Source organism: Schistocerca gregaria, chromosome 4 (genome assembly GCF_023897955.1).
Source record: "Schistocerca gregaria isolate iqSchGreg1 chromosome 4, iqSchGreg1.2, whole genome shotgun sequence".
NCBI classification, from domain to species: domain Eukaryota; kingdom Metazoa; phylum Arthropoda; class Insecta; order Orthoptera; family Acrididae; genus Schistocerca; species Schistocerca gregaria.
The window spans coordinates 611,110,197-611,182,285 of record NC_064923.1 but is presented as its reverse complement, the minus strand read 5'-3'; positions in this window follow the sequence as shown (position 1 = coordinate 611,182,285).

The following is a 72,089-nucleotide window of genomic DNA, read 5'->3' as shown; positions in this document are numbered from 1 at the left end:
TTCAGGCTAAAGCGGATTTACTCACTGCTTTAGAACAATTCGATGAATGGCTGTCAAACAATGGGTTAGAGATCTCGAGTGAGAAATCGGTGGTCATGCCTTTTTATAAATCGAACACTTCTTGCATTGTTGATCACGCCACATGCCGATAGTATGCTTTCCAGATAAAATCTCATGCTCGATTCGTCGGTATGACATTTGACTCTGGGCTCAGGTGGGCGCCTCACATACAGTCTATAGTTGATAAATGCGAGAAAGGATTCAATGTAATGCGCTCTCTCACTCGTGTGTGGTGGGGAGCTAAATATTCTACTAATGATGTATCTAGGGATTATTCGATCTAGAATGGACTATGGCTGTATGCTGTATCACAATGCTCCTAAGATTTATGTCTCCAAATTATATACTCTTCAGTTCAGAGCCATGTACCGTCCTCGGTGCCAAGCATTCGACGCCTGCAGATGCTCTTTTCGTGGAGGCAGGAGAGATGCCCGTAAGAATTAGACGTCAAATGCTGTCAGATAAATTTTTCATTCAAGGAATGGCCTTCATGGAAAATCCTGTCTATAACAGTAGAGACCTCATTTACCAATTACGCAATGTCTCCAACAGAAGAACTTAAACTTCGGCCGCCTGCACAAGCTTTGACTCTTGGTATCCTGTCTTGCGTTCTATGGAATATTTTCCACATTTTCCTTTATCTAAATATGGTCTTGGCACTCTCAGCTGTCATATTCCAGTATATTATTATAGTATGACAACCTCACCTAGTGTGAAAGAAAATTTCAGATTTAATTGTCTCATGGAAGCTCAGTTGCATTGGTTATATCTGTATGTATACTGATGGATCCAAAATTACACAACAGGAATGTACTGGATGTGCTTTCCTATGCCGAAAGATCCAAATCAGTAAGGCGTACAAACTGCTTAAAAGCGCTTCAGTTTTTATTACGAAGACTGTGGCAATTTAGGAAGCAATTAAGTTTGTGTCTTCTACTTCCTTCTTGAAGATATTAATCGTGTCGGACTCCGAAGATAGAATAAAACTACCGGCCGTTATATTCTGGATGTGGTACCGGAATATATTCCCTGTAAAAGCAGAGGGCAGACAATCATTCTGCTCTGCGTGCTGTTCCACACTGGCATCCGCTATAACGAGGAAGTTGGCGTCTTAGCGAAGCAAGCTGCATCTACGGGAATTGTTCTCGATGTGACATTACCGTATGCACACTAGTTACGTGGAGTCAAGAGCCACGGAAAACAGCAATGGCGAGAGATGCGAAACGTGTCCCGAAAAACTAAAGCTGGATATTGCGCGGCATTACAGTCTCATATTACTACAAGTCCATGGTTTACGAGAACGCATTTGGACCGATCTACGATTTCCACCATCATTCGACTTCGTTTTAACCAAGCCTTGGTGCCTTCGCATCTGTATAGGATCCACATTTACGATTCCCTCGCATGTGAGTGTGCTTCCGAGTCAGAAGCTGATGTAACCCATATCTTGTTTTCGTGATCCAAATTTGACGATGAAAGATAGAAATTTCTGAGGATTTTGCTGAGTATAGTTTACCCTTTCCCTCCGTCAGCCTCTTCTCGTTTGGTTTTTAAAGAGATTCTTCTATATACAGTGAAAAAATCTCTAGGATTCATATTTTCATTTATCTGAATCATTTATTAAACCTGAGAAGCAGTGTGAATTGACTTCATAAATGTGTCTACTTTACTTATTAGTATATGTGTTAAACATTTGTCGTGGTAGTAGCGTGAATTTTCCATTCTGTAAATATGCATTTTTGTATTTTCTTTGTACAGTTATCTTTTCTGTGTAAACATGTGTTCTCGATGGCTAAATGGAGTACCAACTCTGGAGACCAAACAAAACAAAACAAAGAAACAAACTATCCTTAAAGGACACCGCTTATAGGACACTAGTGCAACCCATCGTTGAATATTGTTCGAATGTTTGAGATCCGCACCAGCTGGCATTAAAGGAATGCATCGAGCATTTCAGAGGCGGGCTACTAGATTCGCTACCGGTAGCTTCAAACAACACGCAAGTATTAGGGAGATGTTTCGGAAACTCAAACGGAATTCAGTGGAGGGAAGTTGATGTCCTTTTCGACGAGCTTATTGAGAAAATTTAGAGGACCTCCATTTTAGTCTGACCGACCAACGATTCTACTCCCGGCAACGGACATTTTGCGTAAGCACCGTGAAAATAAGATTCGAGAGATCATGTCTCCAATAGAGACTTATAGACTGTCGTTTTTCTCTCGCTCTATTTCTGAGGGTAACAGGGAATGAAATGACAAGTAGTGATACAGGAAGCCCTACACCATGCCCTATACAGTGGATTGCGGAGTATGTGTTTGGATGTAGATGCAGATGTGGAAGGGGTGAAATTTGGGTAAGAGAGGCTGTGGCTACCATCTCATCGTGCGACACTCGGCATTGGCGTGGGACAGAATTGTGAAATATGGTGCCAATTTGGTATCATTAATCTACCTTATAATTCATACGAATTTCTGAGTTGTGGCCATTCCTTGCTTGTGTAGACAGCTAGATACCTTGCTATATGAAGGTAACGTCTCAGGGTGCCACGCTTATGCACGATAACGGGACGAGGTTGCAGGCTCCTTTGAAAAATCACACTTAAGCCTCGAAAAGGAAGACAGTCGTGGAGTTGCACAGTGTACGGCGAAACAAGATCTTTTCGTGTTAAAAGAAAATAATGTACAAAATTACATTGTATTTGGTCAGGACCTTATTATCACTTCGTCTTAATCGATTCTTCGTGTCAAAATTTTTCGCTGAAAACTTCGACTTGCATTCAATATAACGCAACTATAGTAGTAGCATTAATTCCGCACTCTTTATTAAAATGAACCCCCAGTTTAACATCACGAGATATACGTAGGCTGAGGTATGCCAAAACAGTGAATTATGAGTATATTTTTGTTTATGATATGTATACTAAATATGCTTTTTTTAAAACGAGATATGTTGTATTTTTATTAAAATAAATTCCATTTCATTCTGCTTTATCTAAAACCAAGTTTTTTATGGTTGCTGGAAATTTATTGAAGATGTATGTTCCTGAATTTGGGCCCCTTTTTGGACCAAGGTAAGGTATTTTAAGTCTTTATGTAGATTATGTATGGAGCTATTGGTTAGAAATAGAGACATACTATTTGCAACAAATTTCATTAAGGAATAAATATACGAACAAGCAGTGGTTAGAATACTGAGATACTCGAACAGATTTCTACATGGTGGTCTTGAATTTAAACTACAAATGAGTCTTATTACACAATTTTTGAACCTAAAAGCTTCCGCTTGGTTTGACGAGTTAGCCCAGAAATTGATCCGATATGACATAATAGAATGAAAGTAAGCAAATATGCAAGTTTTTTTTCATATTTGTAACTCTTACATATGATATCATCCGCAGAGCATATATCTGATATCATCATAAAGCACTTACTTCGTAATCTGAAAAAGAGTTAGGAAAACAGGGGTATCAATCAAATGGTAGAAAGAAGCACGCCTGTATGTTTTAGATTTTAAATTTGCGCTCTGGAATTACGTCCTTGTCTGACTGTTATTTATCCTCTTGCTCAGCGAAGAACATACCGTGATTATAAAAGTGCGCAGGTCACTCTTCTTTAGAGAGGTGTAAAATACCGCATGGGCGGAATAATGGACCGTATCGCTGACCTCTATTGCAGGAACCTTATAGAGCATATTCTAACCTCAGATATGCAGGCGTTCCTCGTAGAAAACAAGTTTCTCTCAGGGACCCAGGATGGATTTAAGAAAAGCCATTCGTGTGAAGCACAAATTGCCTCTAGATGTAAAGAACGGCAGTACTCTTTAAACGTAAGTGCAAGGTAATGCCTACTGAAAGAAAAAGTATTAAACTGCAAGATTAATAGTGCACGTGTTGAGCTCTTCGTATCATTATCATGAAGGCTCTACAAAAAACGTGGAACGAATTTACAGCCGCGCTACTAGGATCATAACAGGTCTGTTTAGTTAGAATACCATAAAGGCAACACTGAGACAACTCTCCGTCATATTTTGTGAAGGCAAAAAAGTGAGCGTGGCAGATGATAGCGCATGAGGAAAATACGAAAAAAAACTTTTTACTGTTAGCGCTTACCAACATTACAGCCAGAAACAATATTACCTGTCTAAAAGTATAGTACACTGAAACGTTATATGCTTCGTCTCTCGACAGTGTCAGTAGTTTTCGTGTAAATACTGTAACACCAGACCGTCAATAGAGCAGGTTTTACAAGTAGAATACACGGTATGGAAAATGTAGTATGAGCTAATATGTAGAGCAATGTGTACTTAGTTGATTTCATGTTCGACGAATCAATTTCACGATAAATCGCAATGTTGTGGAAAAAGTCGTTTTACATTCTCATCACAAATTAACATGTAAATGTGGCTACACGCTGAACATTTATAAGTGTTTTGTCTTATAATAATTATTAGTAGTAGTAGTACTAGTAGTACTAAATGTACATATCTGAGTTAGTAGCTCCTATCCACCACCATTCGACATTACAACTACAGAAATTCTTCTACGACCTAGAAGGGGTTGTCAAAAAGAATGTTTTTCAATTTGTTCTCAAATTTTATTTTGCTGTCTACCGGACATTTTATAACACCGGGTAAGTGATCAAAAGTCTTAGCTGCGTCATTGTGCGCCCCTTTTTATGATAAAGGCAACCTTAATGAGAGGTAATGAATATCATTTTTCGTTATAGTATTGTAATTATGCACATTACTGTGTAAGTAGGCTGTTAAGGCTCTTATATTGGTAACGCCACGTAGCACTCTGAAAATCACTGGCTGTGCTGTGTGCAGTCTGTGGCTGGTCTGCATTGTTGTCTCCCATTGTAGTGTTGGGCAGCGGCAGTTGGAGGTGAGCCGCCAGCAGTGGTGGACGTTGGGAGAGAGATAGCGGAGTTTTGAAATTTGTAAGACGGGATGCCATGAACTGCTATATACATTACGACTTTTGAACACTATTGAGGTAAATACATTGTTTGTTCTCTATCAAAATCTTTCATTTGCTAACCATGCCTATCAGTAGTTAGTGCCTTCAGTAGTTTGAATCTTTTATTTAGCTGGCAGTAGTGGCGCTCGCTGTATAGCAGTAGTTCGAGTAACAAAGATTTTTGTGAGGTAAGTGATTTGTGAAATGTATAGGTTAATTTAGTCAGGGCTATTCTCTTTTGACATGAGCAGAGATTTTTTTTAGGTTTTGAAATTAATGGAGGAAGCTACGACGATTTTGAGAGTTGACTGAGGTGTTATGATGTTATTATTACGATGACTATGTGTATTATGCTGTTGCAGTAAGTTTATGATCAATAAGCTGACGCTATATGAGTTATTTGATTATGCTATGTATCTGTTATGATGAAATATTTAAGAAGTGTCGACGAATAAGGTAAGGAATAATGAGTAGTGGTTAGGGACTCTGGTTTGTGAAAAAGGTTGTTGGAAACCAAGAATCGTACTTAAAGAATTATGAAATGTATGTAAATGCGTGAATGTATTACAATGCCGACGAAGTTCTTTTTTTTTTGGACGCTGTTATATTTATAGGATTTTATTTTCTACACATTTGTAACGCAAATTCTCAACCTGTGAAAATATTTTTATATGAGACTGCCACTGTAGTGGAAACTGGTGTCGTAAATATTTCGGTAGGAAAGTTTAGTGACCACCTGCGCGTAATGCGTCGTGAGCACCAAGCTGCGCGACAGACGCCTGGAAACAAGCCATTAGTGTGTGCCTTTCAGAGGCCCAGGTGAAAAACAAAAAAAGAGGCCGTTATTCTCGCTATTGACATTCCTTTGTAGAAAGCATCACAAATACGACACGCTCAAACTTCAGAAAATATGATTATACTGTGGAGCTCTTAATTTATGATATTTACTAAAATGCCTAATGAAATGGTGAGAATCATTTAACATCTATTGTCTTTCTAGTTGAGGGAAATTTTTTGCCTTGGAGACGTCATTTGCCTAGTGAATGACGTTTCATATGTTGCTTTATATATATATTTGCTCATTTTGTTTAAAATCTAGTTTCTTGCTGCGCTGCAGCATTGGTTAAAATAAAATTTAATACACGTACTAATATAACTATTTTCTGTCTACAGACCCAGTAAAGAATGATTTTTTGATGTACGTTCGTAACAAAGGAGGAACACAAATAAACATTTCCCCTCACAGGGATTACATAATTAATTTTTTTAACGACTTGGTATATTTCTTGCAGAGTACGATTTTGTGATGCATCACTCTAGTGTTGAGATGTGATATAGGTATTAAACATGGCCATTTTTATTGAAACATTTTTTCTCCTTGAGCTTTGTCATGTTTAGATATAAGTTATTGCATTTGCCACTGCTTGCTTTGACAATTTCCATTTTTCTCATTGCTTTTTGTATTAATTGTTTTGTGCTGCTGCATTGCCTCGTCCCTTAGTTTAGCATCTGAGCTCAGTAGATTTAAGGTTAGCTTAAGAGGGGGTAGACTATATAAGAGAATGAATTGCGATGAATTGGAAGGAATGCATTGAGAAGCTATAAGAAAATGGTTTGGCCAAAACAGTATTTTGAAAGAGGATAGGAACAAAAAGAAGTAGGGTTTAGGGACAACAGGTTTAGGTAGGATTTTCTTGGAAATAAATGATGAGGTAAGAAATATGTGAACATATAAATACAGAAAGCATGCTAGGATAGGATTTTTTTTTTTGGCTGGAGCAAATGTTGAAATAAGAGGAACGATCTATGGAATGAAGTTTTGGGTTGGACTGCAGTACCAAATGTTACACTAAAAACAAACCCTGTCCTTTCCTTTTGTGTTATCCCACTATGTGTGTACCCTTGTGTATTTGTTTTCTTCCAGTCTCTGTGTACTGTTCCATAGAATTTTTTCTCTTCTAATACTAAGCTACATTCACTATGATGAGGAATACTGTTATCCTCAAATATAATTTGCATTAATAATATGTTATTTACTTCGTAAAGATGTTTAGCCATTATTTGTTCTGTTTTGTTTTAATGCTCACGTGTGAAGTTGATGTTTCAAAAGTTAATCTGACCTTTTATGTATTTACTTATGTCATAATTCCTGTAACACTGATGTATATGTTTATTTCTATTCTTTTGTAAGGCCCTCATTACTAAAAATGTTATCTGTATTGTTATGTTCTTTAATGATGTATTTTGTACTTTTGTTATTGTATTTTTATGTTATAAAATTGTAATTGACACCAGTTCATCAAATTAAGTAACTTGTAAGTTACATTTCACTGTACACGTTTCAGTTGGTCATAGTATATGTACAACATGTGAGAAGTAGGGACTGATAGTGTTTGCACGTGTGTTAATAATTCAGCAAGGGACTGGTTAACAGCATTGCTCATTCTATGGACATTACCAAAAAAAAATTGTGAGTGCACGAGTGGTGGTTTATGGACTTGCTATATTGTCCGCAAGACTCTTCGATGGTGATTGTGCACCTGCACAGTTGCAACAGATGGCTGCTGGCCTTCTCTACAAGGACTGAAGTGGGTCTGCACCTTCGATGCCCCACCAATACCATTATTTCTACAAGGAATGCAGTGGGTCTGCACCTCTGGTGGCCTACCAATACCATAATCTCTACCAGGACTACAGTGGGTTTGCTCTGTGATGACCTACCTACCAATATTCTTCAAAACTTCGACTGACTTTGCTGTGGGTTTGCTCTGTTGTGGCCCATTACGTCTGCATCTCAAGAGTCAGCACTGTCTTTCCGTTGGAAGGACAAACCCACTTCTTCAAGACTGCAGGGAAATCCACTACTTCCGTGTGCATTCTCTTTTACTGCTCAGACTTTGAGAAAAACATTGCAATTTTAATGTGATGAACGATCAAGACTGTCTTTATGGACTGTGAGAAAATGTTAGCTTTTGACAAACATTGTATCGATAAGTGTGTGCATTTGATTTCTTTGTTATTGTAATTATGAATATTTTTTTTCAAATCAGTATTGGCCACTGCCCAAAACAGTTTGTAAAATTTTTGTGGGGAGCATGGGGTCTATGTAAGTAGGCTGTTAAGGTTCTTATATTGGTAACGCCACGTAGTGCTCTGAAAATCACTGGCTGTACTGTGTGCAGTCTGTGGCTGGTTTGCATTGTTGTTGGCCATTGTAGTGTTGGGCAGCTGGATGTTAACAGCGCATAGCGTTGCGCAGTTGGAGGTGAGCCGCCAGCAGTGGTGGATGTGGGGACATAGATGGCGGAGTTTTGAAATTTGTAAGACGGGATGCCATGAACCGCTATATACATTATTACTTTTGAACACTGTTGAGGTAAATACATTGTTTGTTCTCTAACAAAATCTTTCATTTGCTAACTATGCCTATCAGTAGTTAGTGCCTTCAGTAGTTCGAATCTTTTATTTAGCTGGCAGTAGTGGCGCTCGCTGTGTAGCAGTAGTTCGAGTAATGAAGATTTTTGTGGGGTAAGTGATTTGTGAAACGTATAGGTTAATTTAGTCAGGGCCATTCTCTTGTAGGGATTTTTGAAAGTCAGATTGCGTTGCACTAAAAAATATTGTGTGTCAGTTTAAGCACAGTCATGTATAAATTGTTCAAAGGGGACGTTTCAACTGTTCCTTTTGAACGGTAGCGGATTACTTACAACATACTTCATAAGGGAATAAATGTACAGTGAAGTAGTAGTCAGAATGCCTAAGTCCACGGGATTATCGTGGGTGAGGGCCACTCATTATTTTTGAAGCACTTTTTTGAGCAATGAAGACTTCCTTGCTTAAAGATGAGTTATCCCTGAACATTACTCCGTACATCATTACTGAATGAAAATGCAAAATATTCAACTTACTGATTTCACTCTCGTCAAGATTTACTGTGGTTGTAAGAGCAAACATGGATGAACTAAGTTGTTTTAGGAGTCCCAAAATCTGCCTTTTCATCAATATGGATACTTAAGAATTTAGAAGATTCAACCCTATTGATTTCCTCGCCATGTGTTACACTTATCATTGGTGTAGTGCCCCTAGCTGTGCAGAACCTATAATTCTAACTTGCCGTACATCACCAGCCCGTTATATGTCATTCTTCCCTAACACCGAACATTTAGACCTGTCACGGAAAAAGTCACGTATAACAATAGCCTACCATGACATAAGCAAATGTTATCCTTTGAAAAGATTTTGGAATTTTTACCAGTTGTTTGTCTAACGGATAAGGGTATCGGGATGGCATTTTGAATATATAGCAATTAACAGATAAAAACTAAACAGGCTTTAACTTTGGGTTTTCATGAAAGAAGAAAAGTTCATTCGAATCAAACAATAAACGCTCGCCAGCCCAATTAGGCACATTAGGTTGGAAATATATGCTTAATAAAATTAAATGTTAGTTGTTGAAGTTAATTTCACCAATATTTCCGTCTTGCATAGCTCACAGTTACAAACGGACAAAGGGCACTCTGAGCTGTGGGTGGCAGCAGTTATCAATAATGCACGAACTACGCCAACGAAAATATCTGTACATCGAAAGCATTGTCAACATCACCCTTATGTTTTAAGTAAATACTTCTGTAATCGTACGTTTCTATAAATGGCTGCCACATTTTAATGTGGAAATGTGTTGGTCAGTTGGGCAGAATGGATCAAAGCATTGGAAACTTAGTCCATCGCTAGTTACATATTCAGTTTGTAACACTTATATCGATTAGAAGTAGGTTTATACAGTATTATGTAACTTCGTGTCTGTAATTATGAAGTGTTTATTCTTTGGGGGAGATACGATACTACGTGAAGAGTTTGACAGAGCACTGAAAGACCTGAGTCGAAAAAAGGCCCCGGGAGTAGACAACATTCTATTGGAACTACTGACGGCCTTGGGAGAGCCAGTCCTGACAAAACTCTTCCATCTGGTTAGCAAGATGTATGAGACAGGTTAAATATCCTCAGACTTCAATCCAAATTGTAACCAACTCATAATGATAACAGCTACAATCACGATCTTTACGTGACTCAATACTGAGATGTTACTTCAAAAAGCACCGAACTAAAGTTGAACATGGTGGGGCTTCTAACTTAACTGACATATAAATACCACGATTAAAAATAAATAATACCACAATTACACTGTTTATATTCACATTTATAGAAATATATCAAATTTCCTTAGCAGTAATAACAGTCCATTTAGTTTCCTAATATGAGAAGAATATTGTGGGAACCCATAAACTAATATTGTATCACTAGTCAAATTCTATGATTATTTCAGAAGCAAAATTCAATTCAACTAAATTTAATTCTTAGCTTCACTTCCAATAGATTATGATTTTACTCTTTTCAAGGCAAAGTATTTAACACTGATGCTCGATTAACTTCAAAAATTCGTTCATGATAGTAATCAAAGCTAAATTAAGTTTCAGATGAGTATAACTTATTTGCCCTTTTCTCATCGCCTGTGTAGCAAGTGTTTTAAACAGTAACATTTACACATTCCGGCCCTGAATTTTTGCAAAACGATACTTTGCAGTAAACTCAGATTACTTTAGCAACCTACTAACTAACTTCAACTCTTGCTAATCCTTGCATATTTAACAAACATAAATGAATCACTCGTTCATTTGAAACAGGATACTCGCTTTTCTGAACACTTAGGGACCTGCATAGGTTCATGATCAGGATAAAAGTTAGGGTTCTAAAGACGGGTTTGTAGCACTTGAATTATTATTGAAATTACTCACACAAATCGATTGGTCCATGCTCGATACATATCTGTAGGCATGAAGTTGGTGGAGCAGTGGCGACGTTGTGGTGGCAAGCGATGTGGCGGCTAACCGTACTCACGGCTCTTGACGTCTGAATGTTCTATGCAATTTCTTCTTGGCGACGGATTTTTAATGTGTTAGAGCCATTCCTTACTGGTGAGAGCACCATGCAACAGCCAAATACACATCCAAGGCAAAATTCCTTGCAAAGCTGCTTCCATCTGACTCCCTTGGCAAAAAGTGGCTCTGAGCACTATGGGACTGAACGTCTATGGTCATCAGTCCGCTAGAACTTAGAACTACTTAAACCTAACTAACATAAGGACATCACACAACACCCAGTCATCACGAGGGAGAGAAATTCTCTAACCCAGCCGGGAATCGAACCCGGGAACACGGGCCTCCCTTGGCATCGTCGATGTGTACCGTGCAATGGCTAGCCACTTATTGCGTATCGTTCCCACAAAGTAGCCTCCTACTTCGACCGCCAAAACCTTTTACATCGAGCCAAGCCACTTCTGTTTTGGAGGGACTTCCCTACATCTTTTACATTTTACAGTACAAGTGCCCTAAGCATGAACCTTTTTCCAATAACATTGTTTTTCTTTTAAATATACACATATTATAAAATGTCTTATTTTTAATATCATTTAGCTTTTTCTACACATGCATTACAAACTTTAAATTTCCTTTCACAAATCAGTGACCTTAACTAAAGAAGAATAAACACTTCATAATTACAGACACGAAGTTACATAATATAAACCTACTTCTAATCGCTATAAGTGTCCAAACAAAATACGTAACTAGCGACGGACTAAGTTTCCAATGCTTTTATCCATTCTGCAAACTGACCAACACATTTCAGCATTAAAATCTGGCAGCCATTTATAAAAACCTACGTATACAGAAGTATTTACTTACAACATAAGGGTGATGTTGACAATGCTTTCGATGTACAGATACTGACGTTGGTTTGAGTTTCCTGCAAACTCCTTTGGTTTGACGTTCTTTCTGCAGGTGACCATATCTGCGTACTACTTTTTTCAAATTACTTGGAAATACTAGGCAGAGCATTGTTATACAGGGTGTTACAAAAAGGTACGGCCAAACTTTCAGGTAACATTCCTCACACACAAATAAAGAAATGATGTTATGTGGACATGTGTCCGGAAACGCTTAATTTCCAAGTTAGAGCTCATTTTAGTTTCGTCAGTATGTACTGTACTTCCTCGATTCACCGCCATGATTTCATACGGGATACTCTACCTGTGCTGCTAGAACATGTGTCTTTACAAGTACGACACAACATGTGGTTCATGTACGACGGAGCTCCTGCACATTTCAGTCGAAGTGTTCGTACGCTTCTCAACAACAGATGCGGTGACCGATGGATTGGTAAAGGCGGACCAATTCCATGGCCTCCAAGCTCTCCTGATCTCTACCCTATTGACTTTCATTTATGGGGGCATTTGAAAGCTACGCAACACCGGTACCAAATGTAGAGACTCTTCGTGCTCGTATTGTGTGCGGCTGTGATACAATACGCCGTTCGCCAGGGCTGCATCAGCGCATCAGGGATTCCATGCGACGGAGAGTGGAACATGTATCCTCGTTAACGGAGTACATTTTGAACATTTCCTGTAAGAAAGTGTTTGGAGTCACGCTGGTACGTTCTGTTGCTGTGTGTTTCCATTCCATGATTAATGTGATTTGGAGAGAAGTAAGCGTTTTCGGACACATGTCCACATAAAATATTTTCTTTCTTTTTGTGTGAGGAATGTTTCCTGAAAGTTTGGCCGTACGTTTTTGTAACACCCTGTATAGTGGTCTTCTGTCATTCACTTCACACGTAAATTTGGTTTCAAAATGTGAAGAACAAATACGAGCCTATTTTGTCGGAAACCAGTTTTCTCTCCTCATTGCAATAATAGGATTTCTTCGTCAGCAGCCTGGTTTTCAATGGAAACCTAGGATAAAATAATAAATTCATATACTCACGTCAAGTTAAACAAGTTGAAGTTCTTTCTGTGCTGGTATGCAAGACTAATGTAAAAATCACTAACAGATAATATTTTGATACAGTATTCGCTTGCCGGCCTCTGTGGCCGAGCGGTTCTACGCGCTTCAGTTCGGAACCGCGCTGCTGCTGCGGTCGCAGGTTCGAATCCTGCCTCGGGCATCGATGTGTGTGATGTGCTTAGGTTAGTTAGGTTTAAGTAGTTCTAAGTTCTAGGGGACTGATGACCTCAGATGTTAAGTCCAATAGAGCTTAGCGCCATTTGAACCATTTAGTATTCGCTTGGAATAAGAAGTACTTGTAGTTCTATTGCTCAAGTGAGTGCAGCTACACGCTGTGCAAACAGTAAGCATGATTGCTTAAAGAAATTCAGCAGTTGCTTATCTTACAAGTTCGAAAATATACTCTGTTTCAGATGGAGCGCAGAATTCCGTGACACAACAGGGCTGCGAATAGTACAGCGTGGCACCGCAGGGAGCGCTAAATAACGTGCCACAGCCTCTCTATGTACCGTGTATTCTGTATCTTTGGTATGTCTCATATGAAGAGGAAGATGTACAGGGTGGCGCACGGAATGTGTTAATACTTTGTTTTTGAATATAAACCTTATTGTCAGTACAGTCTGAAAGGAACATATACCACAATGAAGAGCCGTCCATGGAGATTTGTTCTAACTCAGCACATACTCATTACGTTCACCATTTCGTTTCCTAACTTCCTTCAAACGAACACTGAAGCTAGTGATTATCCTACGGCACATGTCTTCCGTAATTTCACTGCAAGCTTGAAGAATAAATCTTCTGAGCTCCATTAAATCACGTGGCCGTTTCGGGAAAATTTTTTCCTTTAGGTACCCCCAAAGAAAAAAGTCACATGGATTGAGGTCTGGACTATTGGGGGGGTCAATTTTGTCCATGATTGAAGCGCCCTGGAAACCTGAGTGAAATGATCCGCATGTCGAAATGCTCTTGTAAAATCTCCAACACAGTGTTTGCAGTATGTCGCCTAGCTCCATCTTGCATGAAACACTGCGTGTTGAAGGGCAAGGCAGTAGCAAGAAGCTGTGGAATGGAGCTACTGCGAAGCATGCTCAAATAACCCTCGCTGTTCACAGTTTCGTCAAAGAAAAAGGGTCCAATACGTCCGTGACTGGAAATTGCTGCCCACGCTGTAATCCTCGGAGCATAATGTTGTCGTTCAGGAAGCACTTGTGGGTTTTCAGTGGCCCATTTTGTTTGTTAACCACACCGTATAAAAAATGTGCTTCGTCTGAAAACCAAACGTTGTTGAGAGTTTCTTCCCTATCCTCCGCCCACTGAGCAAACAGTAGTCTCTGCTGCTTGTGTTCTTCAGTGAGCTACAGTGCACAGGTCATCTTGTATGGGTACCTTGTGGAGGTCACTTTTAAGAATGCGTTGAACGGAGCGTCTCGATATTACCAATTGCACTGCTGCCTTTCTACACAATTTCCCGGGACTTCTCTGTACAGCAACTCGTACCGCTTCAATATTCTCCGGCGAACAAACAGGCTTAGGCCGAGGTCGCTTCGCTTCCAACACTGTTCCTTCCTGTACAAATTAATCGTACAACCTGTGGATGGTCTTCTTGCAAGGGACCCATCATGTGTCAAACTGTTGTCGAAAACGCCTCTGAGTCACAACAAGGCTTTTCGTTTCATGAAAAAGTAACACAATCGCCGATCGTTGCTGTGTCGTCAGTCTTCCATTGTCAGCCATTGCTGCTTACTCGTCTCCGAGCGGCAGTATCGTGAATTACACGTCATTTCGTAACTCATTTGTTTTTCCAAGCTCTGCTGGTACTGCTATAGAGATCCCAGCAGGATATCTAATGTGCGTCTTAAATTGTGAAAGAAACAATTGGTAACACATTTCGTGCGCCACCCTATAGTATTTGGGAAACCCTGCTTGGTAAATTTAAATCACCTGCATTCAAAGAAAACATGCACGTCCACTACGCTGCCAACTTCGTATATCTTGGACACGGATCATGGGAATAAGATATGAGAGGTTTCCTTGCGTACAGTGGCATGTAGGCAGCAACTTTTGCCTCGATCGTTTCGCCAATGCAGTAAGATAGATAGTAGGTAATGCTGGTAAGGAGTATCTCGCGTCATGCACAGCCACGTGCCCCATTGCCGTTCTTGTGCGATACAGTTCGGTTCCCCGTTTACCAGTGCCGTACACAAACACAGCCACGTATGTGTAAGTGGGCGGCTCCTGTGAGCAGAGCGCCGCACGCCGGTATCCGCAGTGACGTGCCCTAGAGACGAGACGGGCCAGCGCGCGCTATCGCCTATCGCATCACCTCTCGGAGCTCCCCTCGTGACGAAGGGAGGGGGGCAGCGGCAGGATCTGCGATTCGCGACGATCCGGGCGGCGTGAAATTAATTGAAAGTGCCCCTGGGGACGTCGCGGGCTTCCTAACAGCGGCGCAACCACATAAATTCGCACGTCCTCCGTAGCAAGCACGGCGCAACCGTCCACAAAAAAGGGACCTTAAGCGGCGATACTCGGTTTACAACAGAGAATCCGCCCAGAGAGTCTGCTTAGTGTTCCAACTGTAATTACTGTTATTTTCACTATTGCATGCATGTCCAAAGGAATATTGTAATACGCCCGGGTGTACTAATGGGTGGAGGGGGGGGGGGGGTTGCTTTTAAACTGACTTCTCGTTTCGTGACCGTTTCTTGACCGTGAGCCCCGTCCACACCACGTATCTGGTAATCCCGCGGCGGTCGTATTGTTCTGCTCCACACTGCTGCTGGCTTGCCTGAAATTATTTATCGAAATATGCAAGCGAATAAGGGGAACCACTCAACGTTAAGCACAACACTGTTCTACATCTGGTGTGAACATCTATATTCTGGGACGATATGGGAATCACAGGTTGCACTGTTTACACTATAAGTCGTAAATGTTTATCCGAACTGACAGTCTTGATGATTATCTGTCCAGATGGACGAGAGTACGCGTACCGAACACGGCGTGGCTAATTGTTGATGATGCGGAACGCGATTATTGAACGCACGTTCTCACGCTCGCTACAAGATACTGGCACTTAAATGCTCTCTTTTGTAAAAAAAATAGTATTACTGATTCACATTAGTTCATTCTGGGAGACCGAACACGGCGTGGATGATTGATACAGTACGGTACGACACGCATCGAGAGCATACACAAATACCTTATCAGCAGCACTGCTCATTTTTATATTACTTCTTGACGCACTTTCCTCCGAATCATTTACTTACTTTATCACTTTACTGTAACAGCACTTGTAGCAACACTTCAACTTCCATGCTAACAATGCCTCTCACATGCAGAGCTACACACTACACAACATAACAGTTCCGTGTCCCACGCTCGACTCTCTAGACGCGGCTGCCCACAAAGAGACTCCGCAACCAAGCCGGCGATATGACAGTGCGCTTACAATATCATGCAACACTGAGGGAAGACCTACACACACCATACAATACTGCAACTGTCACCTGTCCTTTTGCGCAAGGAGAGGTTGTGCTAGCAATCTCAGAGCCCAAAAACAAGAAAGCACCTGCACCAGATGGTATCCGCTCGGAAACACTGAAAAAACTTGCACCGCAGTTCACCCCGTTCCGAACAACGTTACTGAACGTTGCCTTACGTCTGGGCAGGGTACCTACAGTATCGAAAACCTCCACAGCAGTCATTATTAAGAAATCAGCGGACAGGGATCCGTCAGATCCAATTTAGGCCAATATGCCTAATAAACACCCCAGCAAAGATTCAGGAGAAGCTACTGTGTAAGCGCCTGCAAACACACAGTGCTCTCAGGGGTATGAGCCAACACCAATTCAGCTTCAGAACTGGCAGATCAATAGATGATGCCATCAGCCAGGCCCTACACATAGTTAATACTACAAAACAGGAATACGCCATGGCAGTAATGATTGACATTGCCGGAGCATTCGATAATCTCTGGTGGTCCGCACTGTTTCAAAGGTTAAAACAGCTGGAGGTTCCGCAATCACTGTGCAACAGTTTCCTAGACTACTGTAAAGACCGAGTAGTCGATTGGCAGATCGGAATTAAAATAATTACCAAAGGCTGTCCTCAAGGGTCGATCTGTGGCCCCATCTTCTGGGACATAACAGTCGAAGCCGTCCTGCAACTTCTGGATGGGGATGACAGGTCAGACGGAATTGACGCCTACTCAGATGACGTATAGTTGTAGTCACTGCAAACAACAGAGCCCAGTTATAAGAGAAAGCCAGTGGAATACTACAAACAATTACACAATGGTGTCACAACAATAAACTCAGGATAGCCGAAAATAAAACAACATACATATTACTGAAAGGATCACTCCAAAGGAATCCTTCAGTTAAAATTGGGGACACAAACGTCAGACGAGCACACGTTACATGCTACCTTGGGGTACACATAGATGAAAAATTAAATTTCCACGAACACATAAGGCTAACAACAGACAAAGCAGAAAAAATACTACACAAACTGGTGAGGCTAAATTCAAAACAGTACAGATTACCTCTACCAGTCATACGGACATACCACTGTGTGCTCTTCGAATCAGTACTCAGTTTCACAGCTACCACGTGGGCAGAGAAGTGTCCTACTTATGCTATCTGGAGCCTTCGGCACCACCTCAGCGGAGGCACTGTGTGTGGTGCTCGGAATATGCTCCATAGGTATCACGATCAAATACAAACCTGCAAGGTACTGGTTAAAGATGAGGAGACTAGATAAGGTACACACAACAACTGGTGTGCCGATAGAGACGATACGTCACCTTAAAAGTTGGCGTTTGGATACATGGAAAGGTGAGCGGGATGTAAGTGATGAGGGAAGTAGACTGCACGACTAGATAAGGTACACACAACAACTGGTGTGCCGATAGAGACGATACGTCACCTTAAAAGTTGGCGTTTGGATACATGGAAAGGTGAGCGGGATGTAAGTGATGAGGGAAGTAGACTGCACGACTCCCTCCCTAACATAAGGGAGCGGTTGAGAATGAAACATATCGTTCCCAGCCGTGGTATGGTACATTTCGAAACTGACAAGCACCTTATCCCATGCACTTAAACCTCGGGAGTCTGAGGCAGATACCTACATGCACACGTGGGGGAGAAGGTTCCCCAGAACACACTGTCTTTTTTTGCAGGCAATACGCGAACAATAGACATATACTACATTTAGACTACACAGATACAGACATACATATATACACAGCAATAACAGACGAAGAACAATGGGCACAATTAAACGTACTGACAAGAAGTATTTCAAAAACAACACATGAAGAATACATGCGGACACGACATAACAGACATGCCTATGTGCAACGGAACAACAATCTACAGAGGGTGGACAGCGATACCCACAGTGGCAGCGAAAATAGTGACAACGAGGAGGAACAGGAGGAGGAAGCCGAGATGTGACTGTAAACAAGCATAAAGTGCTGGCAGGCTAGCCAATAAATCACCAAATACTGTACACGGGTGGGCACCTAAAGTTAATACATAGGATTAGTAATAAATGATTCATATGGCTCTGAGCACTATGGGACTTAACATCAGAGGTCATCAGTCTCCTAGAACTTAGAACTACTTAAACCTAACTAACCTAAGGACGTCAAGCATATCCATGCCCGAGGCAGGATACGAACCTGTGACCGAATTAGTTGGTTGGTTGGTTGGTTGGGGGAAGAGTCAAAACAGTGAGGTTATCGGTCTCACAGGATTAGGTAAGGATGGGGAAGGAAGTCGGCCGTGCCCTTTCAAAGGAACCATCCCAGCATTTGCCTGGAGTGATTTAGGGAAATCACGGAAAACCTAAATCAGGATGGCAAAGACGCGGGATTGTACCGTCGTCCTTCCGAATGCGAGTCCAGTGTACCGAATTAGTAATAAATATTATAATCAATACTTTTTCTATACTAATAACCATTTGTGTGTGTGTGTGTGTGTGTGTGTGTGTGTGTGTGTGTGTGTGTGTGAGTGTGACTGGTGGTCAACGGCTTGAAGAAACCATTCCGAGGTATTCACCGTCAGTCACATTCGGTGAAGGTACTAACAAATCTCTCCTCTATCCTGTCATCTTTTTACATTCATCTTAAAAAACAACAAAATTTATTTATAATTCAACCTTAAATTGTTGTTATTTTGAAAAGTATCATTCTTTGTAAATGCCGCGCGGGATCAGCCAAGCGGTCTTGGGCGCTACAGTCACGGACTGTGCGGCTGGTCCCGGCAGAGATTCGAGTCCTCCCTCGGGCATGTGTGTGTTTGTGCTTAGGATAATTTAGATTAAGTAGTGTGTAAGCTTAGGGACTAATGGCCTTAGCAGTTCAGTCCCATAAGATTTCACACACACATCTGAACATTCTTTGTAAATGTTATGGATAAAATAAAATAAATATGTTGAAATGTGTGTGAAATCTTATGGGACTTCACTGCTAAGGTCATCAGTCCCTAAGCTTACACACTACTTAACCTAAATGATCCTAAGGACAAACACGCACACCCATGCCCGAGGGAGGTCTCGAACCTCCGCCGGAATCAGCCGCACAGTCCGTGACTGCAGCGCCTTGGACCGCTCGGCGAATCCCGCGCGGCTAAAATAAAAGACAAGAAAACTAAAAAGATGAAAAAAGAAAATTGTAAGATGTACGACTTATATTAAAACATCAGGTAACAAGTCTATAATTTGGCAATGAATAAATAAAAATGTCGAAAGGAATAGGCACTACGGCGACGATAGCCGTTATGAAATGCGTTAAATGTATTCACAATTGCGAATATGGACGACCATCAGCTGCAGAATGGAATGACGACAGTGAAAATCTGTGCGAGACGCGGACTTCCCGCATATCGCGAGCGGCTACCTTACCACTTTTGTGTGTGTGTGTGTGTGTGTGTGTGTGTGTGTGTGTGTGTGTGTTTGTGTTAGTTGTATTTGGTCGCGACGGACTTCACATAACATTCATTGAAGTTCGTTGTTGGTCCTTTCACTCAGTTTTCCTTTTTTATTACAGAGACCAGCCAGCGCTCTGACCGAGCACGCTGAGCTACCGTGCCAGCATAGGCTATCTGTTCACAGCCAGACCAACACTTCCATATGTCGTCAACTGTGTGTCTAAAACCTATACACGTACATCTTTTATGTACAGTACTGGCCATTACAATTGCTAAACCAAGAGGAAATGCAGATGATAAACGGGTATTCATTGGACAAATACATTATACTAGAACTGACATGTGATTACATTTTCACGCAATTTGGGTGCATAGATCCTGAGAAATCAGTACCCAGAACAACCACCTCTGGCCGTAATAACGGCCTTGATACGCCTGGGCATTGCAGCTGCGCATGCAGCTTCAACACGATACCACAGTTCATGAAGAGTAGTGACTGACGTATTGTGACGAGCCAGTTGCTTGGCTACCATTGACCAGACGTTTTCAGTTGGTGAGAGATCTGGAGAATGTGCTGGCCAGGGCAGCAGTCGAACATTTTCTGTATCGAGAAAGGCCCGTACAGGACCTGCAACATGCACTCGTGCATTATCCTGCTGAAATGTACGGTTCCGCAGGGATCGAATGAAGGGTGGAGCCATGGGTCGTAACACATCTGAAATGTAACGTCCACTGTTCAAAGTGCCGTCAATGCGAACAAGAGGTGAGCGAGACGTGGCACTCCATACCATCACGCCGAGTGATACGCCAGTACGGCGATGACGAATACACGCTTCCCATGTGCGTTCACCGCGATGTCGCCAAACACGGATGCGACCATCATGATGCTGTAAACAGAACCTGGATTCATCCGACAAAATGACGTTTTGACATTCATGCACCAGGTTCGTCGTTGAGTACACCATCGCAGGCGCTTCTTTCTGTGATGCAGCGTGTTGGGTAACCGCAGCCATTGTCTCCGAGCTGATAGTCCATGCTGCTACAAATTTCGTCGAACTGTTCGTGCATATGGTTGTTTTTTAAAGTTCCCCATCTGTTGACTCATGGCCTGTCATCTCGACTGCTAGTGATACGAGGTCGTTGGGATCCAGCACGGCGTGCCGTATTACCCTCCTGAAACCACCGATTCCATATTCTGCCTACAGTCATTGGATCTCGACCAACGCGAGCAGCAATGTCTCGATACGATAAACCGCAATCGCGGTAGGCTACAATCCAACTTTTATCAAAGTCGGAAATGTGATGGTACGCATTTCTCCTCCTTACACGAGGTAACACAACAACGTTTCACTAGGCAACGCCGGTCAACTGCTGTTTGTGTACGAGAAATCGGTTGGAAACTTTCCTCATATCAGCACGTTGTAGGCGCCGCCACCGGTGCCAACCTTGTGTGAATGCTCTGAAAAGCTAATCATTTGCATATCACAGCATCTTCTTCCTGTCGATTAAATTTCGCGTCTGTAGCGCGTCATCTTCATGGTGTAGCAATTTTAATGTCCAGTTGTGTATATTCCCAGACAGGGGAGACATTTTACTTGCACGAATGTCCGAAGAAACATTGCATCGTAATTTAGAGTAATTAAGGCACTGCAATATCGGATTTATCCGCCGACACCGGGCAAGCGAATTTCACGTAAAATATCTCCCCTGTACGGGAATATACACAATGGAAGCACGGCTAGAGGTTGTAGACACATGGTTGAAGACATATCGACGCTTCGGCCTGGCCGAATTGTAAGGCGACTGCTCGCGATAAGCGGGAAACCCGTTTTTGAGTCCCAGTCTGGCACAGATTTTCACTGTCGCCCATATTCGCAATTGGGAATATATTTAATGTATTAAATTCTGTTGTGTCTCAAGCAAGGGGTTGAAGAACAAACACCGCGATAGGCTGCCACCACACTGGCACAGTTACACGCCTGGCGTCTCTCAGATCCCGGCAGCAGCCTCCTGACGGCACTCAAAAACATAGCTGTCTCCCTGCTTCCGCACCACTCCCTTCAACGCCTTGTATACGTCCGCCGATAGTGTGGACAGCCGCCAACACAGAGTGCTGTCACCCACGAACCCCACTGTTTTCGCCTTGTATTGAAAGAGCACTGAAACCCTCCCATTTGCGAGCACCTAAACACAATACACAACTGGTATTGAGACAGTTACGAACCGGCAGTTAGACAGTTCTATTGAGTGCTTGCAGTCGGCTCATACAGTATTCTGAAGACTACTTTCCGACTCCGTAGCCACTGTTTACGAACAACTGAGGTCATTAATACAGTGTCCGGACACTACTGTCAGTTATAGTGACAATTATAGACTGCCAAGAGACAGCCAAGTTACTTGGATTTCATTGTATTTGGCTTAGGACATCAAGTGCCACACTCAGATTGTAACAAACTTAAACAGCATTTTGTAACATATTGTTTGCTATTTCCTATTGTGTTTCTGTATTTATGATGTGCGCCCTAGCACACAAGTGTTGAATTATTAAGTGTAGAATCGACCACCTTTAAGAAACTATAGTTGGGAAACTCTTTTTTGTCGCTGTGTCACTGTGGATATTTGGTCTCAACTAATAGTAGCATTCAGTAACTACATTCACAACAAATTGCAACGTGGGGAAGTAGAGTAAATAACGAACTTTTGTGTATTGGTTCAAATGGCTCTGAGCGCCGTGGGACTCAACATCTGGGGTCATCAGTACCCTAGAACGTAGAACTACTTAAACCTAACTAATCTAAGGACATCACACACATCCATGCCCGAGGCAGGATTCTTTTTTCCATTTCCAGGAGTGTATAAACCGCAGTCTCAACTGTGTTTGCTAAACATGTGTGATTTCCTCGAAACGACAATGAGTGGGTTCAAGTGAATGTAGGCTGCAGAAGTTACTCGGCGGTGACTGAAGCAGCTTGTAGTTCAGCGTGTGGAGATGCGTCAATCCATTTGTTTGGAGTGAAGAACACAACAATAACAAAACTATCGTAAGGAAAATACTTATGTTGACACTTACTGAGTATTGTCACCAAAGAAGTTACAATATTCGCAAACAACATCTTCCAATGTCTGAAGATGTGCTTGTAAGCCGAAAACCGGTTAACACATTAAGATTAATACTGCAGAACAAAAGCATATTAGTGCTTTTCATTTGCTATAATGTTGTTCTACCAAGAACCGACCCCCAAAATTCAGTTAACAGTGATTGAATACTTTGTGAAGACAGAGATGTTAACAGAACTACTTCAGTATGCATCACGCGACTACTCTACTGGCAAGTGGTACACATTTTATTTGTTGTTTAGTTGAATGTATAAGGGGCGATCAAAAAGTTCGTTTGAGGGCGTTGCTGCAGCGTACTTGTAACGTAGCTCGACTCAGAAGCGGGAACATGTAGGCAAGGAATTAGTGTGGCATTTTAAGTGGGCTGCTTCTGCGTTGGCAGCGCTGTGTAGCGCTTTGCATTGGATCTCTAACTGCGCTTTCTTAGACTCTGTGTCAGGTTGGACTCGTTGTTGGGAGTTAATCGCCAGTACTGTTGGGTGGTTCGAAGTTAGTCGCCAGCAGTGATGGATGTACTGTTAGGCAGTTGAGGTGAACAGCCAGGAGTGATGGATGTTAAATGTGAGAAGTTAGCATTGATGGAGGGAAGAGGTCTGAAGTTTTAGCGTAGGCTAACGATCTGGAGGTATCCGACTTGGAGATTGAAAATTCTTCATAATTATATATCTTTGTACTGGATGACAATGACGATTTATATTCGTGTTTGAACTGGATGTCACATTATTAAGGTAAAAAAATTACATTATTTGGTTTGCAACAAAATCTTTCCTTTGCTAACTACATGACTATTAGTAGTTAGTGGCTTTAGTAGTTAGAATCTTTTATTTAGCTGGCAATATTGACGCTCGCTGTATTGCAGTAGTTCGCGTAATGAAGATTTTTGTGTGGTAAGTGCTTAATGAAATGTATAGGTTATTGTTAAGATTTCTTTTTAGCCAGGGCCGTTCTTTTGAATTAATTATTTGAAGTCAGGTTGTAATATTTCTGAACAGTCAGATTGCGTTGCGCTAGAATATTGTGGGCCAGTGTTGCCAAGATAAGATAAAGTAAGGAGACAGTAAGCTCAGTACGTTCAGTTTTACTCAGCTGTTTGAGAATGAAATAATGTAGAAGTTTCATCTTCTGAGTCATTCTGCAATTTAAGTACAGACACACTCATTTAAATAAAGAAGTTTCAGCGTTCATCTCTTTCCGACGTGCGTGCTGTAAATGCGGAAATGTGAACTATGGCGACGCTGTTACCAAATGCGTTCAAATAGGGCCAACGTGGTGTCGTTATTATTTTCTTGGCTGCCGATAGACAAACGTGGGTAGATGTCCATTGGAGAATGAAGAATACGTATGAGGCAGCATGTCTATCGAAAACCACTGTAGTGAACATCGAGTGCTGCTGCTTCGTGATAACGCAAGTCCCATACTGCAGGTGTCGTAACGCAGAAGTTACACCAACTCAAGTGGGATGCACTCGAGTCCCCCCCCCCCCCCCCCCCTGCTTTAGTTCTGATCTCTCCCCATACGATTGCCACGCTTTCGGCTTGAAGGATCGACGATTCCTGTCGGATGAAGATGTGCAGCAGCGAGTTGGGGACTTCTTCATGCAACAGGAAACGGTGTTCTAGCTGAGGGGTACCTTCAACCTGCTGTATCAGTGGGATGAGTGCCTCAGTACTCGCGGCGTTTTCGCCCCACTGGCGTACCGTTTCTGGACTGCACGGCCTTCGAAAAGAAACTTTTTGATCGCCCCTTATCCCTCCGGATACTGTCTGACGTTAATCTTAAAACAAGTTTGCCAACGGCCTTGCCGCAGTGGTAACAGCGGTTCCCGTCAGATCACCGAAGTTAAGTAGTGTCGGGCTGGGCTAGCACTTGGATGAGTGCCTTAGGGCCTTCATGGTCTGTTCGGGAGTAGTTTTAAAGCAAGTTTCGAAAGCTAACTCATTAACGTACGTAAGTTATGTCGCCTCTGGTGTTGACAAATTCGAGTTCAGGGGGTGGAAAGAGCGGTCGTCTCCAGCGTATAATAAGGAAAGCGAGCGTTAATGGTCATGGAAAGTTCTTTATCGCCAAAGCACCAACATCCTGCGTTAAATTGCGAAACACTTCATTGTGCCACATGAATTGCGGGCGTATGCTACTGTGGAAACAAGCTATTTGAGTAGGTACGTCATGGCACTGAGATTCAGCGTCTGCCTTCATTTCATTCTGTAACACAGTTGTGGACAGACATTCATTACACAGTTGTTGATGTAATATACATTTACCTTATTATGAATTGATATGATGTCGTACCAGGTAGAAAAAGGGCAAACTACATCCATTAGGACGTTGCGAGGCAATGCAAGAGCCTCACAATACTTACTGCCTGAATAGAAGAGTGAACATGAGTGTTTTAACTAAGTATCTGTCTTTGCTCTGCTAAGTAAACTTTGGAAACTACGAGCTGCTGTAATGAAGATAGAAAATTATAATACTGTGGCACTCCATCTCTCCTCTTTCCAGGTATAAGCTAAGTCTTCTCCAGTTTCACCACCTTGTCATTCTGGCCGCTCATTTTCTCCTGGAAGACTTAACTATGCCTTGGGGTCCTGGACTCCGTGTTATGTTCAGTGAAATTTTGATTTAGTAGGAAAAAGATGTTTGACCCGCTCGAGTAGCATTACCCGCAGGGCGCTAGCTGTCAGGAGAGGAAGATGAGCAAAATCCGGACCGAACATGCGCACCGGATTAACGACCGTGCCTGATGCACTGGCGAGTAGGAGTGTGGCTTTGCGCTCGTTCAGGCAAATACTGGGCTCAGTCCCAATTTCTGCATCATAAAATACGATACACAAACAATTGAAATGCGATCACTTACATAATAAGAGTTACATATGCAGAGACAGCTGGAGCACACAACTTCTCCCCCTTAGGTAACTGATAACTGCACTGGCAGGATGGGCATCCGGCCGCAAATTTTCAGGGATAAGGGAAAAGAATGTGTGCATGCGACCGAAGAGGATACTGCAACTAAACTCATGGAACTAAAACACAGAGTGTGGCAGCAAACACGAAGCTTCCGACTCATCCCATAATATCAATTTTCTTATAACATCAGTTCTCGTTGTCGACAGTATACAGTGTTAAGACACAAAGGAACTGATGACGTTAGCTGCCAGTGGGCACTGATTTAAATCAACGGGGTAGTTGAAAGTTTGTGCTGGACTGGGATTCCAAGCCTAGGTATCCTGCATATAGGCAGATGCTGTTACCACTCCATCCGGAAACAATGGCCATCCACCACTGCACGAAATGCGCTAGCACGCCTCCCGTCTGACTCAAATACTCAACTTACCCACACACAGCTGATGTAGTGCCCCTTGCCCATTATCCTCATCACTCGCGTCATTTCGCCGATTACCGTAAGAGCTCGAGTGTGGTATGCAACCGGATTGAAGAGACCATTGGTCCTTGCCTTAATGACGTATGTGGTGTCTGTTCCTTCGGACTTGTCCAATAACAGGCCAGAGGGACTACATCAGCAGTGTTTGGATAAAATGAAAGTTTGGGTCTCACGCGAGGCGTGCTAGGGTAGTTCGTGCACTTGCGATGACCACTGTGTCTGGATCGTTCAGTGGTCGCCGGCACGGTAGCTCAGCACGTTCGGTCACAGGGTTAGCTGCCCTCTGTAGTAAAAGAAACTGAGTGAATGAATCAACGATGAACTTGAACAGGTGCCATGGGACGTACGTCCTGAACAAATGCAACGAACAAAATGAGATTTTTAAAAAAAAGTGGTCAGCGCGCGTATTAAGCAGGAGACCTGGGTTCGATTCCAGGTCCGGGAAAATATTCAGCTTTCCCCATTGATCTAAATCTGTTCCCACATGCAGCTAATGTCATTAACACCTTTGTGTCTTAATTCATAGTGGCTGCAGAAGCAAATTTGTGTCTGTTCTTTTGGACATGTTCGAAAGAACAGACACATGTATTATATGCAGCTTGTTTGTACTCTGCATCGACTACACACAACAACACGATGGAGAGAATCTGCTGTAAATTGGACCTGAGTACCTAACAAGAACCGGTAAACTGTGCATGAGTGTCTTATAAAAATTTTAGCATAAATCACTGTATTCTAATTCACTGATAAATCTTTGTCATGCTCGAAAAGCGTTGTTGTTACTCAAATAAATCTGTTGGGATAGTTTGCGGTGTACGACAGAAAATATCCAGAGAAAAAATTCAGTAATTTTTCTTTTTAGAAAGCTTGTTCCGAGAGCGCGAATAATATCGAGACTCAGTTTTTATTAATGAAAGAAGAAACTGTCTGCTGGCCTCCAACACTATCGTAAACTATCATCTTTGGAGTCGCACAAGCGCCAGTTGCGCCTACATTGATCCATGAAAGCGTATCATAGGGCTATTTCTGCATATTGCGAGTACATAAATGAACTCTGGGGGCGGCGCTCTTTTCAGTCTGTGGGTCATTGTTTGAGGCATCAGAGCACATTATGCCGACGTGTCGGAGCGAAGTTATTGCTTTGTGTGACTGCGACTGGAGAAAGGCAATAAGAGCGCCATCCGTCATCCTAATGGGAGACACTTTTGCTGCGGGGAATATTAAGCAGTCCTCTCGCAACAATGCTTCCGTTATTAATTCTATTAGCAGCGTTAAAATTCAGGGGCAGCGCTCGATACGTCTAGGGGGTCGCGCGGGAGAGGAGTCAACACGTGGCCGGCGGCAGCGCCGTGTCTGTGCGACTCGCTGAACAAACTTCAGGGTGGCGGGGAAACGCGCAGCAATCAGGCGCTAATAATCTGTTTGTTACAAATCTAGATGTCAACTGCTGTGCGGCTACCATCAGTGCCAAAACACATAAAAAAATGCATTAAAATAAGGCACATGCATGAACCATAAGATATAGTTGTATCAGATTCGTACAAGAGCAGACGATAAAGCAAATACTAGTTAGATGTAAGTCAAATCACCATTATTACTCCTCTATACAAATAGTTCCTACTAGAATATCCATGTCAGTATTTCAGTTGACAGTGATGCCGTTGTTTACAAATGAACGACATATTGTTGTGCAAAGCATTCTATACGTATGCTTTGATTCATGCACGTCTTTTGTCGTCATGTGTTCTTATATATCATCAGCAATGATGACAGCCTCACAATGGTTGAAATCTAGATCTGCAATAAACAGAATATTAGCGACTGATTGCTGTATATTTTCTCAAGTCTAAATAAACACCACAGAAGAACATATCCGCTCCATATGGAATAGAACCTGATAAAACTTCCGGGAGCCAGCCCATAAGACAGTATATGGACAAATCATGATTCTGCATCCACATCTGTACTTCGCAAGGATTTCTACGGTTTGCTGTGAAGGCTATTTTCCGCAATGCTTTTATTTGCCTTCTTACCTGCTCCATTTGCAAATGGTGTCCTGGAAGAACATATGAGCACGTTTTTCTCTGATCCCCAGTCATGAACGTTTACAGACATTCATATAGGGGTAATGTCTTGCCTCACTCTTTATGAACCTTCCCTTCTCGAAATTTCATCAGGAAGCCTTGTAAGATGTGTGCGTGAATTCCTAAGGGACCTAACTGTAGAGGTCATCGGTCCTAGGCTTACACACTACTTAAACTAACTTATGCTAAGGACAACACACATACCCATGCCCGAGGGAGGACTCGAACTTCCGGCGGGAGGGTCCGAGCAATCCGTGAATGGCACCTCAAATTGCGCAGCTACTCCGTGCGGCTCCTTGTAACGAGCTACAGGATGGGTGTTACTCTGAATTTGTATCTTGGCCTAGTGCAATGACAATATTTACGAAACGTTTACTACCTGAAGCTAATTAAACATGCCGCCCGGCAAACAAACAGATCATGGTGAGATATGTAAGGGCCGGCCGCGGTGGCCGAGCGGTTCTAGGCGCTTCAGTCCGGAACCGCGCGACTGCTACGGCCGCAGGTTCGAATCCTGCCTCGGGCATGGATGTGTGTGATGTCCTTAGGTTACTTAGGTTTCAGTAGTTCTAAGTTCTAGGGCACTGATGACCTCAGCAGTTAAGTCCCATAGTGCTCAGAGCCATTTGAACCATTTTGTCTCTGCAGACCAGCCACTTCCTTTACGAGTGACCATATGGTTTTAATTTTATCCTGAGACTTAGTTATTCTATCTGCGTACGACATACTTTTTGCCTTCCTAATAACATTTTTAAGCACCTTACAATACTGTTTGTAATGGGCTGCTGCATTTAGATTTTGACTGTTTCTAACGTTTTGATATAATTGCGAATTTGTTCTACAAAATATTCTTATCCCTCTAGTCAGCCACCCAGGCTGCCTGTTTGTGCCAGTACCCTGTTTTGAACGTTCTAACGGAAAGCAACTTTCAAAGAGCACGAGAAAACTCTTGAGGAAAGCATTATATTTATCGTCTACTGTATCAGCACTATAAACATCTTGCCACTCTTGTTCCTTGATAAGTTTTACAAAGGTCTCTACAGCAACTGGATCAGCTTTCCTACACAGTTGATAACTATATTTAACATATTTATCATGATCTGAAAGTCCATTCACCTTCTTGCTAACAGAATGCCCTTCTAGTAATGAGGAACGAACAAAAATGTTGTCTGTGGTTGTTCTACTGTCCCCTTGCACTCTCATTGCAAAGAATACGGTTTGCAAAATTTTATATGAATTAAGGAGGTCTACCAGCATCCTTTTCCTTGCGCAATCACTTATACAATTAATATTGATGTCGCCACATATAACTAAATTTTTGTATTTCTTATAAAGTGAACCAAGAACCTCCTCTACTTTAAGCAAAAATGTTGTGAAATCGGAGTCTGGAGATCTATAAATAACAACAATTAGAAGTTTAGCTCCACTAAATGTAACCACACCTGCACAACATTCAAACGCCTTTTCAGTGCAGTGCTTTGAAACATCAATTGACTCAAATGGGATGCCGTTTTCCACATACATGGCTACTCCCCCACACCGCAAAGAGCTCCTAGAAAAGCTGCCAGCCAACCTGTATCCTGGTATAGGAAGCCTCTGAATTATCTCCTTATTTAAGAAGTGTTCAGATATACCAATAATTTCAGAGTCAACATCTATAAGCATTTCACTAACTATCTCTAATACCTTGTATATTTTGATGAAATATACTACTTCCCTCATTACTCGGATACCTAAGCTTTGTGGAAAGTAGTTCCTTTGTTAGAGAGACTTCCCTTAAGCAGGAATACCTGTCAGCTGACTTCAATCTAAAAAAGGTGCAGCTCTAACACCCACTACTACCGGAATTTTCCCATGAGTGATCCTACCACACCCACCTATACTGTCACCTATAAGCTTTGCCAACCTCCCCTTCCCGTACCTGTTGAGGTGCAGCCCATGTCTGTTTGTTGCGCAATCTGTGCACAGTGTATTTTTGGGTCCATTTTTATTTAGAAACCTGTCTCAGACGACTAATACGGGTAAATCCTGGAACGTGAATTTATACCGGCTGCATGACTTCGCCGAATGCTCTGAAACTACTGTCTCGTGCAGATTGGAGCATGTTCACACTGTCCTGCAGATGTCTTCCATTTTCTTCAGGCAACATTCAGGCATAGAACCGTCGCGCTGGACGCCCTAGCATTCATCAGACGTAGTTTTGGATAGCGTCCTTGCAGTCACGATCTCAGCCAACGTAATTATTTCTTATGAGGTTATCTTAAGGGCAGAGTCTTCTGAGATGTTCTGCAACACTCCAGGATCTTCGTACTGCAATGTCCAGAGAAGTTCGTACAGCCGAAAATAACGTTCCTCAAGAACTCATCATGGAATTCAGTTCAAGGCTCTACAAACTCACTGCTGCAGATGGAAACCACTCCGAAAACCTTCTGAATTAAATTTCAGGTTTTCTGTTAGAGCATAAATATGATAATAATAATATATCACCCCTTATTACATCGTAGTAGACAAGAACTTTCTGACACCTATTTTGCTCCACCCTTTACTAAAAATCGCAAAGGCCTTGCCGCAGTGGATACACCGGTTCCCGTGAGATCTCCGAAGTTAATCGCTGTCGGGCGAGGCGGGTGACCATCCGGGCCGTCATGCGCTGTTGCCATTTTTCTGGGTGCACTCAGCCTCGTGATGCCAATCGAGGAGCTGCTCGGCCGAATAGTAGAGGCTCCGGTCATAGACAACCGTCATAGCGACCGGGAGAGCGGTGAGCTGACCACACGCCCCTCCTATCCGCATCCTCACTGAGGATGACACGGCTGTCGGTTGGTCCCGATGGGCCACTTGTGGCCTGAAGATGAAGTCCTTTTACTAAAAACCACTCTTCTACATAAAAACACCTAAAACAAAAATAATAATTACATGCTCAGCAGAATCCTGTGGTTTCTCTGTTTTTCGTTTCATAGGTGTACTGACAGTTAATTGTGTCCAAAACGCACAATATTTCGGCGATTGACCCTGTGCTCTCGTCAGGTTACGATTAGAAAAGGCTCGACCGCCGAAATACTGTGCGTTTTGGGCACAAACAACAGTCAGTACACCTATGGATTACTTGGTTCATGCAGTCCTGTTCGTTAAGGTATTCTCTAATCAACAACGTCTTAGAATTCTGTCCCTGTTCCTGGTCTCACGATCTACTTTTGATGTATTACTACTTTTAGTGTTGTTTTTCCTGTGTTTTTATAGAGTATTCAACAACTCCTTTTCTTTATTTCATGCGTTTCTATAACAACCAAAGATCGCGAGCTACTCCCATCTTTCTTACCATACATGTTCCTAGATAATAATTTTTTCTTTTTCTTCTTTTTGGTTGCAGATAGTTTCGCTCCAAATTTTGTATCATTCTTCAGAAGTTCATCAGCTTGCACAGTGCAATACAATGGTCTTCCCTCACTTCCACAGAATCATTACTGACTGATGCTTTTCTTACGTTTTCGTTTACGCTGTATTTACAGCTTCCATGGTCCTCTGCTTAAGACAATATCAACTATTACTCTTCCTTCCCCCATTGCCCATGCGTGCCTCAGCGATACCTATAGTCGCACCGTAGATGCAACCACAATGGAGGGGTATCTGTTGACAGACCAGACAAAAGTGTGGTTCCTGAAGAGGGACAGCAGCTTTTCGGTAACAGGGGCAAGAGTCTGATTGGTTGGCTGATTTGGCCTTGTAACATCAGCCAAAACAACCTTGATGTGCTAGTTTGCTAGTTCTGTGAACGGCTGAAAGCAAGGGGAAACTAGAGCCGTAATTTTTCCCGTGTACAGGCAGCTCTACTGTATGGTTAAATGATGATGGCGTCTTCTTTGGTAAAATATTTCAGGAGTAAAATAGTCCCCCACTCGGATCTCGGTGCGGGGGCTAATCAGGAGCCTGTCGTGATTAGGAGAAACAAAACTGGCGTTCTATGGATGGGAGAGTGGGATATTAGATTCCTTAGTCGGGCAGGTAGCTTAGAAAATTTGAAAAGTGAAATGGATAGGCTGAAGCTAGATATAAAAGTAAATAGTGAAGTTCGGTGGAAGGAGGAGCAGGATTTCTGGTCAGGCGAATACAGGGTTATAAATACAAAATCAGACAGGAGTAATACAGGAGTGGTTTTAACAATGAATAAGGAAATAGGAATACGTGTAAGCTACTACAAACAACATAGCGAACGCATTACTGTAGCCAAGATAAACACGAGGCCCACGCCTACCGCAGTAGTAAAAGTTTCTATACCTACTAGCTCCGCAGGTGATGAAGAGATGGGAGAAATGGATGACGAGATAAAAGAAATTTTTCAGATAGTTAATGGAGTCGAAATTTAACAGCGGTCGGGGACTGGAGTTCGATAGTAGTGTAAGTAGGCTGTTTAGGTTTTCTTGTTGGTAACGCCACATAGCGCTCGGTATGAAAAAATCACTGGCTGTGCCGTGTGCAGTCTGTGTTTAGTCTGCATTGTTGTCTGCCATTGTAGTGTTGGGCAGCGGCAGCTGGATGCTAACTGCGCATAGCGTTGCGCAGTTGGAGGTGAGCCGCCAGCAGTGGTGGACGTGGGGAGAGAGATGGCGGAGTTTTGAAATTTGTAAGAATTGGTGTCATGAACTGCTATATATATTATGACTAGTGAGGTAAATACATTGTTTGTTCTCTATTAAAATCTTTCATTTGCTAACTATGCCTATCAGTAGTTAGTGCCTTCAGTAGTTTGAATCTTTTATTTAGTTGGCAGTAGTGGCGCTCGCTGTATTGCAGTAGTTCGAGTAACGAAGATTTTTGTGAGGTAAGTGATTTGTGAAACGTATAGGTTAATGTTAGTCAGGGCCATTCTTTCGTAGGGATTTTTGGAAGTCAGATTGCGTTGCGCTAAAAACTATTGTGTGTCAGTTTAAGCACAGTCGTGTATATAATTGTTCTTAGGGGACGTTTCATATAGACCAGTCTTGTATAATGTTTCTAAGGGGACGTTTCAGTACGAACAGAACGAAAAATAGTAGGCAAATGTGGGAAAAGGACTGAAAGAGGAACCCGCCAGGTAGAATTTTGCATAGAGCGTAATTTAATCATAGCTAACACTTGGTTCAAGAATCATAAAAGAAGGTTGTGCATATGGGAGAGACATGGAGAGAACGGAAGACAGAGATTTAGGAACCAAATTTTAAATTATAAGACATTTACAGGGGCAGATGTAGACTCTGACATCAATTTGTTGGTCATGAACAGTAGATCAAAACTGAAAAAAATTGGAAGTAGGTAGGAAATTAAGGAGATGGGACCTGGGTAAGTTGAAAGAACCAGAGGTTGGTGAGTGTTTCAGAAGGAGAATTAGGCAACGGTTGACTAAAACAGGAGAAATAAATGCAGTAGAAATGAATGGGTAGCTTTAAGAGATGAAATAATGAAGACAGTAGAGGATCAAATAGGAAAAAAGACAAGGATAACACAAGAGATGTTGAATTTAATTGATGAAAGGAGAAAACATACAAATGCAGTGAATGAAGCAGGCGGAAAGGAATACCAATATTTAAAGAATCAGATTCACTGGAAGTGCAAAATGTCTAACCAGGAATGACTAGAGAACAAACGTAAGAATTTAGAAGCATATTTCACTAGAGGAAAGATAGATACCGCCTACAGGAAAATTGAAGTGGGTTTTGGGGAAAAGACAAGAATCTGTATAAGTATCAAGAACTCAAAGCGAAAACCAGTCGTAAGCAAAGAAGGGAAAGCTGAAAGGTGGAAGGTGTATATAGAGTGTCTGTACAAAAGAGATGAATTTGAAAGCCATATTACAGAAATGGAAGAGGACGTAGGTGAAGATGAAATGGAAGGTATGATACTGCGAGAAGAATTTAACACAGCTCTGAAATATCTAAATCGAACAAGGCCCCATGAGTAGCCGTTACTCCATTAGAACTACTGATAGTCTTCGGAGAGCCAGCCAGGACCAAACTCTTCCATCTGGTGTGCAAGATGTATGAGACAAGGGAAATGTCCTTAGACTTCAAGAAGAAAGTAATAATTCCAGCATCAAAGAAAACAGTAGCTGAGAAGTGTGAAAATTACCGAACTACCAGTCGAATTAGTCATGGTTGCAAAATACTAACACGAATCCCTTACAGAAGAACGGAGAGGCCGACCTGAAGGAAGATCAGTCAATACTGACCTTCGACTTATCCTAGAAGATAGGTTAAGGCGAGGCATACCTACGTTTATAGCATCTGTAGACTTAGAGAATACTTTTGACAATGTTGACTAGAATACTCTCCCACAAATTTTGAAGGTAGCAGGGGTAAAATACAAGAACTGAATGGCTCTTTACAAATTGTACAGAAAGTTGACGGCAGTTATAAGAGTCGAGGAGCATGAAAGGAAAACAGTGGTTGAGAAGTGAGTAAGACAAGGTTGCAGCCTATCTCCGATGTTATTCGGTTGTTCATTGACCAAGCAGTAAAGGAAATCAAAGAAAAATTTGGAGTAGGAATTTAATTTCAGGGATAAGAAATAAAAACGTTGAGGTTTGCCGAAGACATCGTAATTCTGTCAGAGGTAGCAAAGGCCTCGGAAGAGTTGTTGAACGGAATGGACATTGTCTTCAAAGAAGGATATAAGTTGAATGTTAAGAAAAGCAAAACAAGAATAATGGAATGTAGTCGAATTACATCATGTGACGCTAAGGGAATTACATTAGGAAACGAGACAATTGAAGCAGTAAATGAGTCTTCCTGTTTGGGCAGTGAAGTAACTGATGATTGCCCAAGTAGAGAGGATATAATATGTAGATTGGCAATAGCTAGGAAAGCACTTCTGAAGAAATTTGTGAACATCAAATATAGATATAAGTGTTAGGAAGTCTTTTATGAAGATATTTGCTGGAGTGTAGCCGTGTATGGAGGTGAAACATGGACGATAAGTAGTTTGAACAAAAAGAGAATCCAAGCTTTCGAAATGTGGTGCTACAGAAGAATGTTGATGATTAGATGGGTAGATTACGTAACTAATGAGGCAGCGCTGAATAGATCTGGGAAGACAGGATATTTGTAGCACAGCTTGACCAAAATAAGGGGTCGGTTGATAGGACACGTTCTGAGACATCAAGGGATCGTCAGAACAGTACTGGAAGGAACTGAGGGGGGTAGAGGGGGCAAAATTTGAATACAGTAAGCTCGTCCCTTTGAGGTAGCTTGTCTTTAAGCCCTTGCATCTCACAGCAATTTTTGTCTTCACTTTGAGGTGTTTTTCTCGTTGAGGGTTGATTTTAAGTGATCCATATGTTGCGAGATGCCAAGTCTTTACTCGTTCCCTGAAATAACAGTCACATTCTTTCTCCGAATTCCCCGAACGCCGTCTTGTTTTCTCTTGATGGTGTGGTCCTGCTATGCAGTGCCACGTATTTTGCCGCTGACTTCTTTTCCGATTGCCGAGGGGCAAGAGCTGTAAGAGGGCTTCTGCATTTAAACAGTTCGCTGCGAAATCACAAAATACTGTTTCCATAATTCTTTTATATTTAGATAAATTCTCAGCTTTAATTCACAAATCGTTTCAGACAACATGTTCATACGTGATGGTTTAATGCCTGACCAAACCCGTAAGTTTGTACTTAACTCGAGGTAGCACGGCATAGAGTCTATATAACATTCATTTTCCTATGGTGCTAGACAATTGTTGTCAGGCCCCTTTCTCCGTTGGTGTCCACACTACCCCAAAGCACGACTGCAAAATGCAAGTGTCCCCCCACTTGCCAGTCCAAATTTTGCATCCGTCGTCGCTTTCTGCGCTGTGCCCACATTTTTCCTTCTCATATTTAAACATAAATTCCACAGGACCCGGGTACAGTAGATGCACTTTACGCTACTACTAATTAAATTCACGTTTTTCACGCGCACATTTTTTCATAGGTCTATACTGAAGATTAGATGGGTAGATCACATAACTAATGAGGAGGTATTGAATAGAATCGGGGAGAATAGGAGTTTGTGGCACAACTTGACAAGAAGAAGGGACCGGTTTGGTAGGACATGTTCTGAGGCATCAAGGGATCAAAAATTTGGCATTGGAGGGCAGCGTGGAGGGTAAAAATCGTAGAGGGAGACCAAGAGATGAATACACTAAGCAGATTCAGAAGGATGCAGGTTGCAGTAAGTATTGGGAGATGAAGAAGCTTGCACAGGATAGAGTAGCATGGAGAGCTACATCAAACCAGTCTCAGGACTGAAGACCACAACAACAACAACAGTGAAAGGAAAGTGAGCAACATGTACTACTAAACTTGCATCACTCCTCTATTCAAGCGAGACTATACGAGTATTTTTTGAACTTGCTTTCATGTTTCCTGTTGTAATTGGATGCCCTTCTCGTCCCGCCGCACCACGGACTCACGCTGTTGAGGCACATCATTTCCCATGTGGGATTCTGTTCCCCTATGATTATGATATTCTTCTCGTGTTCTATAACTACCACGCCCTGTTCTGTATCTTCCTGCCCAGCTCATGTGATACACCAATCTCCTCTCCACGATACTGTAGTCTCCTCACCATTTATCAGTTTCCCCCACTCTTTCTCAAAATCCATTCAGAACGTGCTTGCCGTGTGTCAGATCACGTTTCGCATTGTGTGGGAACTTTACCCATAAACAAATTTATGGTATCTTTACGTTTCAAGATCCGTGTAAATGCATCAGTTTCCTGCTCAATTCTCCACAACACTCCCTCAAAATTTTTCTTAATTTACTGTTATATCCGCATTTTTTCCTCACGCTCCGTGTCAGCTATTCCTGCTTTGCCCTCTCTCTACTAACATGTTTTAACGAGACGCTCTGCAAAGGAATTAAGCTTCTTCAGATATTTCTGAACTTCAGTTAACGAGATGCTCTGCAAAGGAATTAAGCTTCTTCAGATATTTCTGAACTTCAGTAAACTTACTGTTCAAACTATTAATGAATGTGCTGGGTATATTAATCCACTGTCTTGAAAGGTAGAGTTATTAGCAGTGCCTCCATCTCTCTCTCTCTCTCTCTCTCTCTCTCTCTCTCTCTCCCTCTCTCTCCATTTATAGTGTTTTTTTTTCAGTCCCCCTATTCTATCATTTATTTCAGAGATGGTCTCTATTATCTTTTCCACCTCCTCCCTAGCCTGCTTCCTATGCTCTTGGAAGGTAAGACCACAATAATTTTTAATTTCACCTCTTCCCTCGTTACACTTTATGGCTTGGCCCACAATATGTTGTCTTGACCTTGGATTTGATTATGTATTGTAAGTCTTAACTTGATTTGTTTGTCTTCTAAGGCTTCCCCAGTTACTCCACTTACTTCTTTCTTAAAGTCTGCCATCGTTTCTTGTAAATGAATTTCATTAATAGGTCTACGTAAAAGTATAAGTATAGTTTTTGCCTCACTGAAGCGTAGATAAGGATATTCATTATCTATTCTTTCCTCAAGTATTGTTCAATTCAGCCTCAGCTTGATATCATCACTGAAACGCCACAGACAAAAATACCCAATTTGGAGAGCTCTTTTCAATAGAACTAAATTTTTCCTGTGCTCCCATTTCAATTTCGTAGGATAAATTCGTCTTCGTTTTTCAGAAGTTTCCGGGAAATGTAAGATTCGCCCTTAGCGGTCTATCCGAAAAAAAGAAAGAGCGAACGCACCGTCTCCGAGAAACAGTGCATGTACGGTAGATCTGTAGCATGTGAAACTATAATGCACATGTGCTACCTAAGTTTTGCCTATTATGTTTGTTGTAAATATGATGTTTTATTCTGTAAATCTTTAGACAATCTATGTTAATAAGTGTGATACGTAGTATAACCTGTTTAAATTGTTTTGCATTACGACGTATTTACTCTAGCTTAAAGCCATTAGGGAAAACATGGAGGAGGAAAAAGATAGGAGGTGGCACCACAGACTTACGCTGTAAGTTTTTTTGAAGCCAGTGTGGGGCTGCCGGCATTTTAAGTTTCCCAAACATTAGCAGGCTACTGTTTACCATTGCTTCTTGCTCATTCTTTCTGTCGTGTGCGCGCAACAACTGTTTTAAATACTAAAAATTATAAAGCCTGTATGAGTAACATAGTGTTCTTGTATGCATATTTGCTCTAGTAGTACGAAACGTTTGAGCTCGTTAACGTAACTTGTTTTTTGCTGCTATATTTCGGATAACCAGAAACAGAAGAAAGTGATACGAAAAGCATGTTTTCGTAATCCCTTTAATTCTACTTTTACTGTATTTGTTTCGATATCAAATGAAACTGGAACTCTCGAACCAGTGCTTGTTTGCTTACTGGTATCGGTATTGCTTCTTGATCGTTACATTTTCAGCTTTCATATCGTATGCACAACATTTTTAGTGTTCATGTTTGCAAAAAGCTTACCTACGTGTTCTTTGCTAGCCCATAAACGGGTGCAATGAGGAAAGAAGCTATCGTATCTTATGCCTGTCAACAAAGTGAATGATTATTGAAATGTTAAAGAAACATAACTGAATAGAGTACGCCTTCATTCAACATAGAATTCTTGTTTTATTAGAGTGTCAGTGCGTTACCCTCACTGTAGTTTACCCATCTTTTCACTTTGAAATCTTACCCATGATGCGTCATTAAGGGTGTAATAGCCACTTACAGAGTAAAAAAAGGATATAATTTTTTAAACATCTCTCAGCATTGTGGAATGCTATAAATGTGATTAAGTGAATGGTCTCTTAGGACCCCTTTAAATGGATATTTTGTTTTAACATATATATGTAACTTTCAGTAATGACAGCCTAATCTGGTGAGATGTAGGCCTACCTTTCCAGCAGTAGCCTGTTTGCTTCTTTTCCTGGAATATTTTTCGCCATTAACTCTGACAGTTTTTCAGGAATAACCAAACGTAGCACAACTGGAATGTGCGTCTACTTTGATCATCTGTTTGATTTCACCTATGAATTTAATTCTGAGGTTTCCAAGCCTATACATGTTTTGTGGTATACTAGTAGTTAGTTTCATGTTCCACGTATCACTTGCACGATAAATCGTAATTGTACGGAATTAGTCATTATAATTGACATCAATTTTTGTTGTTGTAAATATGACTCCATACTGATCATTTATTAGTTTTTGCGTTTTTTAATTAAAGACACACAGATATTAGTCAGTAATTCCTACACATCACCATTTACACAATACAGTAATAGATGATCTTCCACGGAATAGGAGGATTATCAAAGAGAAACATTTTTCGTTTATTTCCACATTTTACTTCGCTGTGTGTCACACATTTTATATCAATGGGCAAGTGATCAAAACTTTTGGTTGCAGCATTGTGATCCCCTGTTTGTGCTACGGAAACCTTATTGTGGCTTAATAAATGTCATTTTTTTCTTCTGTTATTATTATTATGTACATCATTGTTCCTGTTGAAGTTCAGTGGATTATTTACAACAAACTTCATGAGGGAATAACTGTACTGTGAAATGGATAGATTGTTATTCACACGCCGAGCACAAGGAAGGCGCGACAAAAAGAGTGTTCACATAACGTTTCAGCGGAAGTCTTCTTAAAAAAGGAAGCACAGCACGCATACTCATTCATACAGTCATCACACGAAACTCGCACGCAAATGACCGCTGTCTCCGACTGTTCTAGCCAGAATCTTTTTGTAATGGGGAGGAAATCTGAACAAATGAATAATAATTATCAGCGTGATGAATTTAGGGCATCAGATACTGTCCCAACAATCAGAGCGGTGTTGTGGGGTACGAGACAGTTGACACAGTCCGGCTCGGATCGTTTGCGATCTGGAAGACAATGCAAAACATAGAAGAGAGGAAGAAGAAGGGGCTCTGAATAAAGTAAGGCAAATCTAAAATCGAATGTCAGTAATGAAACCACTACAATAAAAGTAAACAGTGCAACAATAATTCATGTATACCAAAGAAAACATTGCATGAATTGCTGCACTTACGAATGAAATGTGTTTTATTTAAACTAGATTATGGAGCGACTAGTACACTCGTAAACAACGCAAGCTGGTATTTTTGATGAAACAACTACGTCCCCACGCAATCAAACACCGCAACACGGTCGAAACTGGGCACGGGCACGTCAAGAGTGACGTCACTAGGAAGTGTCACCGCGATGAACTCTGAAGTGTGATTGCGGTGAACCTAATGTTCTGGAACAGTTAAAATGGCGGACGTCGGCTTCAAGTTTGAGACGTAATGACACCTCCCTTCTTTTTTTACCTCCATGAGGGAAAGTTAGGAGAAAGCAATATCATTGACAGAGTGTAAGGACTCGGATAGGAGCTCTGTCTCTGGACGAGAGTTCGACGCCAGACCAGAGCGGGCAGGAGATTTACTTGATTCCGAAACTTAAAAGTGAACACACGGAAGTGGCGTACATTGTCGAAACTATGTGAGGCGTAGTTGTTAACTAGCGAGGCGCCAAGAGCATGACGAGTACGGGCAGATATAAGAGACTCCAATAACATGAAGATCCTGCCCCATAGTTGGTCACTGCGAACCAAGGTGTGCCCGCAATACTACGTGGACCAATAGGAGCACTGTGGACTACGACGAATACGACGGTTTAACATCTGCAACGAATTGCAAGGTTGTTCTTTCGCCTTAGAAACTTTGTGTGGCATTACCCAGTGACATTCTCAATGAATTTTATTTCAGTGGCAAGTGTTGGGTGTAAAAACTGTAGTACTTGATATTATCATTACCCTGTCATTGAAACATGCTTAAAGTCACATTCCGTTCCAGTTACAGAATACTCGAGTTAAATAACTAAATAGCTAAAGAGATAATTTAAAGTAATTAATAATGAAGTCTCTATAAGTCAGCAGTGGTACAGTGTTACGCAGTAATATTTAGAGGCAAAGTCATTTTTTATAATTGAATGAAGACAAAGTTAAGCAACTTAAAATTAAAGTAATTTCAAATCCAAGAAAAGAATAAATTACGTTCACACATTTCATACTATGTCTATTGTAATAATGCTGTTGTGTGCTGCCTTGGTTCGTATTTCGGCTTTGTCAAATTGTTGAAAGCCAACAGTTGCTTATTTGATCCAGTAAAATATTCACAGTAGTTACAATCAGTCCAAAGTACGTAGCTTGCCATATCCAGGAAACTAATGCACGTAAGTAAATATTAATCTGAGGTTATCTAAAATAATTATCATAACAAAAGAGGTATCTCCAGTAAATCATTTACTTTTCGGTAATGAGTTTAAACATCTCATCAAAATAGACGCAGTTAAGTATGGACCATACAAGACAATTGCTTTCTTTATTCATTATTATTTCGTAACGTGTTGTGTTGTCAAAACGTCCAAACGGTTACGTATTCATTGCTGCCCACATTATTGATCAGAAAGTGTACAGACAGTGCCCAACTGGGTTAGCGATCGTGTTAATTAATGTTTATATTATTTACCTTACTTCTGTTGTGGATATTTGAGTCATCTGGTACCGCTTTTTCGTTTCGTACCATATGTGAGTGACGGCACTGTTTTAAACAAAATTCATATAAGTAGAAAGTGCTGGAGCTGAATAGAGTGTTCTTTGGAACGAGTTAGTGTTCACTTCTCCCCACTAACTGGTAAAAATTTGTTTGGAGACGATAACGTTAACGAACACTAAGTTCGTAATGCATACGCGACCACGGTCATGTCATCGCATTAACCAATTAGTAATGGGATAGGTTAGAAGTACCCTCTATTATCATGGCTCGTTCACTACTTTGCAATCATATTACAAAGTTCTAAAACTCAGCGAAAAATTTATGCAGGGGCAAATGAACTAGGTGTTATTTTTTAAGCTTCGCATAAAAAAAATGATATCTACCTTTACACGTAATGTAGGTATATAGTGATCTGCGTACCCTGTACCTCCGAAGCAGAGTTTGGTGTGCAATCTACAGAGCTAATTCTATCTGCTGAAGAAGGGCGCGCTCTCAAGAACGAAGAGCAAACGAGTAAATATCCTAACTCAGAAATGCACTATAACAGTGAAACTTCCGGGCAGATTGAAACTGTGTGCCGGACCTTTACCTCTCGCGGGCTTGTACTCCACCATCTGAGCTACCCAAGCACTACTCACGACCAGTGGTCACAGCTTTATTTGCGCCAGTACCTCGACTCCTACCTTCTAAACATCACAGAAGCCCTGCTGCAGACCTTGCAGAACAAGTACTCCTGGAGGAAAGAACACTGCGGAGACACGACTTAAGCCGTCGGCACACGACAGTGCTGTCGGACGTCAAAAGTGAGCGTGCTGAGTTCAACGGGATGATGAACGCTCAGAAACGATATGACTTGTGCACACGGTACGTGGGCCCCAACGTTCTATACGCGATCACAACGCACTCCAGCGGCAGATGCGGGATGTTTCTAGCTCGTAAATCAAACTGTTTACTAAACGGGTGCGCGTAAAATTCCCATCAAAACGCACATTTCCTCCATTGCCCATAGGCTAATCACGTTGTTGTATATGTAATATACACAAATAAAAAACTTCAGTATCCATGTACATGTTTTAAGACGAAAAGGAAAGTACAATGTCCAATAAGTAAGGTCACAGGCTAATAAAAGTTCTATTACAAACAGTGCGAATAAAATTAGCAATAGTTCTCCACATAAGCATGATTTCGCCATTCCCACATTTTAGTAAAACCCTAAGGTCATTCTTACTTGATCACTGTTCCTACCCAGTAGCAGAATTTTTGCAAAATGTGAATTACGAAACGTAAAAGAAAAAGGAGCAAAATGTCATTATACAAGTAGCGCAAGCTGTCCTGTAGGTTAACACAATCGAACAAACTTACTCCTAAAAAAAAGGTGAACTTACATTTACATAACATCAAATACTATAGTATATACTTATATAAACCTGACCTGCTAGATATTCACCCTGCACGTTCGGGAAGACTCCAGAACATGCTGTTCCACGCTATGACGTCAGAAACTCGGCACGCTCAACGCTCAACATTAGGATGCACCGTCCATGCGCTGTCAGCTTTAGCCACAGCTTGGCGGATGTTTCCAGAATAAAATTTTCACTCTGCAGCGGAGTGCGCGCTGATACGAAACTTCTTGGGAGATTAACAATGTTTTCCGGACCAAGACTCGAACTCGGTACCTTTTCCTTTCGCGGGCAAGTGCTCTATCATCTGTGAAGTTTGGAAGGTAGGAGACGAAGAACTGGCGAAATTAAAGCTCTGAGGACGGGTTGCGACTCGTATTTGGGTAGCTCAGATGTTAGAGCACTTGCCCGCGAAAGGCAAAGGTCCCGAATTCGAGTCTTTATCCGGCACACAGTTTTAATCTTAGAGCACTTGCCCTATTGCGGGCAAGTGCTCTACCATCTGAGCTGCCCAATCATGACTCACGACCCGTCCTCGCAGCTTTAGTTCCGCCAGTACCTCGTCTCCTACCTTACAAACTTCACAGAAGTTCTCTTGCAGAACAAGCGCTCCTGGAAAAAAGGATATCGCGGAGACATGGCTTAGCAATAGCCTGGAGAATGTTTCCAGAATGAAATTTTCGCTCCGCAGTGGAGTGTGCGCTGATACGAAGCTTCCTGGCAGGTCCCGAGTTCGAGTCTCGGGCAGGCACACAGTTTTAATCTGTCAGGAAGTTTCATATGAGCGCACACTCCGCTGCAGAGCGAAAATTTCATTCTGAAATCATTGTAATAACGCCTCAAACTGGGTGTGCACTGACTGATGCGGAAATTTGACTAAATTTAACGATCCCATGGACGCTCTCCGGTAACAACATGACGAAAATGTTGATAACAGCCGGCCGGGGAGGCCGAGCGGTTCTAGGCGCTATAGTCTCGAACCGCGCGACCGCTGCGGTCGCAGGTTCGAATCCTGCCTCGAGCGTTGATGTGTGTGATGTCCTTAGGTTAGTTAGGTTTAAGTAGTTCTAAGTTCTAGGGGACTGATGACCTCAGATACTAAGTCCCATAGTGCTCAGAGCCATTTGGACCCTTTGATGATAACACATTGGTGGCATGTTATAATTTCAGTACCAGTATCTTCTATAGTACACTCATAAGCCTAAATCCTCTGAGAGCTTTCCCACGAGCGTTTCTAGGGTTAAAATCGTGGACAAAGCGACAAGCAACATTACTGCGGTGACTTTCTGGGTGAAGAGCTCGGCAAAGCTAATTGGAAAGAGTCCCTACTGTGGACGAGTTAACAAAAGCACTCGCGCAACCGGAAGTGGGTCACTGACATCTCGACCCGCTAATAAAGGCGAGGCGTGCTGGGCCGGCCCATATTGCACAATAATTTTCACTGGCACTCGAGGTCATAATGGTTCTGCGTTGCTCCTGCGGCGCTTTCATAACAAGTCACCGCCCACCAATAAATCGTTCATTTGGCTGCCGCCGGGGTCGGAAGTGGCAGCAATCTGGTCGCGCAGGGAAAAGCCAGTTGGCCAGGGAGGGCCAGAGGAAGCGAGAGAGGCTCGCCTTTGTGAACTCAGCAGCCGTTCCCGGCGTCACATCCATTGACTCGGACATAACTTCCAGAAACAACAAAAGAGCGTCCGCGTCGGCAGCGAGAAAAGCTCCCCGACTCAGCTTTTGTCGCCTCCGCTACTTTGGCGTACCTGGGGCCGAATTAATCGGGGTGCTGCTGTGGTAGGGGGGAGGGGAGGGTCGCGCGCTGTGGTTGGCCCCTGTCGCTGCGCCCGTGTTGTCAATGAGCGGCGATTACAGCGCCATAGCGATTCATTAAATCGCATCTTTGGAGGAAAGACCGGTCCCCAGTGAAGCTTGCCGGCTCTTGTCGGCTGACAAATACGGAGTGAGGGACCGTGGATGGGTGGGGAAGGAGGGAGGGATGTGCGCTTCGCTGCCTCGCCTTTGTAGCCCTCCTTCCTCCCCCCTCCCCCCTACGCAGACGTGGGAAGACGTTGGAGTGGGGGAACAGGACAGTGGTAGTGGAGGGGGAGCGTGGAGGGGGATCCCCCGACACAGGGAAGTAATGGATAGAGACGGATGTTGGGTGCGCGCAGAATGGGCCAATAAAATGCTCCATTGATGGCGCAGCTGCTGGCTTTGTGCCGCCGTATCACGGCAGCCCGTATTAATACGCGCCGTCCTGTGTCATGCTAAGCGGCGCGCTTTGTCGCCGCGCGATAACAGTCACGCCGGCTCGGATCTGCGCTCTCTTTCCCCCCTTTGTCAATAGGATCCTGCAGCCGCACTGCATAATGAGTTCATATAGCAGCAAGCAACTACCGTGCCCTGAGAGGCGACCCTCGTCTGTTTGTACCTGCTCGCAGTTAAATGAGAGCGCGTGCACAGTAAATCGTCTGCCGGGGACGACTTACTTACGGTCCGGACATCGCAAATTATGACGAATGGTTAGTTACCGCGCGGTACACTGTGATTATTCGGAGAGAGGACAGGCGCTACCGAAGACAATTCAGCGTGAATTAGGCTGACATACCTTAATGTTAAATAGTCCGTGCTTCAAGACTTGCTTTTTGTGACGACTTGTTACGAACAGCGTACTCCAAATGTAATGTTTTATTTCGTATTAATTTTTTGTAGTTTTAATTTTTTTGTATGTAGTGTGGGTGGCTATCAACAGTAGGTATGTGGCAGCAGCTTAAATCGCTAAATAGTCCGTTCCTCAAGAATTCCTCTCTGTGGAGCTTTGTTACTAATAATGTACCCCAAATGTACTGTTTTATTTTGTATTAATTATTTTTGTAGTTTTAATTTATTCGCATGGAGTCTGGGTGGCTATCAACAGTAGGTATGTGACAGCAGCTTAACTCGCTAAATAGTCAGTTCTTCAAGAATTCCTTTCTGTGGAGCTTTGTTACTAACAGTGACCCCAGATGTACAGTTTCATATCGTATTAATTATTTTTGTAGTTTTAATTTTTTCGTGTGGAGCCTGAGTGGCTATCAACAGTAGGTATGTGACAGCAGCTTAAATTACATCTACCGGGCGGTTACTATTTGAGTGTAGCTACTAACAGAAGTCCAGTGTGGGCTGTAATTATCGTATGGCAGCGAAACTTGGTAAATATTCTAATGCGTAATGAGGAACTGATTCACACTGGAAAAAAGTTAGTTCTAATTTTGGCTAGCAGGTGCAAATCTGGCGCTGTGAATGCAAGAAAGATGTATAGAAATGTTTACGTTTGTAGTGAAAATGGTTCAAATGGCTCTGAGCACTGTGGGACTTAAAATCTGAGGTCATCAGTCCCCTAGAACTACTTAAACCTAACTAACCTAAGGACACCACACACATACATGCCCGAGGCAGGATTCGAACATGCGACCGTAGCAGTCGCACGGTTCCGGACTGAAGCTCCTAGAACCACTCAGTCTAGAGCTCCGTGAGTAGTTGCACTTTAATTATAACCACCCAGTATCGCGTGACTATCAAGTATTGTATTCAGTGTGGTATACAGGGTGGTTCATTGATATTGACAGGGCCAAATACCTCACGAAATAAGCACCAATCAAAAAAACTACAAAGAACGAAACTCGTCTAGCTTGAAGGGAGAAACCAGATGGCGCTATGGCTGGCCCGCTAGATGGCGTTGCCATAGGTCAAATGGATATCAAATGCGTTTTTTTTTTTAAATAGGAACCCCCATTTTTATTACATATTCGTGTAGTACGTAAAGAAAGATGAAGGTTTTAGTAGGACCACTTTTTTCGCTTTGTGATAGATGGCGCGGTAATAGTCACAAACGTATAAGTACGTGGTATCACGTAACATTCCGCTAGTGCGTACGGTATTTGCTTCGTGATACATTACCCGTGTAAAAATGGACCGTTTACCAATAGCGTAAAAGGTCGATATCGTGTTGATGTTGCCTGTTGTGATCAAAATGCCCAACGGGCGTGTTCTACGTATGCTGTTCGGTATCCTGGACGACATCATCCAAGTGTCCGGACCGTTCGCCGGTTAGTTACGTTATTTAAGGAAACAGGAAGTGTTAAGCCACATGTGAAACGTCAACCACGACCTGCAACAAATGATGATGCTCAGGCAGGTATTTTAGCTGCTGTCGCGGCTAATCCGCACATCAGTAGCAGACAAACTGCGCGAGAATCGGGAATCTCAAAAACGTCGGTGTTGAGAATGCTAGATCAGCATCGATTGCACCCGTACCATATTTCTATGTACCACGAATTGCATGGCGACGACTTTGAACGTCGTGTACAGTTCCGCCACCGGGCACAAGAGAAATTACGGGTCGATGACATATTTTTTGCACTCGTTCTATTTAGCGATGAAGCGTCATTCACTAACAGCGGTAACGTAAACCGGCATAATGTGCACTATTGGGCAACGCAAAATCCACGATGGCTGCGACAAGTGGAATATCAGCGACCTTGGAGGGTTAATGTATGGTGCGGCATTATAGGAGGAAGGATAATGGCCTCCATTTTATCGATGGCAATCTAAATGGTGCAAAGTATGATTATTTTCTACGTAATGTTCAACCAATGTTACTACAAGATGTTTCACTGCATGACAGAATGACGATGTACTTTCAACATGATGGATGTCTGGCACATAGCTCACGTGCGGTTGATGCGGTATTTTATAGCATATTTCATGACAGGTGGATTGGTCGTCGAAGCACCATACCATGGTCCGCACGTTCACCGGATCTGACGTCCCCGGATTTATTTCTGTGGGGAAAGTTGAAGGATATTTGCTATCGCGATCCACCAGCAACGCCTGACAACATGCGTCAGCGCATTGCCAATGCATGTGTGAACATTACGGAAGGCGAACTACTCGCTGTTGAGAGGAATGTCGTCACACGTATGGCCAAATTCATTGAGGTTGACGGACATTATTTTGAGCATTTACTGCATTAATGTGGTATTTACAGGTAATCACGCTGTAACAGCATGCGTTCTCAGAAATGATAAGTTCACAAAGGTACATGTATCACATTGGAACAACCGAAATAAAATGTTCAAACGTACCAATGTTCTGTATTTTAATTTAAAAAGCCTACCTGTTACCAACTGTTCGTCTATAATTGTAAGCCATATGTTTGTCACTATTAAAGCGCCATCTATCACAAAGCGAAAAAAGTGGTCCAACTAAAACATTCCTATTTCCTTACGTACTACACGAATATGTAATAAAAAATGGGTGTTACTATTTTTAAAAGAACGCAGTTGATATCCGTTTGGCCTATGACAGCGCCACCTAGCGGGTCAACCATAGCGCGATGTGGTTTCCCCCGTCAAGCTAGACGAGTTTCGTTCTTTGTAGTTTTTTCGTTTGACGCTTATTTCGTGAGATATTTGGCCCGGTCACGATCAATGGACCACCCTGTGTATGTAAATAATGGTTAAAAGTTAATAAACCTTGGACAGGATTTCTGCAACTGTTCAATTTGGCAACGTTGTATATTATTCAAGTTTGAGGAGTATTCAGAAGAAATGTTGATGGTTTTCATGTGAGATCAGTCACCACCGATGGTGTAGCAGTGGATGGTGAACTCTGCGCAAGGATAGACAACATGTTTGAAGAAATTTATGAAGCCCATGACAACAAGAAAAATCCCAACATGCCTCTCTCGGCCCCGTCCAGTTGATCATTCAGAAGCAAGAGCAGTTTAGTTTTCGAGTCTTTTTATGTCTGTCACAAAGTTATCTGAAATCAGGAAGCATAGACTGGAAAAACATCCAGTCGACATCGTCTTCTGACGATTCCCGGTATCTTTTCATTTCAGTACGTTTTTCATTTCCATCTTCGGCTTGTAATGGAAGTATGCGAAAAACGGAAACATGAGGCAACTGCGCACTCCACAGCAGGCCATAGGAGATGTAACAGTGTGGCACGGGGCGCGTACCTGCGAATCTCGTTGTGACAGCCTCAAATATATGTCATGTATTTTCTCGAGATAGGAAAGGTATATCGTTAAAAACAATTTTGGTACGTCAGCTACATTTCGTACACAGCAATCTGTTATCTGAAACCCACCAAAAGTAAACGGACCAATGACTACATTCTTCACTGCAAGCTTTTCAAAATATGCCTGGCAGTTTACTTATTTGCACGAACTAGTACAATAACTGTGGACAGTAACGAAAAGAAAATCTGCTCATAACCAGGCTGTGATGTCAAATTCTTTTACCTGAAAATCGGTTCATCTTACCGAATAGTTTTCTGACCACGCTTAATTCTTTATCAGCTGTTTCCACATGTAAATAGGGTAAATAAAATTGTGCAAATTTTATCCACGCAACTGTATATCTTTCTGTATGAAGTATCTCCCGTATCTTCCATCCACTATTGCAGCTGCAACACTGTAAAGTGATTAGCAAGTGTATATAAAAACTTACAGATTATGTCAGTACAACATAAAATAAATGACCTCATCTGGACGGCGACAATTACTGCACGAAATATTGGTCAAAATACTCGTGACAATTCAAGTGATTCTACTAACTGACGTCAGTATATTTGACAGCTAGAACCAGACGCACACATTACAAGTGTAAGGATCACTGTAAATCATGGTAAGCTATTTTCAGCAGTCAAGAAAATAAATTATCTCTGGAATCATTTTAAATGTATCTGGAGTAGTTCACAGTATTAACAGAATTTGATTTCTGTAACAAAAATTCAACGATACACATGTATTTTCCAGTGGCTGTCGAGGTAGATGATTCCATTACACGCACTATATTTTAGTTACTTACTTCGTCAGCCACTGTTAACGATGCCTGAGATGTGTTTGTTTCGATTGGCATCTAATCCACACATGACTAAGACGATTTTGCCATTCTCCGATACGTTGTTAATTCGTCAACCCTGACGGAAATTGACAGGTACTTGCAACAACATCGTTATCAATTGCAATATTTATTCCTTTATTTTTATAATTGCATCGCAGGCTTCTATCTTTACAAGATTAACCTATCCAGGACAACGTCGTAAATCAAATACGGTTGTTGCCATCAAAAGACAAGTGCCTTGTGTAAGTTATGTTATGGGAATACAGCGCCAAAAATAATCAAACAATGCATCTGGTTTTTTTTATTGCTTTTCTGCAGGCAGCTTTTATTGCACAGTTGCTTCAAGAAACGCCTCATGTAATGCTTCAAGATCATCCGAACATTTAAAGCTGTTGAAAGGAACTTTTTTACAATTAGTGCACACAAGATTTGATGCCGAATGACTATCTGAAGTTGAAAACTCGAAAAGCTAGTTTTAAGTTTAATAAAAATTTATGCAACTTTACTGTCAGAATTAGGCCACAATGGCACTAAAGGTAGTTATGATACAGAAACATGAGATAAAAAACTACCTTCTGGCAGAGTTCACTTATTTCCAGTATGAAGTAATGCCAGGGGAAGTTCTCTTACAGTAAAATCTGTCTTGATCTCAGTGCAGACATTATCTACTGGTTTTGTCTTTCGATTTCATCCATTCCTTTTATTATCCTCTGGCCTCCTTGTTTATGCCATTTTAATCTCTAATTCATACTACCTATTTTGTGTTGTTGTTATCAGCTAATAGAAGATTTACTGAACAATGAAGGACTATCGAAATAGTGATTTCGCTTTACTAGTTCACGTTCTCACTATTACTGTTTTTGTTGATTTGCCTTATATAAAAGGAGGGAACTTAAGGAGATGGGACCTGGATAAACTGAAAGAACCAGGGGTTGTACAGAGTTTCAGGGAGAGCGTAAGGGAACAATTGACAGGAATGGGGGAAAGAAATACAGCAGAAGAAGAATGGGTAGCTTTGAGGGATGAAGTAGTGAAGGTAGCAGATAATCAAGTAGGTAGAAAGACGAGGCCTAGTAGAAATCCTTGGGTAACAGAGGAAATATTGAATTTAATTGATGAAAGGAGAAAATATAAAAATGCAGTAAATGAAGCAGGCAAAAAGGAATACAAACGTCTCAAAAATGAGATCGACAGGAAGTGCAAAATGGCTAAGCAGGGATGGCTAGAGGACAAACGTAAGGATGTAGAGGCTTATCTCACTAGGGGTAAGATAGATACTGCCTACAGGAAAATAAAGAGACCTTTGGAGATAAGAGAACCACTTAAATGAACATCAAGAGCTCAGACGGAAACCCAGTTCTAAGCAAAGAAGGGAAAGCAGAAAGGTGGAAGGAGTATATAGAGGGTCTATACAAGGGCGATGTACTTGAGGACAATGTTATGGAAATGGAAGTGGATGAAGATGAAATGGGAGATAAGATACTGCGTGAAGAGTCTGACAGGGCACTGAAACACCTGAGCCCCGGAGTAGACAACATTCCATTGGAACTACTGACGGCCTTGAAAGAGCCAGTCCTGACAAAACTCTACCATCTGGTGAACAAGATGTATGAAACAGGCGAAATACCAGCAGACTTCAAGAAGAATATAATAATTCCAATCCCAAAGAAAGCAGGTGTTGACAGATGTGAAAATTACCAAACTATCAGTTTAATAAGCCACAGCTGCAAAATACTAACACGAATTCTTTACAGATGAATGGAAAAACTAGTAGAAGCCGACCTCGGGGAAGATCAGTTTGGATTCCGTAGAAATATTGGAACACATGAGGCAATACTGACCATACGACTTATCTTAGAAGAAAGATTAAGGAAAGGCAAACCTACGTTTCTAGCATTCGTAGACTTAGAGAAAGCTTTTGACAATGTTGACTGGAATATTCTCTTTCAAATTCTAATGCTGGCAGGGGTAAAATACAGGGAGCAAAAGGCTATTTACAATTTGTACGGAAACCAGATGGCAGTTATAAAAGTCGAGGGACATGAAAGAGAAGCAGTGGTTGGGAAGGGAGTAAGACAGGGTTGTAGCCTCTCCCCGATGTTATTCAATCTGTATATTGAGCAAGTAGTAAAGGAAACAAAAGAAAAATTCGGGGTAGGTATTAAAATCCATGGAGAAGAAATAAAAACTTTGAGGTTCACCGATGACATCGTAATTCTGTCAGAGACAGCAAAGGACTTGGAAGAGCAGTTCAATGGAGTGGATAGTGTCTTGAAAGGAGGATATAAGAAGAACATCAACAAAAGCAAAACGAGGATAATGGAATGTAGTCGAATTACGTCGGGTGCTGCTGAGGGAATTAGATTAGGAAATGAGACACTTAAAGTAGTAAAGGATTTTTGGTACTTGGGGAGCAAAATAATTGATGATGGTCGAAGTAGAGAGGATATAAAATGTAGACTGGCAATGGGAAGGAAAGCGTTTCTGAAGAAGAGAAATTTGTTAACATTGAGTATAGATTTAAGTGTCAGGAAGTAATTTCTGAAAGTATTTGTATGGTGTGTAGCCATGTATGGAAGTGAAACATGGACGATAAATAGTTTGGACAAGAAGAGAATACAAGCTTTCGAAATGTGTTGCTACAGAAGAATGCTGAAGATTAGATGGGTAGATCACATAACTAATGAGGAACTATTGAATAGGATTGGGAAGAAGAGAAGTTTGTGGCACAACTTGTCCAGAAGAAGGGATCGGTTGGCAGGATATGTTCTGAGGCATCAAGGGATCACCAATTAAGTATTGGAGGGCAGTGTGGAGGGTAAAACTCGTAGAGGGAGACCAAGAGATGAATACACAAAGCAGATTCAGAAGGATGTAGGTTGCACTAGGTACTGGGAGATGAAGAAGCTTGCACAGGATAGAGTAGCATGGTGAGCTGCATCAAACCAGTCTCAGGACTGAAGACCACAACAACAACAACAATTACTTTGATACCACGTGTAAAACTATAACAGTATATTTATTATCCATCACGAAAATATATACAATTTTTGTGACCGTGGGTTTCAGTTTATTTAACAAATATTCTGGCTATAATTTGAAAGCAAGTGCTTGGTTAGATGTGTAAGTGGACCTGACACGTAACGCAAATGCATTTCAGTTGGTTGCAACACACCTCTTACGAACAGGTGTCGTTAGCGCTATCAGTCTGTATTATTAGCTTTCTCGGGAGTTTAAATTGATCTTCAAGCTTGTACGTACACTCCTGGAAATGGAAAAAAGAGCACATTGACACCGGTGTGTCAGACCCACCATACTTGCTCCGGACACTGCGAGAGGGCTGAACAAGCAATGATCACACGCACGGCACAGCGGACACACCAGGAACCGCGGTGTTGGCCGTCGAATGGCGCTAGCTGCGCAGCATTTGTGCACCGCCGCCGTCAGTGTCAGCCAGTTTGCCGTGGCATACGGAGCTCCATCGCAGTCTTTAACACTGGTAGCATGCCGCGACAGCGTGGACGTGAACCGTATGTGCAGTTGACGGACTTTTAGCGAGGGCGTATAGTGGGCATGCGGGCGGCCGGGTGGACGTACCGCCGAATTGCTCAACACGTGGGGCGTGAGGTCTCCACAGTACATCGATGTTGTCGCCAGTGGTCGGCGGAAGGTGCACGTGCCCGTCGACCTGGGACCGGACCGCAGCGACGCACGGATGCACGCCAAGACCGTAGGATCCTACGCAGTGCCATAGGGCACCGCACCGCCACTTCCCAGCAAATTAGGGACACTGTTGCTCCTGGGGTATCGGCGAGGACCATTCGCAACCGTCTCCATGAAGCTGGGCTACGGTCCCGCACACCGTTAGGCCGTCTTCCGTTCACGCCCCAACATCGTGCAGCCCGCCTCCAGTGGTGTCGCGACAGGCGTGAATGGAGGGACGAATGGAGAAGTGTCGTCTTCAGCGATGAGAGTCGCTTCTGCCTTGGTGCCAATGATGGTCGTATGCGTGTTTGGCGCCGTGCAGGTGAGCGCCACAGTCAGGACTGCATACGACCGAGGCACACAGGGCCAACACCCGGCATCATGGTGTGGGGAGCGATCTCCTACACTGGCCGTACACCTCTGGTGATCGTCGAGGGGACACTGAATAGTGCACGGTACATCCAAACCGTCATCGAACCCATCGTTCTACCATTCCTAGACCGGCAAGGGAACTTGCTGTTCCAACAGGACAATGCACGTCCGCATGTATCCCGTGCCACCCAACGTGCTCTAGAAGGTGTAAGTCAACTACCCTGGCCAGCAAGATCTCCGGATCTGTCCCCCATTGAGCATGTTTGGGACTGGATGAAGTGTCGTCTCACGCGGCCTGCACGTCCAGCACGAACGCTGGTCCAACTGAGGCGCCAGGTGGAAATGGCATGGCAAGCCGTTCCACAGGACTACATCCAGCATCTCTACGATCGTCTCCATGGGAGAATAGCAGCCTGCATTGCTGTGAAAGGTGTTTATACACTGTACTAGTGCCGACATTGTGCATGCTCTGTTGCCTGTGTCTATGTGCCTGTGGTTCTGTCAGTGTGATCATGTGATGTATCTGACCCCAGGAATGTGTCAATAAAGTTTCCCCTTCCTGGGACAATGAATTCACGGTGTTCTTATTTCAATTTCCAGGAGTGTATTTAATGGAGCGCTTCTGGATCTTATGCCGAATTGTTGCTTCCACTTTAATAGGAGAGCATCTGAAAGCTTCTCATAAATGGGTGCTACTTAAAATAGTGTTGTGTCATAAACGTTCAAAATAACAAAAGGGTATGATTTACCAAATTATGATAACGTGCCGTTCTAGATTAGATAACTCTCCATATGTGATAGTTGTGTCCATACTTGCAGCGGTTGTGCTGCATTCTTATTAGGGACGTTAGATAATGCCTCTTCCATACTGATATCTGGACCATAAAGTGCTGTAAACGTACAACCATGAACGAAAACAGAAATTTATGCAAGAGGTGATAGTATTCTAAAATAGACATTTTTATATAAATGAATTGATGAGCTGAGTACCAAAGAGTGCTTTTTATTGGCAGAACACTTAGAAAATGTAACAGATCTACTAAGGACACTGCCTACCTTACGTTTGTCCGTGCTCTTTTAGAATACTGCTGCTCGGTGTGGGACCCTTACCAGATAGGAATGACGAGTACATCGAAAAAGTTCAAAGAAAGGCAGCACATTTTGTATTATCGCGAAATAGGGGAGAGAGTGTCACTAAAATTATACAGAATTTGGGGCTGACATAATTAAAACAAAGGCGTTTTTCGTTGCGACGGAATATTTTCACAAAATTCCAATAACCAACTTTCTCCTCCGAACGCGAAAATATTTTGTTGAGACCGACCTACATAGGGAGACACGATCACCAAGATAAAATAAGATCAATCACAGCTCGTACGGAAAGATATAGGTGTTCGTCCTTTCCGCGCACTATACGAGATTGGAATAATAGAGAATTGTGAAGGTGGTTCGATGAACCCTCTGCCTGGCACCTAAATGTGATTTGCAGAGTATCCATGTAGATGTAGATGTACCTAAAGTAGATTCATTTTGTATCACATAAGTTTGATGGTCATCTTGTAAATATTTTTATTAATTTTTGTGGTTAGTTTACATTAGCACCTAAATGGTAAGCATATTTCACTAGTATTTGCAAATTAAATATTACTGTCACATTTCTATGAGTACAGATGCGATTTTTTATTTAACGTTCTACATTCCATTATCACATAAATTCCACCTATCCAGCAAATTTAAGGAGCGATGCGGCTCCTTCGTGGTGGGCTAGACTCTTGTTTGAGAGAACAGCAGTTCAAAACTCCGTCCCACCATTTAGATTTAGGCTCTTCACTGTTTCCTCACATCGCTGTAGGCAAATGCCGAGATGAGTCCTTTGGAAGGGCACTGTCTACTTCCTTCCCAATCGTTTCATAAGCCGAGCTCTTGGGACCTCATCATCGGCTGAGCGTTAAACTCTAATGTCCATTCCGTCTTTCTTTCTCGGAAAAGGAAGCTTACTATCCAGAGTGGCCTACTTTCGCAGTGACTCGGTTGCATGGTGTTTCGTCACTCCTTTCTACTAGTGAGTTAAGAAATGAAGCTGGTAATATTAAAAAAAAGATGGCTTTATTCATATAGCACTAATTTTAGCTTGGCACAGAATATTAAATATCTAAGGAAGGGGCGAAAACGAATCAGATAAGGATTTTCCGTTGGATATCAACGAAGATAACTAGCAAAATATGTCAACGTTTAATAGTCTTTAGAAAGGGAAACAGGACATAAACTACAAAAGCAGTTTGCAAAACGTTAATGAATTCATTGCATTATTGTCACTGTTCCTATTTTCAGTGTCAATTAGCTTAGCAAAAGTCGTGCAAAATGTATTTGGTGATTATCTTAAGGTTGTTCGGGTAACTTGTAACCTGGACCATCATTAGAAGAGATGATTGTGGCAACTCTTTTAAAAAGACCCTAATATTGGCCGGCAGAAACGATTCTTAACAGCCTAGAACTGATGATCGTCGTCTGTCCGGCTTGAGACGGTATCGTGCGGGTAATGACAGATGGACCGAAGAATTTGCAGCAGTGTTGCACGCACACTATTTGACAAGGGACACACTCTTGTATCGGTACATCTTTCTGACTTCAAAATTTCTCATTTGTTCCCTCTCTCTGTCATATAAAATGTGATTTCTTCTGTTTGTCTAATGAATTTGGATATTTGGATGCATGTGCTCGTCCCTTGGTCAACCTCTACACTTTAACCCCCCCCGCTGGCACTTCTCTCCAATACCAAATTGGATCCATAGATGACGTATATCGATGGAGGCATCTTCACTGACAGCATGACCGTTTTGTCGCTCTGCCTTGTAGAACCAAATTTAGAGTGAGCAACCCTTGGTGGGTCTTACATTTCTTTTCTATTCTCTCGTTGTTCTTGTTATGGTCTTCAGTCCTGAGACTGGTTTGATGCAGCTCTCCATGCTACTCTATGCTGTGCAAGCTTCTTCATCTCCCAGTACCTACCGCAACCAACATCCTTCTAAATCTGCTTAGTCTATTAATCTCATTGTCTCCACGCTGCCCTCCAATGCTAAATTGGTGATCCCTTGATGCCTCAGAACATGTCCTACCAACCACTCCCTTCTTCTAGTCAAGTTGTGCCACAGACCCCACTTCTCCCCAGTTCTATTCAATACCTCGTCATTAGTTATGTGATCTACCTATCTAATCTTCAGCATTCTTCTGTAGCACCACATTTCGAAAGCTTCTATTCTCTTCTTGTCCCAACTTTTTATCGTCCATGTTTCACTTCCATACATGGCTACACTCCATACAAATACTTTCAGAAATGACTTCCTGACACTTAAAACTATACTCGATGTTAACAAATTTTTCTTCTTCAGAAACGCTTTCGTTGCCATTGCCAGTCTACATTGTATATCCTCTCTACTTCGACTATCATCAGTTATTTTTCTCCCCAAATAGCAAAATTCCTTTACTACTTTAAGTGCCTCATTTCCTAATCTAATTCCCTCAGCATCACCAGACTTAATTCTACTACATTCCAATACCCTCGTTTTGCTTTTGTTGATGTTCATCTTATATCCTCCTTTCAAGACACTGTCCATTCCGTTCAACTGCTCTTCATGTCATCGGCGAACCTCAAAGTTTTTATTTCTTCTCCATGGATTTTAATACCTACTCCGAATTTTTCTTTTGTTTCCCTTACTGCTTGCTCAATATACAGATTGAATAACATCGGGGAGAGGCTACAACCCTCTCTCACTCCCTTCCCAACCACTGCTTCCCTTTCGTGTCCCTCGACTCTTATAAGTGCCATCTGATTTCTGTACAAATTGCAAATAGTCTTTCGCTCCCTGTATTTTACCCCTGAAAGAGAGTATTCCAGTCAACATTGTCAAAAGCTTTCTCTAAGTCTACAAATGCTAGAAACGTAGATTTGCCTTTCCTTAATCTATTTTCTAAGTTAAGTCGTAGGGTCAGTATTGCCTCACATGTTCCAATAATTCTACGGAATGCAAACTGATCTTACCCCACGTCAGCTTCTACCAGTTTTTTCCATTCGTCTGTAAAGAATTCGTGTTAGTATTTTGCAGCTGTGACTTATTAAACTGTTTGGTAATTTTCACATCTGTCAACACATGCTTTCTTTGGGATTGGAATTATTATATTCTTCTTGAAGTCTGACGGATTTTGACCTGTCTCATACATTTTGCTCACCAGATGGTAGAGCTTTGTCAGGACTGGCTGTCCCAAGGCTGTCAGTAGTTCTAATGGAATGTTGTCTACTCCCGGGGCCTTGTTTCATCTTAGGTCTTTCAGTGCCCTGTAACACTGTTCACGCAGTATCATATCTCCCATTTCATCTTCACCTACATCCTCTTCCATTTCCATAATATTGTCCTCAAGTACATCGCCCTTGTATAGACCCTCTATATACTCCTTCGACCTTTCTGATTTCTCTTCTTTGCTTAGAACTGGGTTTCCATCCGAGTTCTTGATATTCATGCAAATGGTACTCTTTTCTCCAAAGGTCTCTTTAATTTTCCTGTAGGCAATATCTATCTTACCCCTCGTGAGATAAGCCTCTATATCCTTACATTTGTCCTCTAGCCATCCCTGCTTAGCCATTTTGCGCTTCCTGTCGATCTCATTTTTGAACCGTTAGTTTACCTTTTTGCCTGCTTCATTTACAGCATTTTTATATTTTCTCCTCTCATCACTTAAATTCAGTATCTCTACTGTTACCCGAGGATTCCTATTCACCATCATCTTTTTACCTACTTGACCCTCTGCTGCCTTCACTACTTCATCCCTCAAACCTACCCATTCTTCTTCTACTGTATTTCTTTTCCCCATTCCTGTCAATTGTTCCCTATGATCTCCCAGAAACTCAGTACAACCGCTGGTTTAGTCAGTTTATCCAGGTCCCATCTCCTTAAATTTCCACCTTTTTGCATTTCATTCAGTTTTAATCTACAGTTCATAACCAATAGATTGTGGTCCGGGTCCACATCTGCCCCTGGAAATGTCTTACAATTTAAAACCTGGTTCCTAAATCTCTATCTTACCAATATGTAATCTATCTGATACCTTCTAGTATCTCCTGGCTTCTTCCAAGTACACAACTCTCTCATCAACTCAAATTCAAATCACTGTATCATTCATGGAAGTGGAATTGCTCGGCTACTTACGTTTGATCTTTTTAACTTTTGTATCAATGTAAGAATTTAAATCTAACAACGAAAATGACGTAGCCCACATCAGATTTAACTTCTTTCAGCCACTAGTTTTGCTGTCAGTCTTTCCACAAACTCCCTACTCACATAACACCTTGACATAGACAGCGCTCGCGATTTAAAAAGTGCATCCGTCCAAAGTCGCAGCCGAAACAAAAGTACGTCAGTGTCATGTCATGTGCATGTTTTAGCGTCGCATTTGGAAGCGTTTGTGGCGGCAGAGGTACGAGCCAAAAGAGCTTCTTAATCTATCCTATGAAAGGAAAAAATATACACTACTGGCCATTAAAATTGCTACACCAAGAAGAAATGCAGATGATAAACGGGTATTCATTGAACAAATATATTATACTAGAACTGACATGTGATTACAGTTTCACGCAATTTGTATTCATAGATCCTGAGAAATCAGCACCCAGAACAACTACCTCTGACCGTAATAACGACCTTGATACTCCTGGGCATTGAGTCAAACAGAGCTTGGATGGCGTGTACAGGTCCAGCTGCCATGCAGCTTCAACACGATTCCACAGTTCATCAGGAGTAGTGATTGGCGTATTGTGACGAGCCAGTTGCTCTGCCACCATTGACCAGACGTTTTCAGTTGGTGAGAGATCTGGAGAATGTACTGGCCAGGGCAGCAATCGAACATTTTCTGTATCCAAAAAGGCCCGTACAGGACCTGTAACATGCGGTCGTGTTTATAGCGATAAGAAGTGCAATAGTATCGAAGGAAATTGACGGAGATCCGAAATGTGAAATGATTTGGGCGAAGGTCACGGTTAAAGCAGGCTCAGACATGGTAATTGGATGTCTCTTTATGCCCCCGGGCTCAGCAGCTGTTCTGGCTGAGCACCTGAAGAATAATTTGGAAAATATTTCGAGTAGATTTCCCCACCATGTTTTAGTTCTGGGTGGAGATTTTAATTTGCCGGATATAGACTGGGAGACTCAAACGTTCATAACGGGTGGCAGGGACAAAGAATCCAGTGAAATTTTTTAAAGTGTTTTATCTGAAAAGTACCTTGAGCAGTTAAAACAGAGAACCGACTCGTGGCGATAACATATTAGACCTTCTGGTGACAAACTATTTGAAACAGTTAATGCAGAACAGGGAATCAGCGATCATAAAGCGGTTACTGCATCGATGATTTCAGCCGTAAATAGAAATATTAAAAAAGGTAGGAAGATTTTTCTGTTTAGCAAAAGTGACAAAAAGCAGATTACAGAGTACCTGACGGCTCAACACAAAAGTTTTGTCTCAAGTACAGATAGTGTTGAGGATCAGTAGACAAAGTTCAAAACCATCGCACAATATGCGTTAGATGAGTATGTGCCAAGCAAGATCGTAAGAGATGGAAAAGAGCCACCGTGGTACAACAACCGGGTTAGAAAACTGCTGCGGAAGTAAAGGGAACTTCACAGCAAACATAAACATAGCCAAAGCCTCCAGACAAAAAAAATTACGCGAAGCGAAATGTAGTGTGAGGAGGGCTATGCGAGAGGCTTTCAATGAATTCGAAAGTAAAGTTCTATGTACTGACTTGGCAGAAAATCGTAAGAAATTTTGGTCTTATGTCAAAGCGGTTGGTGAATCAAAACAAAATTTCCAGACACTCTGTGACCAAAATGGTACTGAAACAGAGGATGACAGACTAAAGGCCGAAATACTAAATGTCTTCTTCCAAAGCTGTTTCACAGAGGAAGACTGCACTGTAGTTCCTTCTCTAGATTGCCGCACAGATGACAAAATGGTAGATATCGAAATAGATGACAGAGGGATAGAGAGACAATTAAAATCGCTCAAAAGAGGAAAGGCCGCTGGACCTGATGGGATACCAGTTCGATTATACACGGAGTACGCGAAGGAACTAGCCCCCCTTCTTGCAGCGGTGTACCGTAGGTCTCTAGAAGAGCGAAGCGTTCCAAAGGATTGGAAAAGGGCACAGGTCATCCCCGTTTTCAAGAAGGGACGTCGAACAGATGTGCAGAACTATAGACCTATATCTCTAACGTCGATCAGTTGTAGAATTTTGGAACACGTATTATGTTCGAGTATAATGACTTTTCTGGAGACTGGAAATCTACTCTGTAGGAATCAGCATGGGTTTCGAAAAAGACGGTCGTGTGAAATCCAGCTCGCGCTATTCGTCCACGAGACTCAGAGGGCCATAGACACGGGTTCACAGGTAGATGCCGTGTTTCTTGACTTCCGCAAGGCGTTCGATACAGTTCCCCACAGTCGTTTAATGAACAAAGTAAGAGCATATGGACTATCAGACCAATTGTGTGATTGGATTGAGGGGTTCCTAAATAACAGAACGCAGCATGTCATTCTCAATGGAGAGAAGTCTTCCGAAGTAAGAGTTTTTAGATGGGGCCCCTCCACGCCCGCACCAACGAGGTGACCAAACCAAAAGTTCTACTGTCACCTCCGTAAACATGTTAGTTATCTCGTAAGTGGATCACAGGATGCTGGGCTGTGATGTTGTCCGTGCGTCTGGGTTCGACTACGCATTAATACGGTCCATCAGGTGATAGATAGTGGACGAAACGCGAGTGAGGGTAGGGATTTGAAGAGCAGGAGGAAAAAAGTGCCATGGCTCGTGCCGTGGGAAAAAACCTCTGCGACAGTGGGATGGGTAGTAAGAGCAGTAGTGGCTTACTAGCTACGATAGATCATGCAAGGTTGGATTTGAGAGTATAGGTATCATGCATCATTACCCAGACAAGCGATGGCGATGTGTCCCAGTTGCTGCAGCTGCTACATTCCTGGAACAATCAAGATCGTTATACAGTAGTGGGAGATCGGCCATAGATCATCTCACTGTGTGGGGGATGTGTGGAGCTTGTCTGCATGCAGTGTACGGTACAGCTTCCCTGTGTGGTGCCAGTTATTCGGCAGTGTGTTTCAGCTGGATATCCAGTAATGGCGTCGAATTAGCAGGGGCTCGCCTGTACCGTTATGTTTGCGTATACTGGGCCATAGATGTTAGGTCCTTACAAGTATGTCTTTTGGTCTTTTATGTTTCCATCTATGGTCGTGGCCGTAGTTCCCCAGATTCAGAATAAACGGGTTCTGCGAATGTCTGGAGTTTCTGTATAGCCTTATGGTGAGTGTGGATTGCCTCCGTAGGAGTTTCAAGTCGGTATTCCCGCTGAAGGTCCGCGATGCGTGTGTATCGTGGAGCATTGCTTATGATTTTGAGTACTTTGTTTTGTATGAGCTGCTGACGGCGCAGGCGTGTGGGCGCAGCTTACCCCCAGACAGGAGCTGCGTACGTCATCAGGGGTCGGATAAGTGTCATGTACATGGACCTCGACACCCTTCTGTCCAGTGTGCTACGCCTGTTGAGCATAGGATAGAGCTGTTTGAGCCTCGCGCTTCTCGGTTGGTCATGTGTTGTATGTGGTCCCCCCAGAGTAGTTTCCGATCCAGCCAGACACCGAGGTATTTGACTTTCTCGCGGAAACGTATTGGACGTGCATGTAGAGTTATTGGCCTGCAGTAGCGGTATTTGCGCAGTTGCTTCGGTCTTCTAGTGAACAGAACGGCTTCGCACTTGTCGACGTTTACTCTAACACGCCATTTCTCCAACCAAGGCTCAGACACTCTGAGTGCAGTCTGTAGGCGTGACGTAATGTTTGATGGTTTCCAATCTTGCGTAAGGATGGCTGTGTCATCGGCGTAGATTGTCATCGTAGTGTTGTGTGTGGTTGGGAGATCGTTTATGTAGAGGTTAAACAGTAGGGGCCCTAGGATGCTTCCCTGGGGTACTCCCGCGTGTATACCGTGTCGTGCTGATTGTTTTCCCTGCACGTCAGTGTTGAAACTCCTGTCTGTGAGGTACGAGTGTATTAGACGCACCAGCCCGTCGGGGAATCCCGCGTCGCTGAGTTTGCGGATGAGGCCGTTGTGCCATAGACGGTCGAAAGCCTTTTCGATGTCCAGGAACACCGACCTGTAGCTTTGTTTATGTTGAAGCCATATGTTATGTGTTCAACGACCCGTAGGCGTTGTTGTGTTGTCGAGTGGTGATTCCTGAAGCCGAATTGCTCCGGTCTCAGGATGTCATTTGTTATGCAGAGCCTAGTGATGCGTTTGAGAATCATCTTCTCAACAATCTTACTGAGCGAGCTCAGAAGGCTGATGGGTCGGTAATTTTGTGGGAGGCTGTGGTCTTTCCCCGGCTTCCTGAACATCAGGACCTTGGCCGTCTTAAGAGTGATTTCAGGTGTGCCGCAGGGGAGTGTCACAGGACCGTTGCTATTCACAATATACATAAATGACCTGGTGGATGACATCGGTAGTTCACTGAGGCTTTTTGCAGATGATGCTATGGTGTATCGAGAGGTTGTAACAATGGAAAATTGTACTGAAATGCAGGAGGATCTGCAGCGAATTGACGCATGGTGCTGGGAATGGCAGTTGAATCTCAATGTAGACAAGTGTAATGTGCTGCGAATACATAGAAAGATATACCCCTTATCATTTAGCTACAAAATAGCAGGTCAGCAACTGGAAGCAGTTAATTCCATAAATTATCTGGGAGTACGCATTAGGAGTGATTTAAAATGGAATGATCATATAACGTTGATCGTCGGTAAAGCAGATGCCAGACTGAGATTCATTGGAAGAATCCTAAGGAAATGCAATCCGAAAACAAAGGAAGTAGGTTACAGTACGCTTGTCCGCCCACTGCTCGAAAACCGCTCAGCAGTGTGAGATCTGTACCAGATAGGGTTGATAGAAGAGAAAGAGAAGATCCAATGGAGAGCAGCGCGCTTCGTTACAGGATCATTTACTAATCGCGGAAGCGTTACGGAGATGACAGATAAACTCCAGTGGAAGACTCTGCAGGAGAGACGCTCAGTAGCTCGGTACGGGCTTTTGTTGAAGTTTCGAGAACACACCTTCACCGAAGAGTCAAGTAGTATACTGCTCCCTCCTATGTATATCTCACGAAGAGACCATGAGGATAAAACCAGAGAGATTAGAGCCCACACGGAAGCATACCGACAGTCCTTCTTTCTACGAGCAATACGAGACTGGAAAAGAGGGGAGAACAGATATAGGTACTCAGGGTACCCTCCGCCACACACCGTCAGGTGGCTTGCGGAGTATGGATGTAGATGTAGTTGTAGATCCTTCTGAAATGTAGGGTTTCGCAGGGATCGAATGAAGGGTAGAGCCATGGGTCGTAACACATGTGAAATGTAGCGTCCACTGTTCAAAGTGCCGTCAATGCGAACAAAGGTGACCAAGACGTGTAACCAGTGGCACCCCATACCATCACGCCGGGTGATACGCCAGTATGGCGATGACGAATACACGTTTCCAATGGGCGTTCACCGCGATGTCGCCAAACACGGATGCGACCATCATGATGCTGTAAACAGAACCTGGATTCAGCCGAAAAAATGTTGTTTTGCCATTCGTGTACCCAGGTTTATGGTTGAGTACACTATCGCAGGTGTTCCTGTCTGTGATGCAGCGCCAAGGGTAATCACAGCCATGGTCTCCGATCTGATAGTCCATGCTGCTGGAAACGTCGTCGAACTGCTCGTGCAAACGATTGTTGTCTTGCAAACGTCCCCATCTGTTGACTCAGGGATCGAGACGTGGCTGAACGATCCGTTACAGCCATGCGGATAAGATGCCTGTCATCTCGACTGCTAGTGATACGAGGCCGTTGGGATCCAGCACGGCGTTCCGCATTACCATCCTGAACCCACCGATTCCATATTCTGCTAACAGTTATTGGATCTCGACCAACGTGAGCAGCAATGTCATGATACGATAAACCGCAAACAGACTACCATCCAACCTTTATCAAAGTCGGAAACGTGATGGTACGCATTTCTCCTCCTTACACGAGGCATCACAACAACACCGGTCAACTGCTGTCTGTGTATGAGAAATCGTTTGAAAACTTTCCTCATGTCAGCACGTAGTAGGTGACGCCACTGGCGCCAGCCTTGTGTGAATGCTCTGAAAAGCTAATCATTTGCATATCACAACATCTTCTTCCTGTCGGTTAAATTTCGCGTCTGCAGGACGTCATCTTCGTGGTGTAGCAATTTTAATGGCCAGTAGTGTACTTGCACCGACAAAAATGAAGAGCAAGACACAAAAATATTAAAGACACACAGAGGCACACCAAGCTCGAACTCATATGGGATGTGGCGAAATTCAACGATTAATGAGGCTATTGTGCAGGGTCACCACATCAGTAGTGTGTGGTGTAAGCTGAGAATTTGGGTCTGGCTGGAGAAGTACCAGGACAATCCACGCAGTTATAGTGTCCAGTATGACCAGACAGTGTAGACGTCAGCGCATCTGCCTAGTAAGCAGGAAACCCAGGTTCTAATCCCAATCTGGTTCAAATTTTCAACTTGCCCCATTCATATAAATCAACGCCCACTGGCAGTTAATGTCTCTAATACCTTTATATCTTGATTCATGGTGGCTGCAGGATCAAAATGGTGTCTGTTGTTCCGGGTATGTACGAAAGAACAAACAACACATCTATAAAAATAAAGATAATAAATATCACGTTGATAGACAGGGTAATTTAGTGCGAAGCCGTAGGAGATGTTGAGACTGTTACTGCAGCAGGGGAAGGGCTATGCTTGATGATGATGATGATGATGATGATGTTTGGAGTGTGGGGCACTCAACTGCGTGGTTATCAGCGACCTTACAAATTCCCAATCTTTTCTCAGTCCAATCTTGCCACGTGCATGAATGATGATGAAATGAGGAGGACAACACAAACACCCAGTCATCTAGAGGTAGGTGAAAATCCCTGACCCCGACGGGAGTCGAACCCGGGACCCCGTCCTCAGGAAGCGAGAACGCTGTGCTTGAGCGAACTGGTGCCGATATCGGCAGATATTCTGCGGGTATGTACACTTCGTACTGGTTGTTGCAGCTCGGTAATGACTGTACGAAGTGATAGCAGAAGAAAGATTGGTGACTATTTTGACAATGTTCCATTCTTCTTGGCTGCAAAACAGAACCGAAATTGTCGCCACGCCAAGGATACGGTGTAATTAAATTTCAACTCCCCGACCGCCAAACGAACCCAAATTATGGAGTGCTAGACACAATAACAGTGTTTCCTGCTGCTTGCAGCAAAGCTATGTATAGCTGCAATTTCGACAATTATTGCTAGGAACGCGTGAGAACTCCATAATACGCAAAAAGTCTGTAGTTTGATTCCAGGAGGAAGCAAGTGACACTTTTTACGCAGGAATAGCAGCCGGTTTCATTTTAGTGTTAGCGACTCGACACAGTGGGAATGAACTCTGCACACTGCCTTTCAAAACTGCAGTGGCGCCAGTTTTACATAACAAATCGCGTTACAATTAAAATCGCATCAAAAAACATGTAACAGCGAAGGCACAATATTTTAAAACTCGCGATTAAACATTAAATAGAATAAAGCGAAATTACATCTGCTGCCGAGCTCGACATGCATTTAGTCGTAACGACATGAGAGCAATCGAATTAATTTCGCAATTGTGTTTTGTGAAATTAAAACTGCTGTTCGTGTTCACGAGCTTAGCTGACTCACTTTTAAACGATTTTTCGCAGACTGTACGTGCGCTCGCAACGTAATTCAGCGCTGTGTGAGCTGTATTCCACCAAATACCGTTGCCTGTCCTTTGAAAATATCTAAAATGCACCTAAACCAATGTAAAATAAGTTTCCGGGAGGTTTTAGAGAGAGAAACCACTTGAATTTTTTAAAAATAATTATCTTTATATTTTCATTATTGGAATATCAGTTTGGGATATTCTCGTGTTAATGTTGTAACCAAAAGTAATGGGATATTAATAGTAGCTTGTCGGATGTCCTTTTAAGCACTGTAGTGCAGCAGCTCGACGTGGCGTGGACTCAGCACGTCGTTGGAGTCCCCCGCAGAAATATTGAGCCATGCTGCCTCTACAGCCGCCCACAAGAGTTGCTAGTGCACGATTTTGTGCACTTACTGACCTCTCTCCTCCACGTCATATAAATTTTCGATGCCATTCAAGTCGAGCGATCTGGGTTATCAAACCATTTGCTCGAATTGTCTAGAATGTTCTTCAAACCAAGAGCAAACAACTGTGGCCCTGTGACATAGCACATTATCATCCATAAAGGAGCTGCTCGGGGGAACACAATGGTAAGCGCCATCGCCGTGTATTTTGCGGTTGATGGCTAATGATACCACCTGTACGATGCACAATGCAGTAAACTTACTAGTAGTTCCAAATTCACTCAACAGATGTTAGGGAGGAGCTTAATGGTAAGCGCCACTGTCCGTCTGTTGCGGAAACATAATGGTAAGTGACAGAGAGAGTGGTGCAAGATCATCAAGAAGTCTGCTTATATATAATATGAAAAGAGAGGATGTCTATCAAATACGACACTCTAAAGAAGCGTTTGTCTTCAGAAAGAAGACAGTTGATGATCGAGATGTCAACCTAAGGAAAATATGTAGGTGGAAGGTGACCTCCGAATATCCACCATCTTTATTCATAAGCGAGACATTTTGTCATGACATTTGGCATGAAATAAGCTTCAGGAAACGTGGAAGGGAAGAATCAGTTCCTACGCTTCGACTTAAATACAGTGGGCCAAGGCTTATTGGAAAAAGAAAGTTGCTGACGTCCTGTCTCTCCTAAATTACGTATCTCCTGTCCACAATGGATTTTTCCTGTCACTAAAGCCAACAGTTTTAGATGAAAAAGACATTATTAATGAGAGTGATGAATGATTCTGCAATTTCAGTAAAGTGTTGAAGACTTACTGTAAAGTTTAATATGCAATGTTCTATCAGTATGCGTTGTTAATGGTGTATGGTAATGTAATGATTTTTGTATATTTCATTTGTTTTAGTTAGTTCTGAGTTTCATTTATGTCTGTATAGTAGAAGATAGATGTTAGAATCACTACAGAATAAAAGGACTGTTCAAAAAAATTATTCAGATTTGCAGATCAATTGAAACTTTAGATGCGCTGTATCTCGAAACTGTGATTTTGGCGCTTAACATTTTGTTCCCCCGAGCAGCTCAAATATTCCATAGTTGTTTGGGAACAGGAAGTCCATGGATGGCTGCAAATGGTCTCCAAGTAGCCGAACGTAACCATTTCCAGTCAGTGTTCGTTCAGTCGGACCAGAGGACCCAGTCCATTCCATGTAAACACAGCCCAAACCATTATGGAGCCACAATTACCTTGCACAGCTCCTTGTTGACAACCTGGGTCTATGGCCACACACGAACACTACCATGTGCTCTTACCAACTGAAATCGGGACTCATCTTATCAGGCCACGGTTTTCACGTCGTCTGACGTCCAACCAATATGGTTCCGAGCCTAGAAGACGAGCTGAGGGCGATGTCGTGTTGTTATCAAAGGCACTCGCGTCGGTCGTCTGCTGCCATAGACTATTAACGCCAAATTTCGCTACAGTGTCGTAAAGGAAACTTTCCTCGTACGTCCCACATTGATTTCTGTGGTTATTTCACACTGAGTTGCTTGTCTATTAGCACTGACAACTAATTCCCCTAAGAGATCGAGCTTTGTGTGCTCTGTACTGAAGGTGTCATTGGCCATCATTGCGGCACAATATCCTCTCCAAGACCACAGACATCTCTCAGCCAATTGTGCGTCCAAAAACGAGAGCCGACTGAGGAGGCCGAGTGGTTCTAGGTGCTACAGTCTGGAACCGCGCGACCGCTGCTGTCGCAGATTCGAATCCTGCCTCGGGCATAGACGTGTGTGATGTCCTTAGGTTAGTTAGGTTTAAGTAGCTCTAAGTTCTATGGGACTGATGACCGCAGAAGTTAAGTCCCATAGTGCGCAGAGCCATTTGAACCATAAAAAAGGGGCGGGCAATGAAGGTCAAACCTCCAACCCTCCAAATTTCTCTCTCTATGTCAACAGGATGTCTTAAACGAAGGCCCCCTTCATTTTTTTTATTGCTATTGCATCAGTGTATGTTTCATTATTCGAGGTCCAAGTCCAGCAGTGAAAAGACCATCAGAGAGATCAGCCCACGCCCCAGGCAAACTAGAAAGAAACTACACAGTCGGATATATGCACACACTTCAAAAACGTTTTGCATCACCCCGGTTCCCAGAACTACTGATGATAGACGTTGACTGTGGATATTGTATCACAGACACAGTCACACACTTCAAAAACGTTTTGCATCACCCCGGTTCCCAGAACTACTGATGATAGACGTTGACTGTGGATATTGTATCACAGACACAGTCCCTTTGACTGTTCAGAGATGTCACGAAACCCGCCCAAAGATGTAAACAACCATGCACGAGCAGCGCCTATTAGACGGAGAGGGTCCGACAGCCGATCAGCTCCAGTCATTCCACCAGGAAAGAGGTACACGGATCGTGTTGTCTGTAGTTCAACCATACCTAGACGGTCAATACCGAGGTTCGATCGCCTCCGCATTGTTATTTTGTGCCAGGAAGGGCTCTCAACAAGGGAAGTGTCAGGCGTCTCGGAGCAAACCAAAGCGGTGTTGTTCGGAGATGGAGGAGATACAGAGAGACAGGAACTGCCGATTACACGCCTCGCTCAGGCCGCCCAGGGGCTACTACTGCAGTGGATGATCGTTACCTACGGATTATGGCTCGGAGGAACTTTGACAGCAACGCCACCGTGTTGAATAATGCTTTTCCTGCAGCCACAGGCTGCGTGATGCGTAGCTTCACTCTCGACGTCCATGGCGAGGTCCATCTTTGCAACCACGACACCATGCAGCGCGGTACAGATAGGCCCAACAACACGCCCAATGGACCACTCAGGTTTGGCATCACGTTCTCGTCACTGATGAGTGTCGCATATGCCTTCAACCAGCCAATCGTCGGAGACGTGTTTGGAGGCAACCCGGTCAGGTTGGACGCCTTAGACAGACTGTCCAGCGAGTGCAGCAAGGTATAGATCCCTGTTGTTTTGGGGTGGCATTATGTGGGGCCGACGTACGCCACTGGTGGTCATGGAAGGCGCTGCAATGGCTGTGCAATACGTGAATGCCATTCTCCGACCAATAGTGCAATTGCAACCATATTGGCGAGGCATTCGTCTTCATGGACGACTATTCTCGCCCCCATCGAGCACATCTTGTGAATGACTTCCTTCAAGATAACGACATCGCTTGACTAGAGTGGCCAGCATGTTCTCCAGACATGATCCCTATCGAAAATTCATGGGATGGATTGAAAAGGGCTGCTTATGGACGACGTGACCCACCAACCCACTCTGAGGTATCCACACTGAATCGACGTTGAGGAGTGGGACAATCTGGACTGACAGTGTCTTGATGAACTTGTGGATAGTATGGCACTACAAATACAGTCATGCATCAATGTAAGAGGACGTACTACTGGGTGTTAGAGGTACCGATGTGTACAGCAGTCTGGAACACCACCTCCAAAGATCTCGCTGTAAGGTGGTACAACATGCAATGTGTAGTTTTCATGAGCAATAAAAAGGGTGGAAATGATGTTTATGTTGATCTCTATTCCATTTTCTGTGGAGGTTCCGAAACTCTCGGAACCGAGGTGATGCATTTTTTTTTTTGATGCGTGTATTATTACCTATTCCTCTCATTACTATAACTGATTGCTATTTACAGTATCGTGGTAATCTGCTGCATGTTTGGTTACATATTTCGCCAGTTATCCCCCATTATTCCAGATATACACTTTTCAAGAAGCCACATGTAAATAAGAGACTTCAAATAGTTAACAGTTAGCAAAGTGCATTATTTAAACAAATCAACTATTGCTACATACCAAGTCTGCAAGAAACTTGTCCCTGCATTGTCAGTGTGTGACGTCATAGTGTAGCTCTGTGTCAGTTAGACAGTCAGTGAGAAGGCACTTCAAATTCCTTCAGCTAATGAGACGAGTACCTCAAACATTTGTCGCATATTTTGCTAACTTCAATCAAGAGCGACTACAGTAATGGATAGAAACTGTGATTGCTGTGTACTGATATGAGCTGAGTTGGCGACCTTTCGCTTACTGCTCCAGGCTGCATTGGCTTCCATCACACAGCTTGAGGCTGCTGCCAAGTGGCATCACTGTGTGGGGTCAGATGCAGGGATGTTTGTCCCCCAATCGGTCTACTGCTGTGGCCGCCCCTGGTATTGCCTCCACTGAGGTTGACCCCTCACCCATGGTCGAGTGGGATATCATTCCAAAGTCTGGCAGGCAGTGAAAACCTTTCCGAGGGGCCTATCGTAGGGCCTCCCTGGTTCTAAAGTCGAACAAGTTTTGGGCATTATCTGTGGCTGACGATGTCTCTAAGCCAGATGCAGTCGTCTAACCCGTTCCAGAGGAAGCTTCTCGGCCCACAAGGTCTGGGAATTCACTGAAGGTGGGTTTTCTGGTAGTTGGGAGCTCCAACATTAGCCGCATAATGGGGCCCCTTAGGAACATGGCTGCCAAGGAGGGGAAGGAAGCAAGTGTACACTCCGTGTGCATACTGGGGGGGAGTCATTTTGGATTTTGAAAGGGTGCTTCCGGATGCAGGTGGTCACTCATGTTGGTACCAGAGACGTGTGTCGCTTTGGACTGGAGGAGATTCTCTCTGGTTTGGA